The sequence below is a fragment of the Moschus berezovskii genome, chromosome 26 (assembly GCF_049115385.1).
Source record: "Moschus berezovskii isolate FMDL1 chromosome 26, NW_MosBer_1.0, whole genome shotgun sequence".
Taxonomy (NCBI): domain Eukaryota; kingdom Metazoa; phylum Chordata; class Mammalia; order Artiodactyla; family Moschidae; genus Moschus; species Moschus berezovskii.
The window spans coordinates 38,899,354-38,969,908 of record NC_142485.1 but is presented as its reverse complement, the minus strand read 5'-3'; the positions used below and the strand labels follow the sequence as shown (position 1 = coordinate 38,969,908).

Sequence of the window (70,555 nt, the reverse complement as noted above, 5' to 3'; positions counted from 1 at the left end):
TCAGCTGCTGCACACACCCGCTCTGGGGGTGGGTGGGGAGCACGTCCAGGCCCCTCTCCTCAGGCTCTGTAGATGCTCCTCACTGGGCGTTCACGGGGGCCAGAGGGGCAGCTGGAGCCTCCTTGCCCTGCCACTGCGGAGACAGACTCTGAAAATTCTTTATTCCATAAACGTGCCTTGAGTACTCAAGAGCGTTAGAACCAGGCAGGGTCCTAGGTTCCGGGGTGCAGTGGGGAGCGAGGCGGCCTGGCCGCCGCGGGGGGCTCACGTTCGGTGGGAGACCACAAATGCCAGACCACAGGTCTTCTCCCCTGTGCGGAGAAGCAGCACCCGGGAAGGAACGAGAACCTTCCACCGATCTGAGCCCCGCGGCGCCGAGAGCCCGGTGCTGCTCAGAGCAGCAGTGGAGGCCCGGCCTCCACTCTCGCCCGCGGGCCCTGCGCCAAGCCGCTCAGGTCCCGGTGGAGCCGCTCTCCGACGGCGGGGCCGCGGCGTCCAGGGGCCGCAGCTCAGCATCCGCGGTGAGGGGCGCAGGCGGGCGGGAGCGCTGCCGCTGTTGGCACCCACGGCGCCCAGGCCGAGACAGCACCTGCCCGTGGAGTGGGATGCGAGACCTGACACCCAGGGCGGCTGCCCTGCGGCAACCCGGAGCGATGGGGGAAGGAGTTTGGGGGGGCGGGCACAAGGGAGGGGACACTTGTGTGCCTGTGGCCGACTCACACTGACGTCTGGCAGGGGCCATCACAACTATCCTCCCATTAAAATAAATAATATACATTAAAGAAAAAAGAAAAAGAAACAACCTTCCCTTGAAGAAAGAGGATCGCTGCTCCGTCCAGCGCCTTTCCGAATGCTGGGGAAGGCTCCGGAGGCGCAAAGCCAGGAAGGCACCAGGAGCCCCATCACCTTAACCCTGGACAGGACGGCTGGTGAAAAGCCGGACATGGGGCAGAAGAGATCGCTTCCCAGCCCGGATGGTAAGCAGCCTCGGGACCGGCTGCAGCGAGGGCACCCGGGGGAGCCAGGTTGAAATCCAGGCTGTGTTGCCCTTGACGCCCCTGTCTGGGCAGGAGCAGCGAGGTCAGGGATGCGGGGTGCAGGGGTGGGACAGAGGCTGGAATTCAGCCCAGGCCCTGGGACTTAGCGTGTCTTCCTCTGACCCCGCTGTGGCCCCCACCTCCGGACGCCTCTAATCTGCAGGCTGTGTTCTCTGGGAAGGCCCCCAGGGGACCGGCTTTCTCCCAGGGCTGGAGGACCTTCCTCTGCATGTGCTCTCTGGGAACATCCCAGCTGAGGGATGTGTGTGGGGGCTCCCAGGGCCCACCCATCCTTCCCCGCAGGCCTGGGGAGGTGTGGTCCCTACTAACCTGCGCCTCGAGGAAGCAGGGAGGAGAGGCCGCCTTCAGCCTTGCTCGCGGAGATCAGTGTTTCCTGTGCACTTCGCTGGGCATGTTCTGCGAGCCTGGTTTGCATTCAGTGGATATTTTTCTTGGCTCGTCACCAAAGCACAGCTTGCCTGGAGGTGGAAGAAACCAATTTGTTAACAATCCTCAGAAAAAGAAGAGGCCGGGTGGAGGCAAAATCCCAGCCAGCCCAGAGAGAGGCCTGGGCCCGGGCTCTGCTTTTGCCTCCTCCTCCGGCCCCGAACCCTCACCCCTGCAAGTCCTCCTCCTCCAGGGAGCCTTCGAGCCCTTCTCCTCCTTGTGATGTGATCAGTTCTCTTTGCTTCTTTTCAGGAGCTGTCCTCCACAGCCACAAGCTGGATGCATCGCTTTGATTTGCTTTTATGCTTGTTAAGATGGTGCAGCCCTGCTTGAAGTTGTCTGCTCTCAGGCCACTGGGGTCCATGCTTTCTAAGTTCAGGACACCTGTGACTGTTTGTTTTGTTTCTCTTAATAGTCTTCATTTTTGTTTAAGCAGTTTAGGTTCACAGCAAAATTGAATGGAAGGTACAGAGATTCCCCTTGACCCCTTTGTACCATGGCCTCTCCCACTAACCACATCCTGAGCCAGATGCTACATTAGTTTCAATCAGTGAACCTCCACTGACAAATCCTAGGGCTCACTCTCAGTGTTGTGCATCCTATGGGTTTGGACAAGTGTATCAGGATGTGGATCCACCACTATAGCATCATCCACAGTATTCTCATTGCCCTAAAAATCCTCTTCATCCCACCACCCCTCAAGCTCTAAAAACCACTGATCTTTACAGTCTATCATTTTGCGTTTTCCAGAATGTCACAGAGTTGGAATTACACAGCATGGAGACTTTTCAGATTGGCTTCTTTCACTTTGTCCCATGCGTTTAAGGTTCCCCCATGCCTTTTCATGGCTTGATTTTATCATTGAATAATATCCCATTGTCTGGAGGGACCACATTTTATTTAGCCATTCACATTCTGAGCGACGCCTTGATTGCTTCCAAGTTTTGGCAAGTATGAATAGAGTTGATAAAAATATCTATGTGCAGATTTTTGTGTGGACCTAAGTTTTCAACTCCTTTGGGGAAATGCCAAGGAGTATGATTGCTGGATCATGTGGTAAGAGTATGTTTAATTACTAAGAAAGCGCCAAAGTGGCTGTACCATTTTGCATTCCCACCAACAATGAATGAGACTTTCCTACTGTTCTACATCCTCACCAGGCTTTGGGGATGTCAGTGTCCGGGTCCAGTCATTTTCCTAGGGGTGTGGGGCGTCTCCCTACTGCTTAAATTTGCATTTCCCTGGTGACATCTGATGTGAGGAGTATCTTTCCATGTGCTTGTTTGCCATCAGAGCATCTCTTCCACTCAGTGACAGGGTCGCGCTGGGCAGTCATTGGATTCTGAGCACTGGACTTGCTCTCTCATTCCTTCTTCTTGAAATTAGGAAGAGAGCTTGCTGAGGGCAGGGTGTGTCTCCCAGGTCACAGCTTGACCCTGTAGAGTCTGGGCACCCCAGAGTAAGAGCACATCTGCTTGTGTGATCACAGAGAGGCTACACCACCCACCTGAGCCTCAGGCTCATCACCAGTGAGGTGGGGAGACTCTTGGACCTTCTTTAGAGAGCTGTTTCCAGTGGTAAACCTGTTGCTGTATATAGAATAGCTCTGGGCCTGGCACACAGGCAACCCCAGGAAAGATTAGAGAATGGTGACCGAGACTCTTCTGTTTGCATTTTGGAGGAAAGACCAGCTTCCATCAGCCCAGATAACAGCTGAGCTGGGACGGGGGAGCTGGCATCCTTCTCAGAGCCAGGAAATCCGAAGCCAGCTGCCAGGCTGCCTTCTTGTGTTGTCTCATTACGAATATATATATGTTTTTTCTAAAATAGGTGCCTAGGAGTTTGGGGTGATGAGTAGGCAGAAAAGGTTAAGACAAAGCCAGCATGCCATGGTTGCAGCCCGATAAACTTCAACTCCCGGAGCAAGTATCTGGCTGGAAATACACAGTTATGACTTGAGAATTAAATGTAAAGATTAAGAGACATTACCTAATATGGGGATTCACCCAGGAGTCAGGCTCAGTTATCAGCAAAGGGGTGAGCTGTTTAACAGAAGACTAGTTCCTGGGGCTCCTCACTCACTTTCTTGGCTCCAGCCAAGGCCAGTCCTGGCCTGCCCTTTTTCCTCACACCATCAACACACAATTAATGAAATGTTGGAACGGGCCCAGACAAAAAACTTGTTTAGAACACTTCCTCCCCACTTCACCAGCACACAAACATCTATTCTGGGTTTGGGCTATTTTCCAAGTTGTGTTACATGATAATAAACAAGTTTTTTTTTTTTTATTTTTATGAGTGAAACTTGAACTGGATACTTTGCAAAACACAATTAAAAACATTATTTGGAGAAACTATTAAGTGGAAAAGTTCAAGATGTAAAGAATTGCATGTGGGTTATCAAAATGTTTTTCTCTAAGCTCTGTTTATTCCTTGGCATTTGGAAAGACCTGCTTGGACACATTTCTGCCCATGAATAAGTGCTTCCCGTAGATGTTGGGACTTTCTTATATAGGCTATCGATAATTAGCTATCTTAAGGATAAAAAATGGGAAAAGTTCAAGAAATTGATGAGCAGGCTTAAATTTGCTGAGAAGTTTAAAATTCATGACTGAAATTTACAAAGTAAATCAACACACTACGAAGAAGTAAATTAACCCAGAATGACAAAATGAAGGGATGGTTCCCATGTAACCTCATAAATTTCCTGCTTGATGCATTTCAAGTCTCTGATTTCTAATAAAATTCTCATGAGAACATACTGTTGGTCCATAAAAACCCCTGAACTCTCCCCATGAGAACCGGCTGGTTTATAAGGGCACAAGGGTTCAAGGCTGTGGTTTATTTATTAAAAAATTCTCAGTAAATATATCATGGTCCACTGGAGAAGGCCCCACAATTACGGGGTGGCCATGTGTCATTCCTGCTGTCCCCAAGCATGAAGAAAAACAAGAAGAAACATGTCAAAAACTCTGAACCAGGAAAAAAATTGTAACCTTTTTTTTTTTCTTTCATCTTAAAGAAAGTTCTATGTGAGTTGCTCCAGGCCTTTATCCTTGGTGTAAAGGATAGGGGAAACTCTCACTGGAGTTTCACCTTTGCCTTAGGAGAGTCTGAATGGTTGACAGCGAGCCCGCAAGGCACAGAGTGGAGTCTTGGTGTCCTTTCCCTTTGGGGAGCAACTCCCAGGGCACCCCTCCTGGGACCACATGGCAACAAAGGCTCTCCACACCATCTGAGAGATTTCAAACGTCTCAGAGAAGAGAGGTTTTAATATATTTAAATGTAGTCAAGAAGATAAGGAGTTCGTGGCATACTCACCTCCTCCCACATACCTACCACCTGGGAAAGTCATCTCTACTAAACTTGCATTTTCATCTGTGCCAAATACTTGGCTAAAAGCTATAAGGGGTACCTCCCTGATGGTCCTGTGGTTAAGACTTCATGCTTCCAATGCAGGGGGCCTGGGTTTGATCCCTGGTTGGGGAACTAGGATCCCATGCACTGCGTGGTGAGTAAAAAAAAGAAGGCTTTATGGGTCTTATACCCCACTTGATTGTACACACAATCCTGTAACACAGGCTATTTCTGTCACCCTCATTTCAGAGCCCGGAGGGAAGCTCTGCACAGAAAGGTTAACTCAGCTCATGAGGGATGGAGCAGGGACCCAAACCCAGCCAGGGAGACTGAAGTGCTGACCGCTAACTACCCAATTGGACTTGGAGGAAATGCCCACCAAGGAGGTGTCATGACTTCTGGAGCCTTTCCAGGTCTTAACCTGCTTGCCCAAGATCCTCTTTCAGCAGATTCACAGGTTCAGATCTAATAGCTCCAGAGCACCTGTATCAGGTTGAAAACTGTTCTGAGCTCCTCACAGGTGGGCTGCGTCTGACCCCCACAGCCTGAGAGGGAGACAAGCCCTCTGTCTTCACCAGACTCTACACTCCAGAGCTGGACCTTGTGTTTCCAGCGCTTGGCGAGGGGCCTGGCCCATATAGGTGATTGATGAAATGTTCTGAGAGATAAAAGTAGGTTTTGGCTCATGGCTGAGAAGAGAGAATAATTAAGATATAAAACAATGGACTGCTTTTAAAGAGCAACCTTAGATTCACAGCAAAATTGAGAGGAAGGTACAGAGATTCCCAGATATCCCCTGCCTGACCCATGCGTCACCTCCCCCACCGTCAACATCCCCACCAGATGGCACGTTTGTTGCGACTGCTGAACTGACACGGATGCACCATCACCACCCAGGGCCCACAGCTTCCATCAGGGCTCTCTCCTGGTGCTGCGCCTCCCATGGGTGGGGCCAAGCGTATAACTGTGTGTATCCATCATTACAGCATCATATAGAGTAGTTTCACTGCCCGAAACATCCTCCGTGCTCCACCTGTTCATCCCCCTGCCTTCTGACCCCAAGTCTTGGTAGACTGGCCTTTGTACCATCTCCATATTTGCCTTTTCGAGACTGTCACAGAGTCGGGATCACATAGAATGTAGTCTTTTCAGATTGGCTTCTTTCTCTTGTGTGTGCTGTTACTTCAGTTGTGTTCGACTCTGAGCGACCCCATGGACTGCAGCCCGCCAGGCTCCTCTGTCGGGATTCTCCAGGCAATACTGGAGTGCGTTGCCATGCCCTCCTCCGGAGGATCTTCCTGACCGAGGGATCAAACCTGAGTTTCATGTCTCTTGCATTGACGGGCAGGTTCTTTACCATTATTGCCACCTGGGAAGCCCAGCTCCGCACTTCACAATTATTTCAATAAACCCTTAAGCCTACAACTGATAAGGGCAGGGCCTCAGCTGGCTGGGAGATGCAAAGGCCACGTGTAGCTTTTCAGAACTCGTGCTGCCACCCAAGTGGGGCATTTGTGTGCATGACTGAAAGCAACAGATTAAAAATCAACCAACTAAACTTGTACATAAATGGATGAAGGATGGAGCGGGCTGATGGAGGGGCAAGGGCGCCACCTACTGAGTCCACACCACCCTGCAGGTGTCTGTCTGCTGCCCCTGCCACCTAGGGTTGGGGATTATGTGATGCTAACGCTTGCTCTTAAAACGAAACACGGTTGAATAGTATACTTAACTCCATAACACACAACTAGTAACAGCCCCACACAGCACGTCTTCATTACAAAAGTCAGCAAGATCTATGGCCGTTTAATGCATTAACATGTCAGGGAATGCTCATCTCTGCACAGAACGGGCTTTTTGCAACTTAGAATTATGGCTAAACCTTGTCATGAATTAAGTGAGAGGAGAAAGCAGTTGGCCATTTATTTCAAACACAAGTCAAAACGAAGCCAGATTAAGCTTTTTAGCTGATAGTTATTTAAAATAAATGACTTGAAATCCTAAAAGTTTGTATAACCTTACAAAATGCAACTTGGACCTTTGTCCACCTAACTCCATTACTCAAATTAATCACATTGCTTCCTGACTGCTGAGAAAAAAAATCTTGACCTCCAAATTCTTCAGACATTTAAGAAGGGAAAGTGGGGTCTGAGTATCTAAGGAAATATTTATCCCTCGATTTGCAATGGCTGTGATTTAAAGCAAACACAGGGCCAGCCACGAGAACCAATCTCTTTTCCTCTGGTGTTCCTAGAAGTCCAGGGGCTTTTAGAAGGGGAGGCTGGGACCGAATATTTCGGGAATTCCTGTTTTGTTTGTCAGTCGTTTCTAAGGGTCAGTTGATCATTTCTAATGATCACCCTATGAGCCTACAAAGCCTGAGAAGGGTCTCTGCCCTCACCCCACAGGCCTCTTGAAGGAGGCTGACCTTGTGGCCCCACGAGGTCATAAGACTGTGGCAAGATGCCCTGAAGTGAGTTTATGGCTTTGGAGCAATTACTGTAAAACGTTTTAAGTGAAAACAAGCTTAAGTATCCATGAGGACCCAGGATGCACTGGTTTTTGGGTACATCAGCATTCTGCAGGTGGTGGCATCCCCTTTCCTCCATGGTCTGGGGGACAAAGCACCCCCAATCGCACAGGGTGACTCGGGTTCCACCCTCTCTGGAGGGAAGCTGGGACACTGGGCTTGGGAGAGGGGCTTGGGAATGGAAGGACCCTGCCCCGGGGGTGGGGCAGGCCATCTCCGCTGGCCATGAGGCCATGCACAGGGACTCTGTGAGGCAGCCAGGCTAGCTCAGTGTCTGATCCACAGATGATGAATCTGAGGCTCAGAACCCTGAACTGACTCTGTCCAGTCAGACGTTAGCTGGAGAAAGAGCAGAAGATAGCCCAGGTCTCATATCCTACAGGGATCTCCTACTTCAGAGGTACAGTGCACCAAAGCTCATCTCTTCCAGGCATTAAAAAAAAAGTGAGTGTCCGTTCTCTTACCAAATATTCCATCTTTTAAAGTAAATTAAAGGCCCATATAGTTAAAGCTATGATGTTTCCAATAGTCATGTCCAGATATGAGAGTTGGATCATAAAGAAGGCTGAGCATCATAGAATCGATGCTTTCATATTACAGTGCTGGAGAAGACTCTTGAGAGTCCATTGGACTGCAAAGAGATCAAACCAGTCAGTCCCAAAGGAAATCAATCCTGAATACTCATTGGAAGAACTGGTGCTGAAGCTGAAACTCCAATACTTTGGCCACCTCATGCCAAGAGCCGACTCATTGGAAAAGACCCTCATGCTGGGAAAGACAGGGTAGGAGGAAAAGGGGATGACAGAGGGTAAGATGATAAGATGGCATCACTGACTCAATGGACATGAATTTGAGAAAATTCCAGGAGATGGTGAAGGACAGGGATGCCTGGCGTGCTGCAGTCCATGGGGTCACAAGCAGTCAGGCACGACTCGGCCACTGAACAACAACGACGAAAAGACAAAATGTTGCCTTGAAATCCAAAATTCTCAGGTCTGGATGTCACTCTCAATAACACTGGTTATTTTTTGGTTGGTCTGTGTTCTCTTAGCTTCGGCTTGAAGGACACACTAAGAACAAAAATCCATATTGTTTATGCTGTTCCCCTCTTCCCATCCCCCCACCCCCAGCCTTGCCAATTTGTAAACAAATCAGAAAAAAAAAAATTCCCCAGTGGGCTGGAAACCTGTCCATGGTTTGCTCCAGCTGGAAAGAATTGCGTTCCACCAAGATTTAGACCCCATTTATAATGGAAACCCTGACGGGCAGTGTTGTAATTATAGTCTTGCCGTAATGAATGTATCTCTGTGGTCAGTCGTGGATTTTTCCATGGTATTTTTCCATGGGAGATTTCCTCCCTGGGAGATGTTAACTTAAAATCTGGACTATAGCTTTGACTTCAGAGCAGACTTCTCCTGGCATCGGCGGAGCTTAAAGTCGACCATCATATTGGCTTTGGTAGACAGCGTTAGCAAGGGGGACATTAGTCAAGTTGAGTTTTGCAAGATTGATGGGGTTGGGGGATAAGGGTTTGGTGCCAGAGGACTGTATTTTGGGAACCTTGCATTGTTGCCCAGATTTTTAAACCAGAGACTGTTTTCTCTGCTGAGTGACTACATGAAGTAGAAAAAGTGTCTAGAGTGGACAAGTATCAAGGCAACCAGCCATCCCGATCAGCCCAGGAGACTATCTGGTTTAACCCTAAAATCTCATCTCCTAGGGAAACCAGAATGGTTGGTCATCTTAACGAGTGGGAGAAATTGAATCAAATTCTACAACTGAACTGAGTTTTAAAGTAAAATCCTTTCTATGTGTTTAAAAAAAACTCAAGTGTCATCAGCCTTTAGCTTGAGAACTGAATTGGGGGCATGGGAGCGGGGTCTCAGAAGGAATAAGGTCTCAATCTCACGCTTGGCTCGGCACAATCTAGTATGAAAAACCCAAGACACCACCATGCTGCTTAACGATTTCTTACGCTGACCGATCCTCGTGTCTCTGGAGGTATGAGCAGGACAAGGCTGCTCGCGGCGTGCTGGCCGTCCCAGGAGATGCTGCTGGTGCCCACAGGGGGAAAGGATGCAGGGGAGCCAGGGCTCCCCCTCGGGCCCGACTCAGGGCCCTGGGCCAGCAGGTGGCCTTCTGGGTCTCTCGCAGTTTGCTCTGATGGCCTTGTCCAAGGACTGCGGAAGCCTCCGCCTTTTAGGGACAGGGAGGCTGACTGGGGTAGGAAGAAAGGGAAGAGTAAGGAATCAAAGCCTAGGCAAAAACGGCCAACCCCAGGGACTTCCCTGGCGGTCTAGTGGTTAAGACTTTGCCTTCCAGTGTGGGGTGGATGCAGGTTCACTCCCTGGTCAGGGAACTAAGACTCCACATGCTTTGCGGCCAAAACACCAAAACATAAGACAGAAGCAATATTGTAACAGATTCAATAAAGACTTTAAAAATCATCCACATCCAAAAAAAAAAAAATCTTAAAGAAAATGGCCAACACAAGACCCCAAAACATGAGGGACCTCTGCAGAGCGGGCAGAAGACACACGTGTCAAACCTCCTTCTGACTTCTAAACCAGGCAGCTTGGGACACAAATATTAAACCCATCTTTGGGGTTATAAATGCTGAGGTTTCGGGGTAGGAATAGAAGCTGTTTCTGTAAGCGCAGAGCCCTTGGTGGATGTGTGTTGTCTCTGCTGTTGCAGATTCTATAGCTCTGAGGTCCAGCATCGAGACCAAGAAGCAGGACACACTTAAAACGGCCACATCCCTGCTTGGGGGTGACTGGTTTAGAGGCAAGCACGCTACAAGCAAGCAAGTCTGTCAAAGAAGCTGAGAGCACTGCTTGGGGGAACCGGGCAGTTGCTTTCAGCGCCCCCGGCCCCAGGCTGTCCTCCCAAGCTACTGGGCTCGGGGTGCCCACTTTTGGAGAGTTCGTGTCCTCTGCCTTCCCTTTTTGGCAGTGGGGGTGGAGAGCGGGTCCGGGGCATTCACCCCCTTGGCCTCCTGTGGCCTGCTTGCTGTGGGTTGGCATTGGTCCTTACTAGCACCAGTGGCACAGCACACCCAGGGCTTCACTACAGTGAAACGACCCTCCTGGGGCTGGTGCAACCCCCTCCTCCTGCAAGCTAGGGTGCTCTGGTTCCTGGGACTCCAACCAGAATGCTGCACACCACCCCCTTGTCACACTGTCGACCACCCTGTGAATGTGACAGAGAGCTACTTGTGCTCTAGGAGAGCAGGGACCTCAGCGATAAAGGCAGGCACGTGCAACTGTTTTGACAAAAACCCACTCCCCAGACGGTTATTCAGAGGCTTTGCTTATGACCAGCGCAATCTCTAGTCCTTCAGAAAAATCTAGAATTTAATTCCACTTAGGGGTGTTCATTGCTTGCTGTAAGCTGTCCACCAGCCAGGCCTCACCAGGTAAACAGCTGAAGAAAACAGCCTGTCACAAGGAGCAAACAACCATCAGAGAAACATTCGTGGAGACCAAGCCTTATTTCCTCAGCTTCTGGCGAGCCCGCTTTCCCTCCTTTGTGTGGGACGTGAGGGCAGTCGGTAGCAGGCGATACTGCAAGTCCTTGCGTTGCTTCCTATGCAGCTTCAAGGGAGAAGGGAGTGAGGTCAGCTTAAAAGAAACAAGAAAAGCAGGTGCGACAGCAGATACGAGATAAACGTCCTCAAGCAAATATCCGGGGGCAGCCTGTACTTTCAAGGTTCTGGGTGAGGGCCACTCACTGAAGCAGGAACATCAGCAGAATATATCCAATACGTGAGACTTAGCCTAACAAACAGCTGTGCAGCGACTAACGATATTCCGAGGGAGCAGAGAGCAGCCCCCTGGATCTGGAAGCTCATCAGATGCTCCCAGCCAGGCCATGTGTTCTGTCATTCACAGGGTCTCACAGGTTATCAGCTTCAGAAAAGGCCACCTGGAGACGGCGATAGAGAAAAAGTAACGTCACTGCACACCCCGCAAGATCCACCCCTTCTACCCAAAGGGGCAATGGCTGGCCCGGTTTTCAAGCACGGCTTCTCTTCCAGTCTGGTCTAGCCTCTGCAGGTGAGCGTGACAGGGGGCCAGGTCACAGAACTGCACCCGAACTGGAGTGGACACTTGCTCCCCAAGGTTCTTCCAAATTCCCACACCGCGGCCTCAGCCTCGGTCCCTCCTCAGATTCGTCCTGAGGTGCCCTGCGGGCTCATTCCCTGTCACTGTGATGAATCCGGAACCTGCTGGCTCAAGCTCAGGTGGCTCCCGGTGATCCTCCCCTGAGGACACGTGCAGTGCCATCTCTAAACGTCACACTTGGGCTCTGTGCGTCCCGACCACGGAGATCCAGATGAGGAGGAGTCGAGTAGAAACCTCCCTCCAGTGGCCGCTTTCTCAAGGTCACACTGAGCATCCAGTTCTTGCCGAGCCTTCGATGTGGAGGGGAAGGCCAGAAGCCCCGGGTGGAGCCACTGATGCTGTTCTCAGTGTCCTCCTGACAGATTCTCTTTGACCAAACCCTGCTCAGGCTCCCCCGAACTTTTCAGCCAAGTCCTCTTCCGAGTTCCTCTCTGCTTTGTCCAGTTTTAGCACGAATCCTGCTAAGTCAGCTTAACCAGAAGCCCCCACCCTCAGTATCCGATCACCTTCCATATCCGATCAGGTTCCTCATCCACCCGATCCTCCAACCCAGGAAGGATGTCTGACTTCACTGGCCTGCCTTTAGCAAGGATCCTGCTACACTGGTTTAGCCAGAAGCCCCCCAACCCCGAGGTTTCCTCTTTATGATTTTCCACCCATTAGGCCCCACCTGCTCCTTGGCTGTAAACCCCACTTGTCCACACTGAGTTCAGAGTTGAGCCAGTTTTACACAGAGGCCTCTTCCCCTATTGCAACAGCTCCTGAATAAAATCTGTTTTCACCACTTCAACTCTGTCCAGCTCTGGCTTTTCTCTGACTCTCCTTCTACGGGACAGAGGCCTGAGGTGTCCTGAGGCTTACAAGGGACTTCATAAAATAATACAGCTAAAATACATTTAAAGGAAGAGTGATTAATAACCACTTAAGTGTTATTAACAGAAGAATAAAATAGGACTTCGGGTTTTACCCTTGAGTTTACTGGGGAAGCCACAGGAAGGATCATAGAGTTTGTCAGGGGCTTCCCTGATGGCTCAGATGGTAAGGAATCTGCCTGCAATGCAGGAGGGTCAGGTTCAATCCCTGGGTCAGGGAAGATCCCCTGGAGGAGGGAATGGCTACCCAGAAGCAGGCAATTGGAAAGAAGTTTTATCACCTCCCTCATGGTGTTAGAGGACTCCTATGCGAACGTGTTGCCTGCGGGTGGTGCTTGCAGGGGACCTTAGAAACAATCTAATCCGGTTCCCTCGTTTTCAGGCTGAGCGGATAGGCGTCCAGAGGGGTTGTGACACACTCAAGGGTGGCGGTGTCGGAAGTGTCCACCCCAGTGACCAGCCTGATGGCTGGCCTGCGGGTCACCCACTGACTGTGCTCAGCAGGGGAAACCCGCCTAGGCCGTCAGCCTGGCCCTGTGGCTGCAGTCCCTGGCAGGGGCCGTGCCCTTGGGGGTGGAGGTGAGGCAGGGCGCGTCCGCGGGCCTCAGGCGCACCTCGGGCAGCGACCTCTGGGTGCCAGCCGCGACGAGGCGACGCGGGGACCCCCGCTGCCCCAGGAGCCCCGAGCTGCCCCGGGCCCGGCCACTGGGCTGCAGGCGTCCTCCGGGGCCTAAGATGGGGCTGATGTCGGCCACACTGAGCGGAAAGCTGCCCGACTCCAGCCCCGTCCCGGAGAGGGGCGTTGGCTCCCGGGGGGACAGGGGCGCCCCTTCGGTGGTGGCGCTGAAGTACAGCGTGGAGCCGGCCTGCCCGCCCCCGGCTCCCGGGTGCCCCCTTGCACCCCTCGCCCCCGGGGCGGCCCCGGCTCCCTCCTCTGAGCCGCCCTCCAGCCGTGCAGCTGACGGCTGCTGGGCTGGAGCTCTGTCAGGACTCTCGCTGGCAAAAGACAGGTAACTTGAGGTCTCATCAGCCTCTGCTTTGGGGACCACTGGAAACTCAGAGTCTTCCTCTGAGGTTAGAGGGTCCTGGGGTGATGAAGGAGGCTCCTGCTGCGGGGGTGGGGGCGTCCTCCGCCCCCTGAGGTGTTGGCTTAACCCCCACTCAGGGGAGCAAAAGTGGGCCAGGCCCTCTTCTCCAAAGACTGCATTGATCTTTGACACGTTCCCCGTCTTTAGAGCGAGCTTCACCAGCAGCCAGTGGTGGCGGCTGAGGAAAGAGGCCTCCCCCTTCATCTGGCTTTCCAGTCCAGTCTCTGGGGGCCCCCACTGTGGGCTGGGGGGCTTCCCCAGGCTTGGGAGCTCATTGCTTTCCTCTGGGCAGAGCCCCAGGCTGTCTGGTCCCTTCCTGGCTGGGTCCAGGGCTTGTGGAGAAGTGTCTTCTTCTGCTTTATCACCCTCTGTGGGGCCACAGGACGTGTGTAAACAGCCCCGCGAGATGTCTGTGGATTTCGGATGCAGCAGGCTATAGTAAACAACCAGCGAGACAGTGCCTGCAGAACAAGGGGGGAGAAAAAAGCACAAGGTTACGTTCTTTGAAGTCCTGCATCCTCCCTGTGGTTTGCAGAATTCCGGGTTCTCCAGTTTTGAGTCGAGTAATATCATTTGGGATCCAAAATAGGACTCTTGCTGGAGCATCAGAAGTGGATATTTGGGGGAATTTACGTATGTTCCAGCTCCAATAGGGCTTCCCAGGTGGTGCTAGTGGTAAAGGATTCACCTGACAATGCGGGAGACGCAAGAGACACAGGTTTGATCCCTGGGTTGGGAAGATCCCCTGGAGAAGGAAATGGCAACCCATTCTAGTATTCTTGTCTGGAGAATTCCATGGACAGAGGAGCCTGATGGGCTACAGTCCACAGGGTTGCAAAAGAGTCAGACACAACTGAGTGACTGAGTGCACATCCATACCCACACACACAGTTCCAATAAGCTGCAAAAGAGCAGGGTTTAAATCTTAGAGAGTTTATGACTTCTTCCTTGAAGGACGCTCCAACTGAGGCCTCTAGGTGTGTGTGTGCGTGTGTGTGAGACAGAGAGAGAGGTTTGGTGGAAAAAGTAATTTCACTTTCAGAAAACCGGGTCAAATATGCAGAATGGAGCCATCTACATACAGATTGATGGATTCCAAAGCGAAGGGACAGAGAGATAATCATTTCAAAAACAAGACCCAAGCAGAGGTTGAACATACCCATCAAAACCCCCATATCAAGGAATTTCCACGAGCAGCAACAGAACTTCCTTTGTGCACAAACATCTGAATCACATTGTTGTCAGCTTCATTTATTTTGATCAGAAGTGTTGACTGCGGCAATAATTTATTTAGCAGAGCATTCCAGTAATCCTCCCACGTTATTTCCAGTTTCCTGTTGTACTGGACCAAGCTCTGGGTTTCAGGGAGCTCATAATAAACAGCGTGAAGCCTGATATGGGGGCGGGGGTTGGGGGGTGGTGTGAGTTTCGGCAGGGCCAGGAAACGCAGTAAGGATGCAGCTAGAAAGAACCCAACAGACGTTCCCTCGCCTGCTCTCAGCATCTCTGGGGGAATGGGGTCAGAACTCCTAATGGAGGGGGACCCAGTGTTGTCTCTGCAGGGGGCACGGCTCAGGCCATTTCCTCCCAGTGTCCTGAGTCCTCACAGTCAGTGGGCAGGAGGTATTGTCCCCCTTCTCCTATGAGGAGCCCCCCGAGACCAAGAAAGGGGAGCTGACCCCGTCTGCACCCCATCCTGCCAGTCGCAGGGCTGCGTGTGTTCAGTGAAGACAGACTTTTCTCGAAAGCCTGCTGTTTAACTAGTTTCTTGGTTGCAGCCCCAGGCTGGCATGCAGTAGGCACTCAATAAATGTTTATCCAGGCAGCTCAAGATGGAAGCCGGAGCTGCTGCTTTACAGCCTGGGCTCCACCTCCCCACTGAAGACTCTAGTCCAGGGCACTGGACAGTCGGGGGTTCCACTGCCCCCCGAACCTGGGGGGAAGGGCCAGCCGGCCTGGCTCTGCCTGAGCCCCTCTGGCCTCACCAACAGGCCACCCCTGGGGTGGCCCCTGCTTGGCTTGCAGCTCTGAGCATGGGTGAGCTAAGGAGAAAAAGGCCGATCCAGGCCTTCATGCCCAGAGGTGGGGGGGGCAGCCTGGCCACCCTCAGCGCAGGGCCTGGCCCTGGTCTCCACCCAGCCGCTCTGAGCCCCAGTTCCTACCCCTGGGGTGAGCTGACCGCAAAGAAGCAAGTTGCGGGAGGCAGGTGGGGGACGGAGGGGCAGCGAAGGCACATCGGGCCTCACCGATCAGAAATCCAGACAAGACGCCTGTGACGGCCCCCAGGCTGGTCCACGAGGCCCCCTGGAGAAAGTCCGTCGCCAGCAGCACGAGGATGGTATTTTCGAGCAGCATCACCTGTGGGAACAGGAGAGTTAGCACGCCCGGGCAGTGCACGCAGCCTGGGCAGGCTCCTGCCCCGTGATCTCCTGCAGCCCCCTTCAGGACTGGGGGCTCCCACTGCTGACCAGGCCCCCCTAGCAGCAGGGCAGGGCCGAGCGAGCCTCTCCCGCCAAGGGGGCCCTCCCATTCTCACCGCAGCTCGCTAAGTGTCTGCAGAGGCAGAAACGCACAGCAAAGGGAAGAGCACAGCTCACAAGGCTGCAGGGGTCCCTTTGGTGAGTCGGGTGGGGCTGACAGGGACTTCTATTTGCTACTTTATCTGTTGCATAGTGTCATGTTAACTGTATACACCTTAGTTTAATCATGCGATAATTAAAAGTATCTGCAGTGACACTTGATTCCAGTGAGTCACAAACTTTCATAACAACTTCAGAATGTTTTTTTCTTTTCCCCCAAATATTTGCCCAAGACACCCATCTCCTCCCGTCCCTGGACACCAGAGCTCATGGTTCTTGGTCTTCTGGGCCTGTACTGAATAATCGCCAGCTTCCTGGTTCTCCAGCTTGCGGAGGGCAGACTGTGGGACTTGGTGGCGCTGTAACTGCACGAGCGAATCCCTATAACAAATCTCTTATGTATCCAGACACGTCTCACTGGTTCTGTTTCTAGTGGTTGCATTTGTCAGGCCCTCCAGAGAAAGAGAACCAACAGGATGTGAATGCAATCACTTTCCACTGACAAAGATGCTCTTCTGGACCAAAATTGACTCAGATGGGCTCCTCTGAGCGCTCTTCTTGGCCTAAAACAACTACAGACCTGAAGCAGAAATGACTGTTTGAAACCAACACTAACGTCATTTCTGATAGCTCAAGCCTGCATCGCTAGAGTGCTGACCCAGCCCCAAAGAAGTTCCTGCCTGAGAAAGCTCGGTGCTGCCCGGAGAACTTACTGTTTGTTCTGGGAAAAAACCTGGTCATAAGGCAAGAGCAGCCCAGACCCCTCCACGTAGGGAAGCTACTTTAGAAAGCCTGCAATTATACATATTTTCTCTGCTCCTCTGCAATGTCAGTCTTTTACCGCCCAGAGCTGTCTTCTCCAGGACCTGAGAACCAGCCCTCGGAAACACAAACATCCCAGGAGACGACTCTCCCAGCTCTGTATGTGTATTAGTTGCTCAGTCGTGTCCGACTCTTTGTGACCCCATGGATTATAGCCCGCCAGGCTCCTCTGTCCATGGGATTTTCCAGGCAAAAATACTGGAGTGGGGTGCCAGTTCCTTCTCCAGGGGAGCTTCTCGACCCAAGGATTGAACCCGGTTCTCCCACACTGCAGGCAAATTCTTTACCATCTGAGTCACCAGGGAAACCCAGCTCTAAAGTGTGTTAACACTGCCCCCCCGTCATGAATATGTGGGACGTGTGTGAACGACCCAGATGGTGTGTGGTCACTCCCCGACCTTGCTGGAGAGACCACACTGTTCCCTGCCCCCTGTTCCCCCTTTAAAACGTGCAGTCGCCTCCGCATAAACGGAGGTGAGGGGTCAGTCCATGCAGGACCCCTCTCCTTGTTGGAGTTGACTTATCAGCATCTGTGTCCCTTGCCTTTCCTCCGTGTCTGGATGTGTTATCTCAGCACGGTCCACATGCACTCTCCCTTGGGCGCCCCATGGGTTCCACAGCCTGCATTGTGCTTCTGCGGCTTCTCCCCACTCGAAACTTCTCCAGTGTCTAATTTCTGCCTCTCCGGCTTGATCGCTCTGAGCCCAGTGGTCTATGACTAAGATGGCTGGAAAGAAGGAAGTATTTTTCCCCTTCCTTGTATGTGTGCATGAGTGCTCAGTCACTTCAGTCATGGCTGGCTCTGGGCGACCCCGTGGACTGGAGCCTGCCAGGCCCTCTGACCATGGGATTCTCCTGACAAGAATACTGGAGTGGGATGCCATGCCCCCCTCCAGGGGATCTTTGGGACCCAGGGCTTGAATCCGAGTCTCTTGCTTCTCTTGCATGGCAGGCAGATTCTTTACCCAGCGAGCCAACTGGGAAGTCCCCCTTCCTTGCATAACGGCCCTTCAAACTCCCGGGACATGATCTGTGACGAGGGTGTGAATGAGACAAAAGCAAACAGAAGCAGCAAATGTGAAACGCCTCCTCATTTAGTTCTGCTTTTCAGGGCGCCTCTGGACACCAGCACGTGAGCGTGATGCTCCCACAAACGGACAAGGAAATTCACCCTCTTTCATTCACAGTGCGTGTGGGCTGGGCTCCACCACACACCCAGCCCTCAGCACACAGTGTGAGGGGCCTGGTTACTCCCAGTTTCCAGATGTGGAGACTGAGGTTTGGCGTGACTCACCCAGTATCATGGGTCCTCTGTGGGCCTGTGGCCTCGGGGGTCAGCGAGCTCTATGGGGCTCTCCTAAACCCGGAGGTGACCATGCCGTCACCTGCCCTGGACTGGAGCTCCCTCCCCGGCTTTTCCCTTCACTCTGGTCTCCATTCTGAAGCACTGGCGCCTCTGAAAGTCTCAACTTCTATTTTTGGTAAAGGCCACTCTTGGTTGCTTGTTTCAGCCCAAGTTTATTATTTTATTTACTCTTCACAGGGACCCTGAAAAGTAGGTAGGTCTTAACATTATTCTCTCAGTGACACCAAGAGGTGAGATTCTGATGTGCTGATGAAAAAATAGGTCCAGAGAGTCTAAATTCTCAGTCACAGTTGGTAACATTTAATGACAGAGCCGGGGTCCCGTGGAAGCCGTCTGGTTCCAGAGCCTCAGCTCTGAAGCTTGTGGCTGATCCCGGGTCTCCTTTGCCTTCTGCGATACAGCTCAACTTCCTGCCTCTCGTCAAAAGTGTCCCTGGTCATCCGAGCAGGAAGTGATAATCCTATGAGATTCAGACACTGCTTTCTCTGCTGGCATTGGTCCACATTCTGCTTCTTTATTATTATTTGGGTACAAGCTTATTTCCTCTAATGGACTAGAAGTTGCCTACAGATAAGCATTATGTCACCTTTGTGTTTTTCACACTACCTATGACCACAGCTGTAACTCAGCAATTGAGTTGATTGACAGTGATGTCGCGTATGTGACAAGGAATAGAACTGTGATTATGTTTATCAGATGGGCTGATGTAGAGAGTCGCTGAAAAGCATCACCAAATACACCACAATCCTCACTATGGTAACTGTGTGGAAACAGACATCAGGTCACTACTTTCAGAGACCGTCATCTCTGCTCAAGATTATGATTCCTTTTAGAGTTTTCCCTAAAATCAAGCTATTCCTTCATAATAGATACGTGTGCACAATTGCACACAGGCACACACACACATGCACGCCCACGTTCCACGTACACAGTAAAGTTAGGATCACTTGCCGTGTAGAACGTGGCCATCCTGTTTCTGGAGGGGCTGTCCCAGAGGTTGAGGTAGCACAGGATGAACACAGCACCCACAAGCAGGTTGAAGAGCCTCCAGCGGCAGGTGCTGTCCACGATGTCACTCTGCTGAGCCACGAGCCAGAAGGTCATCACCAGCCAGTGGGCACCTGGAGAGAGCAGCCCCGGGAGTCAGGGCCCAGAGAGGGGGCAGGGCTGGGGGAAGCAGGAGGGGTGGGGCAGGGACTCGGAATCTGGGGCCCATAACTCTCCTCCCTGCTCTGATTGCGTGTGACTCGGCATCCAAAACGTTTGAAAATCCAGGAGAGATCCGAGGGACACAAAACATTTGCACGTTTAATGTCACATGAGCCTTCGTGCATTCCTCTCTCCCTGGACACTCAGGGCATCCCTCCACATTCCTGAACCTGGGCTGGCCGAGACCGCTTTGCCGGGCAAAATTCAGCAGAAGTCGTGCTGATCCAGGTCTGGGCCAGATTTAAGAGGACTGGCCGCTCCAACCGCCTTGCTCTTGGAACTCTCAGCTGCCGTGTCTGAAGCTAGCTGCCTCGCCTGAAGCTAGCTGCCTCGCCTGCATGGACAGGGTGGAGGGGCCCCGGGTGCAGGATGTCTGAACAGCCAGCCCAGGGGAGCCCCTCTGTGAGTCCAGATACCTGCGAGCCTACAGGGATGGTGCAAGGACCCTGCAGGCAGGAACCCCCAGCGAACCCCGGTCAGCCCTCAGAAGCTGGGTCGTTGCTCACCAGTGGTTCTTTTTCAGGCATTAAGCTCTGGGGCTGCTTGTTGTGCAGCAGTAGACAGTCGGGACAGAAGCTCAGCTTACCTGCGACAACCAGCACCCAGGCGCGGAAAGCCCAGAAGAAGAGAACCAGGCTGAGGACACGAGCCCCGACCATGCCCATCCTCCAGAGCTGCTGGCAGCCGAGGGCCGTCCAGGGCGTGGAGGGGTGGTCCAGCTTCACGGAGTGCAGGGAACGGGTGTAGCACACCAGGGCCCAGGAAAGCGTGGTCCAGGAGCACAGGGCACTCACCCCTGGAAGGCAAGCGGGAGCCTAGGACCACTAACCAACAGAACCTGCCTTCACAGAGGGCACCGCCGCCTCCATGCAAACACGCAGGCCTGTCTCCTTGCAGAAGAAATGAGGATTTGGGTACTCCTCCCCCCCAGGTGGGCTGGGCTCTCCGTGGGTTCATGCTTAAGAAAGAAGGCTCAAGGGCTTCCCCGGTGGCTCAGTGGTAAAGAAGCCATCTGCCAATGCAGGAGACATGGGTTTGACAACCCCACATGCTAGGGAGCAACTCAGCCCGAGCACCATGGCTACTGAGCCTGTGCTTGCGAGCCCAGGAGCCGCACCTACCGAGCCCACCTGCCCCGACTCTGAAGCCCCTTCCCCTGGAGCCTGTGCTCCGCAACAGGAGAAGCTACTGCAATGAGAAGCCCGCACCCCACAACTAGAGGGTAGCCCCCACTCAACGCAACCAGAGGAAAGCCCACACAGCAAAACGAACACCTGGGGCAGTCAATAAATAAATAAAATTATTAAAAAAAAAAAGCAGCCCAGCCACTGCCCCTCGAGCACCTCTGGTTTTTGACGAAGCAGCTCTTAACAGCTCTGAACGTGGTATTTCATCTCAGTTGTACTTTGCAGTTCAATCCATACAAGTGCATGTATGTTGTATCCAACTCTACAACCCCTGGTGAGCCATAGCTCGAAAGGCCCCTCTGTCCGTGGGAGTCTCCAGGCAAGAATACTGGAGTGGATGGCCATGTCCTCCTCCAGGGGAATCTTCCCGACTCAGGGATCAAACTCACGTCTCTTCCATCTCTTGCACTGGCAGGTGGATTCTTTACCACTTGTGCCACTTGGGAAGCCCTCAGTCCATACAAAGGAGGTATAACCAGATAAACAAGACCAGAACATTAGGGGGGTGCCAGGCCCAGAGGAGACACCCTGAGCCCTGGCCTGAGTGCCAGTGCCTCTGCTGGCGCCCGAGGTGTTGATCCCATTGCTCTCAAGGGGTGAGGCTCAGGCTGCACGGAGTTAGTCCCGGGAGAAACGGACACACTGATCTCACAAGGGGCAGTGCTGGCCTCCCCAAGGTGCTTTCAGGGTCCTCTCACCACCTGCAACTTCCCCCTCACGGGCCAACCCCCACGAAGGAAATCCACCCCCTGGGAACTCACCACCCCAAACAAAAGCCAGTTTTAACAGTCACCTTGGGCATCGTAGGTAACATCCCTGGTGGCTCAGACGGTAAAAGAATCTGCCAGCAATACAGGAGACCTGGATTCGATCCCTGGGTTGGGAAGATCCCCTGGAGGAGGACACGGCAACCCACTCCAGTATTCTTGCCTGGAGAATCCCATGGACTGAGGAGCCTGGAGAGTACAGTCCATGGGGTCGCGAAGAGTCGGACACGACTGGGTGACTCACACTTTCACTTTTGAGCACTGTAGTGAGCTTGGGCTGCCCTAACTCTCCCTAACAGGGGACAGCTTAGGTTGCCAGGGTTTGCTAAACAAGGCGTTAGCTTCTGTCCCCCATGAGAAGTCAGGCAGCCTGCGGTTGGCGGTGGAAGTCACTCACCTGGCACGGGAGCAGTGAAGTCAGAGGCGAGGAAAATGTATGTCTGGACCAGCAGGTGGGGCCCAACCTGAAGCAGGGCTTCGAGGAGACGCAGGGCCGCCAGGTCCGCTTCCCACAGCAGCAGCCGGGCCTGGGGGGCGGCCTGCCCTTCCTTCCAGAGGCCTGCGGACACAGCATCCCAATGCCTGGGGCGGAGGGGGGCCAGGACTCAGAACTGCACTGCGAGGGCTCAGTCAGACCCCCCTCCTGGCGTATCATCTAGAGACCGAGAGCCTTCTAGGGCCTAGCCCACCATGTCTGCATCCCCGGTCCCTGAGCCCTGACTCTAGGCTGAGGGTGGCACTTCTGGTCCCCTGCCCAGCGGACCTCAATCTGCCCACAAGTGGAAGGGCCCCTGGCTTGGGAGCTGGGAGCAGACAGGTTTGCTGGCGGCTCTCTCTGAGCCCTGCAAATCTCGAGCTAAGTCTGAGCCCCGTCCCCGACCCTGGGGCCTGCAGTGTCAGTCACTCAGCCGTGTCCAACTCTGTGTGATCCCCATGGACTGTAGCCCGCCAGGCTCCTCTGTCCATGGGATTCCCCAGGCAAGAATACGGGAGTGGGTTGCCATGCCCTTCTCTAGAGCCTCTCGTGATGGGAATTAATGCAGTCCCGTTGGACGGCAGGAAGGGCAGGGGGCTACTGGGGGGTCTGCAAGACCAGGCGGGCCCAGGCACAGGGACACACTGGCTCCTCCTGGGGGGCCACCTTCCTCACATCCAGGAAAAGGAGTCAACACGAGAGAAAAAAAAAAGTCAGTAAATGTTCCTGTTTCATTCTACTTCCGATAAGCCCACCCTCGAAACCTTTCCTGATGCTTTAGTCTCATGCAAGCCGACCGGAGATGCCACGGACGACCGTCCTGTGCCACCTGGATGGTCGTGCATGTATAAAAATGTCACTGCAGGCTCTGAGGACTTCAGGTTTTCACAGCAATTTCCCCCTCACCCCCCCAGGAGCAGGAACAAGGTGATCCCTACACCTGCTTGCAGCGGGCGGCAGGCGTCCCTGCCAAGTCCATGGGCGATCACAAACTTCAGTCCTATCCAAATTAAGAAAAACTGGAAATCATTTAAATTTACCGATTCCTGAACCAGAGCTGGGTGTGCCTTTCAAGTCACCCCAAACGCCCTCTCCCTCTGATCTCTGGCCAACGTTTCTTCGGTCAGAACAGGAGGGGGTCCTCTTTGAAATGTTCTTAATCAGGGTACCGAGAGCCCAGGAAAGGGGCTCAAGAGAAAACAGCTTTCCTTTTTCATGACTTGGATCCCAGAGTGAAGTGATTTCTCACTGAGTCTTTGAAGTTGTGATCTCTGACCCAAACAGAATGTTAAGAAAAAGCAGATGAAGCCAAACCCGTAGCTGCCCTTCGGGTCCTGAATCCTCAGTTCTGGGGACACCCCAGCCCCCCTTCTACCCTCCCAGCTGCCCCCGTTCATTCAGCAGGCATCTTTTTGGTCTGCTCCCACCTGCTGGAGACTGCAGAGGCTGCAAATGAAACCGAAGACCTTCTCTAGCAGCCCAAGCTTCAGTCATGGAAAGAATGCCACACACGCGTACGAAGTTTTAAGCAGGAAGAAAGATGCGCCTACACGAGAGGGGTGTGAGAGGGGTCCTGGGGAGAAGCCACGGTGGCGGAAAATGCCCAGTGGCACAGTCTTGGTCCCTTCTCCCCCAGGCCCTGGCAACCACCGTTCTAATTTCTCTCTCTGGCTTCAGTTACTCTAGGCACCTCATGTAAGTGGAATTATACATGTGTCTTACTGCATCATGTCCTAGACTTATCCCTGTTGGAGCATATTACAGACTTTGCTTCTGTTTTCCATTGCATGTATAGACCACACTTTACTTATCCGTTCACCTATTAACAGACACTTGGGTTGCCTCGCGTTTTGGCTATTGTGAATGATGCTGCTACAAACACTGGTGTACAACGATCTCTTCAGTACACTGCTTTCAACTTGTTTGGATATTTACCCAGAAGTAGAATGGCTGGATTACATGGTAATTCTGTGTTTAAGTTACTGAGGTAAGACTATACTGTTTTCCAGTGCCTACACCATTTTACATGTTCACCAACAGTACACAAGGGTTCTAATTTCTCCACATCCTTGCTAACATGTTATTTTCTGTTGCTTTTTTTTTTTTTTTTCAGTGGGGGATAGTAGCCATACTAAAGGGTGTGAGGTGGTATCTCATTGTGGTTTTGATTTGCATTTCCCTAATGGTTAGTAAAGTTGAGTATCTTTTCATGAGCTTATTGATAGGAATGCATATTACAAACTTTTAAATGTTAAATTGATACCCATCGATATTAAGCTTGCCTTACATATCCTTAAAGTTCATCTCAACTTTCTTTGTAATAATTTTTCCCTCCCACTAAAGAAACATTTTTAACCCAAAACACAGGCTCAGGATGAGATGGATTACGTATTCTTCTATCATCTCATGCTTAGTTTACAAATGCATTTACAGGCTTAAAATTTTTTTTACTCATTGGTAACATATAGCATTAGAGTAGAAATATAAAAACAAAATAGAAAAATGTAACTGACTTTGTTTAAACAAGTAATTACTAATGTCAAGTTCTTTTGAACAGTCAGACTTAACATTATCTGTATTATTTGGAATTAAAAAAAAAAAAACATAGGACTTCCCTGGCAGTCCAATTGCATTTCCAATGCTGGGGACACAGATTCAAGCCCTGTACCTGGTGGGGGAACTAAGATCCTATGACATGTGGCCGGAAAAAAGAAAAGAAAGGAAAACATTTATGTTTTGCACTTTCCATAAGCTGCTTTATGTCAAGAAGTTTTTGTCTAATTGGCTTCTCTGCACTTGGTACAGTCTTTTGCATTATATCGAGCCACATGTGTGCTAGGTCATTCAGTCACGTCTGGCTCTTTGCGACCCCATGACCTGTAGCCCATCAGATTTCTCTCTTCATGGGATTCTCCAGGCACGAGATGGAGTGGGTTGCCATTTCCTCCGGCAGATCTTCCCAACCCAGTGATCGAACTGGGTCTCCTGCATTGCAGGCGGATTCTTTACCGTCCAAGCCAGGATCCCTTTTTAAAAAGGTCCGTCTAGTCGAAGTTATGGTTTTTCCAGTAGTCATGTATGGATGAGAGATGGACTATCAAGAAAGCTGAGCGCCGAAGAATTGATGCTTTTGAATTGTGGTGCTGGAGAAGACTTTTGCGAGTCCCTTGGACTGCAAGGAGATCCAACCAGTCCATCCTAAAGGAGATCAGTCCTCGGTGTTCATTGGAAGGACTGATGTTGAAGCTGAAACTCCAACTTTGGCCACCTGATGCGAAGAACTGACTCATTGGAAAAGACACTGATGCTGGGAAAGACTGAAGGCAGGAGAAGAAGGGGATGACAGAGGATGAGATAACTGGATGGCATCATCTACTCAAAGGACATGAGTTTGAGTAAACTCCGGGAGTTGGTGATGGACAGGGAGGCCTGGTGTGCTGCAGTCCATGGAGTTGCAAAGAGTTGGATACTGAACTGATAGAGGATTGAGCAAACAGAGTTGCTTTGGCTCCACCTACAGGCGCTTTTACTGAACTGCAGTTTGCTGAGAGGTTTCTTGACTGACCCTGATTGGGAGTCCATTACAAAATTCCGTGTGGATTTGCTGAAAGACAATTCATTATCCAGTGTCTTCTTTGTGAAAGCCAGATATGCTGGTTGCGGGATGAGAAATAGATTTGTGTTCTACTTTAACTTCCAAAGCTTTCTTCTAAGGAAGTAGGTTTCCATTTGTTTTTTTTAAACACAGAAACACTGCAAACCATGGAGCTTCTTATGTTAACAAAACTCAGACCCAAATTTGTGGTTCATCTCGAGTAACTGCATTTTGCCATTACCTTCTTTTTCAACACTCCCTTCCATTTCTTGAATGTTCTCACTTTTCTTTTTTCTTGTCCTTTTAAATTATATATATATATTTTTAGTCACCTTAACTGATTTTTTAAAATAAGAGATATAGATGACTAGTTGTTTTTCCTAATTTCTAATCTTCATGTCTCTCTTCACTTATTTCCATTTTTAAAAATGTATTTAGTATTCATGACATCATTGGAGAGGCTTGGGGAAGATGAGTAGGGGGTCAGTGTTGGACACCAGCGTGGAAGTGGACACGTAAGCCTGACCCTGTCCTACTTCTGAAAAAGGTACTGGATCAGATGAGCCAGAGAGGACCCCAGAAGGCAGACTTATCTGAATTATTCAGGAAGCTTTCCTCAAGTGACTGGCATGGACTTCACTCTTCTTCTGAGCTAAGACATGTTTGCTTAGGGGAAAGCTGATCCATTTTTTCAAAAGGTGATCTGTCTTTCAGGTCACAAGATTGTTGGCTATAATGTACCAGCTGGTCCCCAGAAGGACTCGAGACTTTAATGGTTTTCAGACCAAGCTGGGCTGAGAGAAGCATCTGCACACGTGAGTAGTGCCCACGACAGGCTCCAATCCCCCCTGAGCCAGAAGGAAAAGCCACCTCTGCTCTCTCCCCACTGGTCAGAATCTCGTCTTTTCAGAGAAACCACACAGCTTGAACACAATGGCCCATCATTAGGCTAAATTGGTGTGGCTGAAAATGCTTTAGGTGCCTTTAGAGATGGAGGGTTCCAGCTCAGAGAACCCCAGTGAAATTTGGCTAGCTGCATGATATCTTTATAAGAAGCACCCTCTGGGGTATTCCCTGGCAGTTCAGTGGTTAGGACTCCAGGCTTTCACTGCAGAGGGCCCAGGGTTCGATCCTTGGTCAGGGAACTAAGATCCTACATGCCTGGCGGAAAGGCCAAAAAAAAAAAAAAAGCACCCTTTGCCTCCAACTTGAGATTCACTCCCTCATCAGAGTCTGCTGAGATACCATAAAACTCACTTCAGTTCCTTTAAAGAAAGCCTTGGGCTACAGCTTGAGGGCATAAAATACCCAGCAGCACCGTCTGAGATCTGAGACGGCCTTCCCACCCTCGGCGCCTTCCTGTACGCTGAGCTAAGGGGCTGCACTGGTCTGGTCTCCCGCAGGCCAGTCCGCTGAGCACTCGCTTGTTCAGGCTGCCTTTTATGGGAAACTTTGGCCCTAGCACTCAAATGGTTTCTTCTTGCAATAAAAGCTTAATGCAAATGTCACCATGGAGCCTACTCCACTGCTTCAATCTGTGCCACCCTCCTGGGGTGAAGGGTCGGCGGTTCACATGGGCCGCCCCGAACCAACTCACTTTCTATGGCTCTAATGGTGAGACCGACTGAATTGAAACAAGAGCACATAGGATTCGGTCCAAGTCATGAAAAAGCTTTTGAAGGGTCAGAGATCCTTCTGGAAGGAGCCCCCTAAGGATGTTCAAGGCAGTTTAGGCTGGGTGAGGGGAGTGGCATCAGAACAAATGTGCAGAGATGAATGCGAAGCCTCTCCCAAGCCAGCACGTTTGTGACCCTAAGGATGGAACACCTATGTGCAGAACGACTCTCCTATCTCAGTTGTGAAGTCACCCAGCGGGGTGAAAGGGGCTGTCTGTTCTTACCGCTTCCACACGCCGAGCTGGAGGAGGTGCAGGACCACCAGCGAGCAGCCACCTTGACGTCCATCTTCTCGGAACCAGAGATAGCTCAGGCCCTGGACCAAGAAGCCAGGCAGAAGCACTGAGAGGGCCAGCCAGGCCCAGAGGAGCCGGCCTGTGGTGAGGTAGTAAACCATGGTGCAGAGGCCTGGGGCCGAAGAGGAACAACCAGAGGGTTAGTGGGAGGCTGGGGGTGGGGGGCACCCGGGCAACGCTGCATCCCCAGAGTTGGCCGCCCAGCCCGGGAGCCGGCAGAGCCCACAAGCAGCCTAGATGGGAATGAGGTTGAATGGAAAGGCCAGAGCTACCCAAAGGATCAGACACCATGGTCCGAGAACGAGACTGCTGGATCACATAGGGCAGAGTGCAAAAACACTGGGTACTTAGCACGTGCTCAAAAATGTAAAACCTTCCCTCTGGGGACAGAAGATCCTAAGATAGGGTCAGGTTTCCCAGGTGGCTCAGTGGTAAAGAATCTGCCTACAATGCAGCAGACACGGGTTTGATCCCTGAGTTGGGAAGATCCACTCCAGTATTCTCGCCTGGGAAATCCCATGGACAGAGGGCCTGGCGGGCTACAGTCCCTCGGGTGGAAGAAGGGTTGGACATGACTTAGCGACTAAACAGCAACAAGAAGACAGGGTCAGGTAGTGGAAGGAGCCTGGCCAATCGAATGCTGATCTGCCCTCCCTGATGAATGACAGTAGAGGTTGGTGCCCAGGACTACTAGGTGCTTAGGATTCACAGGAATCGTTTGATATGACTGTTGCTTGGGTTTCCCAATGTTAGAGTTTAATACGAATTTATGGGCGCATAAGGCTGTGAACTGCAGCAGCAAGAGGGTACCAGCCCCGGGTACAGACAGGAGCCCTGCAGGTCTGGACTGAGAAGCCCTGGCTTGGGCAGCACCTCCTTGGTCCACAGGCTCTGTGCTGTTGAGTCGCTAAGTCCTGTCTGACTCCTTGAGACCCCATGGACTGCAGCACACTAGGCTTCTCTGTCCTTCACTATCTCCCAGGGGCCTGCTCAAACTCCTGTCCGTTGAGTCAGTGATGCCATCCAACCATCTCATCCTCTGTCGTCCCTTTCTCCTCCCGCCTTCAATCTTTCCCAGCATCAGGGTCTTTTTCAATGAGTGAGCTGTTCACATCACATGGCTGAAGTATTGGAGCTTCAGCTTCAGCATCAGTCCTTCCAATGAATATTCAGGGCTGATTTCCTTTAGGACTGACTGGGTGGATCTCCTTGGTTCGGTCCCCTGCTCTAATCAACCGGCACACACAGCAAACCAGGGTCTCCCAGGCAAAAAGCCTCAGGTGGAGTCACAGCCTCTCCAACCTGAGGAATGCCCAAGCCCTGGCTGGCAGGGAAGGAGAAGGCTGGTCCGAGGGATCTCCTGGAGTGGGTGCTGGGGCTGGGGTCCTGTCTCATCGTAGCCCCGCTCAGCAGGAGCGGGGGCGCTGGCCCCGGGCGGGAGTCTAGGGGCGGGTCTCAGCCTGGCGCCTCCTTTGTGCACCTTAGAAACCTCAGGGGAACTGCACGGACCGCAGTTCATAAGGGCCCCGCTAACACAAGGGACGGCAACTCGTTCCCAGGGGTCAAGTTCAGGGTCCGGCACTCAAACGTGGTGCGAGCTGGGAGGGGCGAGGAACCCTGGGGGTCTCGAAGCTGGAGCCCCATCAAATCCACTCCGCATCCGCCATCCGGGGGGACCCCGCGGAGGAAGAAGCGGCTGCAGGGAGCGGGGCAGGGAGGGGCGGAGGCCTCGGCGCCGGCACCGAAGGAGTTACGCGTTCAAACTGGAAAGGCGCGAAACCGCTCCCCGCGCTCGCTCCGCCGCGGCTGGGGGGACCGCGCTCAGCACTCGGCCTGGGGGTCCCCAGTCGGCCGCCTCCGGCCAGGAGCTGAACTACCCTCCAGAGCTCCGCGGACGTCGGGCTCGGTCCCACCCCAACCCGGCCCCAAACGGCTCCCCGCGCCGCCCGGACCCCAGGCGGGCGAGGGAGCGGGCAGGGGCGAACAGGGCGCGCCAGGCCCGCGTGCAGCGCCCCGGCCCCGCAGCACTTGGCCGAGTCCGAGAGGCCTTCTGGAGGGCAGGAGAGGGTCAGACTCCCGGCGAGGATCGCCCGTCCGCTGGGGACGAGGCCTGGGGCTGGGGATCGGGGGGAGGATTGAGCATCCGCAGGGGAGGGGTCTCAGGCACCGGGAGGACCGTGCGTGCAGCGGGGCGGGGGTCCATGCATCCTCCGGGGGATTTACGCCTCCCCGGGAGGGTCGCGCGTTCGCGGGGATCCCCGAGGGGCTAGGTGGGGGTGTGGGGTGCCCAGGACTAGCACTGGCGCGCAGTGCCGGGGTGCAGGCCGCCGCCGTGGCGGGGCAGGGGTGAGGGTCCCCGGGCGTCAGGGTGGGTCGGAGGGGCAGCATGGCCTGCCCCGCACTCACGCGCGCTCTGCTCGGCCGCCAGCAGCAGGGCGGACAGGCCCAGGACCCCCGCGTGCATCCTCCGCGCCGCCCGCCCGCCTCCTGCGCCCCCGCCCCTTCCCCTCCGGCCGCCCCGGGACGGGGAGGTTTCCGGCCGGAGACCCCACTGCAGGTTGCGTTTGGGCTGGGCTCTTCGGCTCAACGTTTTTTTCCCGGGTTTCCCTCTGGTTTTTCCCGGGTAACTAGACGGGGCGGAGGGAGGGAAGAGAGGCAGCTTGAGTGGTCTGCTTGCCGAGTCAGGTAAAGCACCGACTACGCCCGGCCCCTGGATGTGCGCAGCGGCGGTCCCCCTGCCCTGGGACAGGACTCGGTGAGTGTTGGGGCCGCGGAAACCGGCCCCCGCCTGGAGCCGCTGAGCGGCAGTCTGGTGAACCACTGGTCTGAGAGCGCACGGGCGTCTGTGGGAGGAGCTGACTTGGAACCGTTAAGGAGTCTTTTCAAAACCCTGGAGGGCATGAAAGCTGGCATCTTCCCCGTTTCTCACTCTTAAATCCATCACGATCTCTGTACGCACAAGTTTGTTTTTTTTTTGTTCCCCCACATGGACTTGACGGTTAATCAAGATTCCCACGTACAAAAAAGTGAAGCTGCTCTTTGGAAACACCTTCTGCCACGTGGTACGACCAGTCTTGGCCTTCCGCAATCTTCAGAAATTGAGAGCAGAGGAGAGATTCAGGCAAGGCTTTACTGGGGCTCCTGCTCCAGCCGGAAGAATGTGTGTGTGTGTGTGTGTGTGTGTGTGTGTGTAGCAATAAGGGATTCAGGCAAGGCTTTACTGGGGCTCCTGCTCCAGCCGGAAGAATGTGTGTATGTGTGTGTGTGTGTGTGTGTGTGTAGCAATAAGGGATTCAGGCAAGGCTTTACTGGGGCTCCTGCTCCAGCCGGAAGAATGTGTGTATGTGTGTGTGTGTGTGTAGCAATAAGGGAACTAGCTCCCAGAAGGGTTAGGGTTGGAGCAGGGAGCTTCTTCCTTATTTGGGATGAGGGTTGGGGTGGGGTCAGGCTGGAGGGGTGGCTTAGGTGGTTCGCCCACCTTTTTGTGGTGTTGAGTGCAGAGGGCGCTCAGTACCCTACTTTTGCTCCTACACTCAGTTTTTGCTTCTCGTTCTTCAGAAATGACTCGTTTGTTTTTGTCTTTGTGTGTCTTTTGGGGTGAAGCATTTGCCCCAACTGTACATGCACACAGTTATTTTTAGTCTCCTACAGTTTCTTTGTATTTTGTAGGGTGCAGGCATTCCAGCACTGCAGCAAAGTGTCCCAGTCCCAGGCCTGTCTCACCAAGACATCTATCTGTCTCTGTGTGTGTCTTATCTATCTGTCTATCTAACTAGGGTGTAGTTTAAGGAAGAAGTGATATTTAGGCATGGTGACGCTGATGATGCAGGTGGGCTGTTTAACTTTCAAAGTAGGCAGTTAGCCAAACTATTCCTCCTTTTTGGGCTTCCCTAGTAGCTCAGATGGTAAAGAATCTGCCTGCAGTGTGGGAGACCCGGGTTTGATCCCTGGGTCGGGAAGATCCCTTGGAGAAGGAAATGGCAACCCACTCCAGTATTCTTGCCCGGAGAATCCCATGGAAAGAGGAACCTGCAGGCTACAGTCCATGGGGTTGCAAAGAGTTGGCACACGACTAACACACACACACACACGTACACACACACATTCCTCCTTTTTTTTTGGGAGAGTTTTCCACGTGCATCCTTAAGTCAAGGATTTGCCACTTCCAAAGGATCTCGCTCTGCTAACCCACTGGTTTAATGAGATAGAGTACCCGCTCCTTCCCTACAAAAGCCCTGAAGTAGAAAATGCCCCAGCTGAAGAACTTATATTTTGAAGGGAAAAAATAGAGGGGGGTAACCCAGGTGACCCTCTAAATCAAGTGAAAGCTACAAAACATAATTATTTTTTCATTTACCAAAATAAAACTGCGGAGTCAGACATCTTTGATTCTTCCCTATGGTTTGGATGCAGTTCTTTAAAAAAATGCTTTATTTCATTGAAGGTAATGTATTTGGCTTCCCTGATGGCTCAGTGGTAAAGAATATGCTTTCAGTGCAGGAGACACAGGAGATTCTGATTCAGTCCTGGTTGTGGAAGATCCCCTGGAGAAGGAAATTGCAACCCACTCCAGTATTCTTGCCTGAAAATCCCCAAGGACTTGTGAGGTACAGTCCAGGAGGGTGCAAACAGTTGGACATGACTTAGCAACTGAACAGCAACGTTTATTTATCCCAAGAGGCTTCCCTCCTAGTTTTCCACTCACTTTGCAATGCATTTCTGGATTTCTCATCAGAATTTTGAATTCTGATCTTCTAGGTCTGTCCCCATTTCAGGGTCTCAGTTCTATGATGCAGATTTTCAAATCCCCTGTAAACCTTTGGCGATGCTTTCCTCAGGGTGTCCCTGGTGGCTCAGCTGGTAAAGAATCCGCCTGCAATGTGGGAGACCTGGGTTCAATCCCTGGGTTGGGAAGATCCCCTGGAGAAGGGAAAGGCTACCCACTCTAGTATTCTGACCTGGAGAACTCCATGGACTGTTTGGTCCATGGGGTCACAAGAGTCGGACAGGACTGAGTGACCTTCACTTTCACTTTCCCTCTATATCAATACAAGGGAGCAGGTTTAAGATCTGGGTTGCCATACGTTTGACTTCATTTTCACCAAAACAACCTTGTTAAAAGGCCCACTCCCTTTGGCTGACTACTACCTCCCCTTTTATTGGCTTCCAGTCCCCAAAACCTCCTTTTCCTGGTTGTCCAAAAGGAAACATGTCCAAAAGGAGTATGTCATAATGTGTCCACACTGGGAGCAGGACTCTCCTCCTCTAGAAAAGAGATAGAAAATTGAAGTCATTTACTTAATTTGCAATTGGGAGGAAAGGAATCATTGTGGTATTCCATACTTTCCTCAGTGTTTCAAGTTTTGGAAAAAAAAATGTTTCCGTGAATTCCTAAGTATTATTAGAGGCATAAGTATGTATCCTATTTTCATATGTTAAAAAAGAATCCAGTGATTTAAAGGTTTGGAGGAGAGTCTTACTTCTGGGACAGCAGCAGTTTGAACAGGAGCTACAGTGAATGTCTTCAGCCCTGAAGCTATGGGAGGGTTTTTGTGATGAAAAGTATATGGATGTGTGTCAAAGGATAACTTTCCAAGTCCTTCAGACAAAGGGGAGATCTGCTTTGTGACAACATTTGTTGGGGAGGAAAAGTACATTGTGCTAATTATTTTAAAAACCTTCTTGTGTGATGGCTGGTAGTTTTACACATTTTATATTCCTGCAGATTTATTCCATGAGCTTATCCTGTTTAGTGAGAAAGCTGAGTGCATACTTCAGGAATCAGCTGAGTAAGTTAGACAGTATGATCATGGAAGGAACCCTCCATCCACTTGGCACAGTTCTGAGGCTTTGGTACAGGATAACAGAGATTTCTGAGGCCTAGGAGGGCAAAGATCAGATGTCTGTCTCTTGAGCCCCAGGTGGTTTCCATCTGCAGACATAGGTTGAAGGGCCTCAAATAATGTAGGACCAGATGTCTCTGAGGCTCCCCCAGAACCTTGCCTGAGCAGGTCGTGACATTCTGGGAAACCTGGCCAGTGGAGCTGAAGATCAGAGCTGTGTCACCCCCCACCAGGGCCTGAAGGGGTAGATAGGGTCGGGGGATGTTGGAATGAGTGGATCTGAGTTGTGAGGAAAGAGCTGTGGAGAAAGGAGGACTCAAAGAGTGAGGCTGAGTCTCTGCCCACTTTTCCAGAGTGCAGACTGGCACCCCTGTGCTAAGTCTCTTCAGTCACGTCTGACTCTGCAACCCTGTGGACTGTAGCCCACCAGGTTCCTCTGTCTATGGGGATTCTTCAGGCAAGAATACTGGAGTGGGTTATGATGCCCTCCTCCAGGGGATCTTCCCGACCCAAGTATCGAACCTGTGTCTCTTACATCTACCTGCATTGGCAGCCGGGTTCTTTACCACTAGTGCCACCTGGGAAGCCCATCCCTGTGTTTACAGGGGCCCAAAGAAACCAGACAGCAACACTAAGCTCCTTTAGCCACAGACTTTATTGTTTGAATATTTTCAACTATGACTTTTTTGGACAGACTTTAATTTTACAAAACCCTACATTGCATGTTGTTGGGTCACTTCACTCTCCATTTGATACCACATTTTCATGAAGAGGTATTTCCCCCAATCACAAACTGCCTGACTGTGTTACAGGATTCTTTTAGGATTTCCCCTCCCATACAGTATCATTTTTTTTTTCTGATATGAAATCTAGCTGTAGATTCACTTTTGATTTTAGGATTCCTGTGTCCTCAGTGTGAGAATTTAATGTTGACTGAGAAATGAAAGTGATCCCTGAAGTCTTCCCTTCTGTCATGACCCTGAGAGTGTGTTCTATAGGCTGAGCATGTGTGAGCCACAGGGGTTGCTCTATGGAAAAATAATTTCTCATACCTTTCCATGAAATAACTTCTCTAGGATGAATTATTTAAAAGTATGCTTTGGTGTTGCTCAACCTACTTTGGTATCTTTCAAGAGTCTTCATCTTTGTTCTTGTGTTTATTTTTTTCTTCAGGTTTCTTGTGCACATCAGCTGAATTGTCAACAGTTAGCACAGTCTCAGTGGTTCTCTCCGTGGAGTTGGTTCACATTGATCAATAATTATCAAAGAAGTAGTCGGGGTTGTTTATCCTCTGCTCATGTCCTCTAAGGTCTTTAGAGTTGGGGGCTGTTGCTGGAAACACCCATATTGTGTTTGTAGAGTGAGTTTTGTTAAGTTACACAAGGTCAGACTAATGACTAAAGGCTTAGTCACAGAGATAGCACCCATGTGGATCCACATCCACAGGCAGTGCCTGTCTGGACTGCACAGCGCAATGCTTGAAGGAACCTCCATATTGATTATATCACCTCAGATCAGAACGTCTACTGAGGGTCCTCCTGGTTTTCTCTCCTGTGCTGGGTTCCCTCGTGTCGTCTAAGGGAAGAGGCACGAGTGAAGTGTTCTCCACAGAGCTGACATTCATAGGGCTTCTCTCCACTGTGGGTTCTCTCATGTTCCCTCAGCTTAGCGTATTTATTGAAGGCCTTCCTACACACAGAGCCTACATGTGGTTTCTCTCTAATGTGGATTCTTTTGTGCACGTGAAGCCCCGAACTATGAGTAAAGGCCTTCCCACACTCAAGACATACATGTGGCTTCTCTCCAGTGTGGACTTTCTTATGTGAACTAAGGCCAGAGCTTTGAAGAAAGGCTTTGCCACACTGATGACATTCATATCTCTTCTCTCCTGTGTGAGTTCTCTCATGTTGTTTCAAGGAGGAATTTTGATTGAAGACTTTCCCACACAGATGACATTTGAATGGTTTCTCTCCAGTGTGAATCATGCTGTGTCTCCTGAGGCTAGCACATCTACTAAAGGCTTTTCCACACTGATGACATTCATAGGGCTTCTCTCCTGTGTGAGTTTTCTCATGTACTTTCAGGGAGAATCTTTGATTGAAGACTTTCCCACACAACTGACATTTGAATGGTTTCTCTCCAGTGTGAATCATCTTATGTCTGCTAAGGCTAGAGCATCTATTAAAAACTTTCCCACACAGAGCACATTCACATGATTTACGTCTAGTGTGAATATGACCCTGTCCATTGAGGAATGACCCTTGACTAGGTGATTTTCCATGCTGTTTGCTGACATTATTTTTCCTTCTGAAGGGAACTATTGAATATTGAAGTGAAGATGTAGGAGTAACTTCATCTCTCAAATCAGTGCATCCAGTAGGATCCCCTTGTGGGTGAGAAACCTGCTTTGAGGGGAGGAGATATGAGGCTGTTACTGGTTTGCCCATGTCCAGGTAGACACTCATTGTTTACATATTCACCTTAGAGCATCAGCCGATAATAGTCTCCTATTAAAGTGTCTCCAGTGTAGGTTGCAAACACATGTTGTGTTACTCCCCTGAAGGCACAAACATTCTCTTTTATAGTTTCCTGACCCCAAATATCAAATTAATTTTGAAGATTTCATTGTGTTTTAAAGACTATAAGATGAGCAATGTTTTTGCAACTGACTTTTTTTTCTTATATTATGGTTTTGAGCTCATACTATCTTATTAACTAGTTTCAGATATCTAAAAATTTGCCTAGAAAAAGCTCAATTTCAACTTACATACAGGAAATTGTGCTCAGTTACCAACTTATCTCATCACTAGGTCATTCAGTTGATGCCTGGGCTTCTCACCCATGAAACTTACCATTGTCCTGGTTGGGAATGTGTGCTTCCAGTAGACACTTTGCATTAATATCATTTCTTGTTGTCTAAAGAGACTTTCACTGCCTACAGAAATGGAAAAAATATACAGATTTTAGAATGGCATTAGAGAAATAAAAACATAGATAAATACCAAGGTCCATGTGCCTGTGTTTCAAAAATTGGTACTTCGATGGAGAAACTGTGTATAACAAAGAAATATTGAGGTAGTAGAAATACTTTAAAGGTAATTGTCTAGAAGCTTCCCTGGTGGTGCTGTGGTTAAGATTTCACCTTCCAGTGCAGGGAGTGTGGGCTTGATCCCTGATAGAGGAGCTGAGATTCCACATGTCTTGTGACTGAAAAACCAAATCATAAAACTGCAGACATATTCTAACAAATTCAATAAAGACTTTAAAATGGCCCACATTAAAAAAATTTTTTTTAGAATCATTGTCTATTCAAAGAAAACAAAGACTAAACATAGAAATGTAGTGTGGTTAAGAGACACTGGGTCAACAAATGATGGAAAAAACATTGAATGGGAGGATCAGGACAAGAATCAATATGTAGAAGTTTTAAATTCAGAAAGTCCACAGCACTTTTTCCCTGAAAGAAGAGAAAGTGGCTGGAAGGAAGTAATATGATGTGGTGATAGATGCACAGAATGTAACAATGTAAGGAATATGCCCCAGTGTCCTCACTTCCATTTTAGGATGTATCCCTCACTTCACTTTCATTTGGTATCTCTAAGGATGCTCACCTGGACTCTGACCTTGGAGGTCTCCTGCTGCTTCAGTCCACAGCTCTTTCCCTTGTTCCAGTTGGAAAATCACATCTGATTTGCTGATCTGATACAAAAAAAAAAAAAGCTGTGGATTTTGAGTCTAAGCTAATTACATTTTGCTGTGCTCAAAACAGGTAAGGTACTGAGGAAAATAAAGAGATAATTGAAGGTCAGTGTAGGCAGCAACATCTTCACCAGACAGAACAGTGAAGGTCCTTCAGCAGACCAGGAGGAAACACAGAGCAGCAGCAAGAACAGTGAAACTGTCTAGGGGCTGATGCCCATACACCAGTTCAGAGAGAGGTCACAGAATCCTCAGTCTTTTCCAAATGGGAAAGATAAAAAGACTCTACAGTAGGCTGAATCTGTCAAACAGGATCCAGTAGTGATTCACCTTACAGGAAGAATCAAAATTATGTCATATACAGGACTCTGGTCTTAAGCCTTCATGAAGTGATTGGAAAAAAATAATTATTTTTTAAAATATTTGATCCTTGTATTTATGCATTAAAATGTCCATTGAATCCCCAGTCCTGTTCTGAATGTTGAGACTGAGTATCAGTAAAGATATGAAACCTGGCCAAGGTGACCTTTCAGTGTGGTAATGAAAAGTGCCATGAAAAGGAATGTCTTCCTTTTAAGTAATTATGAGGACTATCAGAGAGTCAGGAAGCAGCTGGAGTAGGACACAGGGAAGCTGTTCTAAATGCTTGTTCAGTGAGTGAGTGAACAGAATGGACACAGGTGCAGGTACATCCCTGTTGACAGGCTCACCTACAGAGACCAGGTGGGTGACAGTTTCCAGCATCACATTTCTGAACAGGTTTTTCTGGGACTTGTCTAGCAGGCTCCACTCTTCCTGGGTGAAGTCGACGGCTACATCTTCAAATGTCACCGACTCCTAAAACATCAGAGATGTTCTGGTTTAGACAGAGCAGCCCTACCGCTGTCCAGAGTGGGCGGCTGAGCTGAGAAAGGATGGGGAGTGGGCGCCGCTTCAGGAGAAGGAAGCATCACTGCTCACCAGGGGCTCCATGCTCAGCAGCTCAGTCACCGGAGCCTGTCTCGGGATCTCACTCACAGCCAACCCAAGCACTAGGCAGGCCAATCTGAGGATGGAGAAGAAGCCATGAGATCTTACTCCTGTGCTTCCAGACCCACCTGAATTCAAGCCCCCAACCTTCGGTACACCCCCAGCCCAGCACTCGGAAACCAGTGGTGCGTCCTGGGAATACTATGAAGCTTCTCTCCCAGATCCCATGTAAGGAGCTAGAGCTGAGGCAGCTAACACAGAAAGTCGGAGTCCGCAAATAAGAATGTGCTAAGCATTGACTTTGTGTTCATCAGCCTGTGGCACCCAGAACCACTCAGTGTCCTCCTTGACTCCAACCCTTGGGGACCCTGACTCTCACCAGAGTAGATGGTGGTTTACTGCTGTAGGTAAACACTCTGGAAAACCCCAGATCATCTCCTGCCTTATGTGCCCACAGTGCTTCTCCAATAGCCCTGGCAGTCCTCTGAAAACACACTGCCTTCCAGCTCTCCCTCAACCCTGAAGTTAGTTCTGTCCCCCAGGGATGTGGATATCGATTACCCTAGGACCTTTTTTAGGATGGAGTTAAATTGAGGACTTTTTCTATTTGCAGGAACCATAGCACCCACCCTGCCAGCCTCATCCTTAACATCCCCTGCACCAGAAAGCAGCAGGAGTCCAGGAATCACAGTGTTACTGTCATAGACTATCTCAATCCTAGTTGAGGATGGTCAGAAGTATGGAGGTTTAGAAGGAAATTGCTTTATTTACCAATTTACAAATGACACCCAGAGGTTCCAAAATCTTTAATATATGACAGGGTTACACTAGAGGAAGGAGCAGCTGTCATTTAATTTTGCTCAGTCTGTGTCTTGTGATCAAATACCTTTAGCCTAACAAAGGTCAGTAGGTTTTACCTGTATTATGACTTCTAACAACAGGAAACTCCTGTTATTTCTCTCTTTGTATTTATCGCTTAGTTTCGGGGGAGCCTCTCCATATATCCAAAGTCAATCCCCTCACCACATCCCCTCTGTCTTGAAATAGAAATCTCCCTGGAGATATTTGCTGTCAATATTCTGCTCTCAGGTCCCCGCTTCGAAACCAAAGTGAAAGCCTAGGTGTCATTTCCTATCAGAAATGAAGTCCTGGATCCATGCCTCTGCTCACCGTGGAGAGGAATCTAGTGTCCAGGACAAAGCACAAACCCCCAAATCCACTCAAGAAAAAGTGATTGGATTAGTGATTAGATTATGCAGAGCAGCTGGGGAAACCCCAGCTGGGAGGGACTGTTGAGGAAAACCAATCAAGACTTGACCGTGGATTGCCTTTGGTTTGGATTTGACTTCAGACAATTTCCAAAGTGAAGTGTTCTTTTTCATTCTTAGAATATTTCTTCTACTGATAATAGGAATAGGTAAATTACTATGATATCCAGGGAAACCCCAGGCATATGTAACAGGCTGCCTACAATAGAAAGAAGATGGAACCTAGGCAACTTTGTTTATCTCCAGCTTAGGTGTCATAAGAATCAAAGGAGGTTAACATATATATTAATTTTTTGGAAGAATTAAAATAAGTATTTCAAGTGATTTATTCCATCTTGAGATAATTATTTCAACATAAAATTAGATCTCCAGACACATAAAAAATAAAGTGAGGAGAATCACCCGATGAAATCCGTTAAAGGAAATTAATTCAGAGAAGCAGAAAATGAAATACTTAGAAGATAATTATCTAAATATTTAGAAATAAATATTTAAAAGCATCAGATGTAGATCAATGACTCAACTTTTCAAGACGAAGGACAGACTCTGTATCTGCATCACGTGACACAGAATGTCAGCACACGTGGGATGAAGTCTGGCTGGCAGTACCGATGACTGAAATTTATCTGTTTAACTGCATTAGTTTAACTGTTCAAGCCACATGGTACTTTATTGGAAAGCACGAGATTAGGATCTTAGGTTAGGCAGATAAGTAGATTCAAGACAGAAATGTCGGAACTGAAAAAAGGAATGTGAACAAAGGTTGGAATGAGAGTGGCAGAGAAAATGTCGCCACAGTGTGATTCAGAGACCATGGCGTGTCTAGAGAGATAAGACACAGCATTGAAGGGAAGGAAGCACACTCCTATCTCACAGTTTGGAGTACTCACCAAAACCCTAAATTGGAGGAGTGGGTGAAGCCAAATGGATTCTGAGGACTCCATAGCAAGCAGCTGGTTCCTCTTCCTCCAACCTCCTAAACGGTCCAGCTTCTCTGAACAAATGCCTCTCTCTGTCTGTCTGACTTCCTTTTAAACCTGAATAGCAGTTTATAACTAACCTGATCCACCCTATCAAGATCCTGAGCTCAATAGGGTTTCAGTCTGTGAGCCACGCCCCGTCTGGTTTGAAAGTCTGGATTTTCCAGATTAATTGAAATTATAACCCACACCCAGTGTTGGAGAGCAAAGCTGTAACAACATTGTCCAGGGATAGTGAGAAGATCCATCATTCTCTTTTTCATTCATAAATACTTTTGAGTGCATTCTCTGTACTGTCTTCAAATAACAGGGCATAAGACACACTGGGATTCTGCGGAAATGAAGAGTTGAGGTTCCCTGGGAGAAATTTGGAATTAAAAATAAATTGCAAGATGAAGAACTATGAAGATCTGAAATATAAATAAGGAGGTGACAACATAAACTCTATTGCTGGGCTGCAGAGCGTGACTTTTAAAGTACTGACAACATAGTACCTTCAAGAACATGTTAAGAATCTATTAACTGTGTAAAGAAAATGGGAAGACAACTTTATATTTTGCTTTTTGGTTAGTAGGAAAATCCATACAAGTGTTCCTACACAATAAACTATTATAAGCAATTTTACTTCCATGTTATGCACAGCTGATTTAAACATTTGAGTGGAAATCTTATGGATGTGGAGATGGCTCTTTAAGCTTAAAATTCCTGGTTCCCAAGTGGAAAAAATTTAACCAAGGGACACAGTATTTCACTGTATCCGAGGACATTTTGCTTATACCTCATACAATGCCTGGTGATCCTATTATCTTGTGCATTTCAATTCCATATCCCATATTCAGTAAAGAATATTTCACTTTAAACTAGTATATTAAGGTAAATCCACTGTACTTCAATTTTCTTAAAAGAATATTTTAAACTTATGCCATTACCATTCAGTCTCCATGGACTCATCCTTTTCCTTTACATTCATCAGATTATGTACAGACTGTTTCCAAAATGAAACAGATAATTTTGAGTGTGGACTCTTTCTACCACAAGATTTAAAAAACTCCTGTAGGGTCATGTATTAATTATGCCATCTCCCCTATGTAACTAAAGGAATTGCCCTTCATCTAAGCTTGGGAATTTATTTCTACACTTGTGTTCTTTCCTATTTTCTCCTGGCACATTAGAATGTATGTTTTGACTAAAAACATATACACTTTATTTTATTTTCATTTAATTTTTAAAGTATAGTTAATGAACAATATTATATTTGTTTCAGATATACTACTTAGTGACACAGTATTTTTTTTATAGATTATACTCCTTTTGGAATTATTATAAAATACTGTATGTATTCCCTGTGTTGTACCATATATTCGTGCAGTGTATTTATTTTACATATGGCAGTTTGTATCCTTAATCCTAAACCCCTAACTTGCCCCTCCTACCTCCCCCTCCCAATGGTAACCACTAGTTTGTATTGTGTACCTGTGAATCTGTTTCTGTTCTTTCTTTTTTTTTTTAAGCTTTTACATATGTGATAGCATACAGTATTTGTCTTTCTCTGACTTATTTCACTAAGCACTGTATGCCAAGACTCATCCCTGTTGTTTCTAATGGCAAATTCCATTCTTTTCTTTTTTGCTAAGTAGTATTCCATTCTAATATATACCACATCTTCTTTATTCATCTGTGGATGGACACTAAGTTTGCATCCATGTCTTGGCTCTTATGAGTAGTAATTCTGCGAATATGGGAAGTGCATTATATCTTTTGATGTTAGTTCTTTCCTTTTCTTCAGATATGTACCCTGGTGTGGAATCACCTTTGTTCCTTGAGGATTTTGACAGATGCTTTTTCTTCTGAAAATGTAGTTTAATATTTTCTGTCAAGTATGTATAATGAACTTTGTATTGCCCCCCAAGTTCATATGTTGAAGTGGGAACACTCAGTGCATCAGAAGGTGACTTTACCTGGTGAGCCAGCAGTGAGAACCAGGATTAGATTGAAGTGATGGCCTTCTGGTGGGGCCCTAATCCAATCTCATCTGTGCCCTTCAAAGCAGGAGAAGACACCAGGGGTCTGAGCAAGAGGAAAGGCCATGTAAGGACACAGTGAGTTGATTCCTGTCAGCTGTACATGGACACAGGCCTCGGGGACAAACCAACCCATCTATGCCTTGATCTGGGAAATTCTGGCTCCAGGAAACCTTGATGAAAACTAATGGGAAACTCCAGACTAGAGTAGGAGGGAATGTGCTATTTCACATTAAAGATTTCAGAACACATTTTCCATTTCTTTTGTCCATTCCCTCAGGAGGCAGAGACTTAACATAGAGCTCTGCTAGGGGATTTCATGAGACCAGAATGTGGTCAGTGAGGATGAAGGGCTTAGGAATTCCTCGAAAAGAACTTCAGGATGCTGTATGCATCTAATGTCTATATAATGTCAACCTATGTACATTCTTTCTCATTCTTCATTTGTCATGAGTTCTATTTCACACATCTTGAAATGATGTATAAATTCAAATAAGGTTTTAAAACCATGGATGTTATCTCACACTTTTTCCATTTTTCGAAATATATTGTCATTACACATTTTTTCTTATCTTTTTTCCCTGGGCTATTTAAATGATTATTTTTGTTTTGAAAGTAGAAGATTGTTGAACCCCTCTTTGCTTACTCTGTCTGAATATTTTGGGTCAAGTATGGCTAAAGAACTGTGTGCCATCACCTGGGTGGATGGAGGACCACCATCTTCTCACAGCTGACAGCATGTTTTCTGATGGAGTCCAGATCTGTGCCATCTCACTAAAATCGTCCTGTGTCCTGAAACCCTGCCCCTGGAGGCGCAGGCCCAAGAATATCAGCCCATCCCTAATAATTCCAATCTCACCTGGCTTCTGTGACAGACGCCTCCTCTCTACTCCTGCAATGCTCAGAGGATCCCATAAAATAGAGCATTTCTCAGGCCCATTCAGAGCCTTTGAAATGACAAAGTTGAAGATCAAATGACGTTTTGTTTTGTGAGAATCTAAGAATGTAATGAGGAGGATTTAGGTCCTGAGACAAGGGAGTAAAAGGAATAGGCTGTGACCCAGGTCACAGAGAAAGACCATCTCAGAAGTTTTGGGAGGTCTGGGCACGGCCCCAGTGTGCCAGCTGTCTCCCTGATAGTTTCATCACCCTGTGCCTTCAGCCAGCAGCTCCCTGCCCTTGAGGTGCGGGGCTCTGCAGAATGAAGACATTCCCCCAACCGTTGCTCAGTAGGAAGGAAGGAGCACAGTTTGCTCTTGCAAGGAAGTCCTCTCCATGTGGTTCAGTGGCTGTTCTTGGACCTACTCAGGTCTTTTCCTGCTGGAGAAGAGAGGCAGCCGGTGAGGTGGGTGATCTCTGCCCATCACCTCCAGTGCTTCTCAAACTCAACTGCTCGTTTGATGACCTCCGAGCTGCGACAAGCCCGGTGTCCAGGCCTCAGAACAGACAACGAGCTCTACCTGTAAGGAGGATTCGGGCGTATGTACACATTACAACTCACCGACTGAGTCCAGTGTGGCCAGAGTGAGAATAAACCGGTACAAATGCTTATACATTCTCTACGCAGGGGACTCACACAGTGCACTGTTAATGTGCATTTGTGAGGGTCTGGGAGGGCCTGATTCTGTGTTTTTAATAAGGTCCCCCGAAGCTCCTCTTTCCCTCAATTACAAAATCTATCTTGAGTAAAAATAATATTCAGATCCTCTTCAAGACTTAGAGATAAAAACCACATAAAACATGTCTTATACAGTAGAGCTTTATTAAAATTGAAAGAAAAAATTTTATTCTATGGTAAATTTTATAAAATTTGTGGGAGACAAATATATCAATCCTACCAAAATTATTATTAAAAAGGAAGGCGGGAACTTATTCCAACTATTTTATCATATCAACTATTTTTACATAATAAAATCAAGTAACACATTATAAGAAAACCACAGGTGAATTTCCTCATGAGCATAGATAAGAAAAATTCTTAATAAATTATTAGCATATTAAATCCAACAGTATATATATATATATGTATATATATGTGTATATATATATATATATTAAAAAAATGGATCTTGACTTAGGGATGATTATGCAAATTTGATTTAGGGCAGAAGAAGGCCCTGCTAGGGCTGGGTTCAGGGCCTGTCTGCCACAAAATGCTCTTTCTACATCTCTTGATATGATTGTATAGTTTTTCTTGTTTATTCTATAAATATAGAAAAATTTTAAATAAAGCTTTATAGTAACACCCCTCGTGGCTCAGAGGGTAAAGAATCTTCCTGCCACAGGAGACTCAGGTTCGACACCTCGGTCAGGAAGATCCCCTGGAGGAGGGCATGGCAACCCACTCCGGTATTCTTCCCTGGAGAATCCCCATGGACAGTGGAGCCTGGCGGGCTACAGTCCATGGGGTTGCAAAGAGTCAGATAGGACTGAGCAACTAACACTAATAAAAAATAATAAGCACAGCCATGAGGAGGTTCCCACCATGATTTACAGTGAAAGACTCCACAGAATCCATGAGTCTCATCTCAGGACAAAGCACTGCTGACCTTCAGCAGAGCAGAGTCAGGCCCTTTAGGCAGGTTGCAAACGTTCAGATACAGACACTACCATCAAATACAGACACTACATCACTCCCTATCTACGCAATAGTTAAAAGTTACTCCTAGAATTTGCCGCAATTACTTATAATAGATTTAGGCTGACGGCTTGACATTCAGTTGGATGAGTGCCATGTTGCAGACTCGGATTCCACGAGGAAACAGTGCAGAGCGTGCAGCTGTGTGTCCCCAGGGTGGTCCGGCCCCACTGCTGTTTGGCCCCCCAGGCTGGGGAGTCCTGCTCCACCGGGAACAGCCGCTCCCTGGAACACCAGCCCACCCCCAGCGTCACAGTCACGTCAGGGCCCCGGGCGCGGCGCGGGAGGACGAGTCTCAGGTGCCACTGGTGTCTTCGTCCCAGTCACTCTCTTCGGAGGAGGACACCTGGAGGTCATCGTAGAGGACGCTCCGGGGCCCGGGGACAGCGTGCCCCTCGGGCTCCTGGTTCATGGCCGGGCTCCGAGCAGGAGGGGCTGGCCGCTGCGCGGGCCGCGGAGAGCGGGGCGCCGTGTACCCGCAGCTCCAGCAGCCTTCGCCGTCTCTCAGGAAGAGCATCCTGAGAGGCTGGCCCGGGCCGCGGAGGATGGGCGGGAGGTGGGCTGTGGACTCGGCGCAGACGCTCCTGGACGGAGATCTGTCCGCTGGAGGCTGGCGGTCAAAGCGTTGCCCCTGGGCAGGCGTCTTCCTGGATACACGGGCTGCCACTCTCGGTCCACGTCCAGCTGTGCTGGGTGGAGGAGGGAGATTCAGGAAGGCCCCCAGATCTGCTGTCGGAGTGCTCTGCTGAGGGGTCTGGACGGGGCTGAGTCTAGGTTTCTTTGGGGGGTTCACACATGTCAGGGTGGGGGTCTGAGCAGATCTCTTGCCTGGAGCCTCGATGCTGCCCTTAGAGGCCTGGACCAAATTCTTGCTGATGAGAGGCACTACGGGGAGGGTGCATTTCACATCATCTTTCCTAGTTGGTGACCCTCTTGGGTGATCTAGATCCTGGAGGGATTTCCTCTTGGATGTGTGGATAAGCAGGGGCATGTTTGGATGCTGTAGGGGAAGACCACACATGAGACCAGGTGTGAGAATCTCCTCTCCCTCCAGTAAAGCACCTCCCAGGAATTCATTTTATATGATAAGATAATCAACATCAGGGTGCTCATAAAAAAAGGAAATTACAGTATGACCTTGATGCATTTACGGATCAAATAGGTAAATGGAAATGTTATAAAAATATATCTTGTTAAGTAAGGGGAAACAAGCTTTTGGTCCACCCTCTTCTTAGGACTGTACATAGCTTGGTGTTTTTCAGGTGCAGGTTGTAACTTGTCACCCTGCTTATTTAACTTTGCAGAGCACATCATGAGGAACTCTGGGCTGGAAGAAGCACAAGCTGGAATCAAGATTTCAGGGAGAAATATCAATAATCTCAGATATGCAGATGACACCACCCTTATGGCAGAAAGTGAAGAGGAACTCAAAAGCCTCTTGATGAAAGTGAAAGAGGAGAGTGAAAAGGTTGGCTTGAAGCTCAACATTCAGAAGACAAAGATCATGGCATTCGGTCCCATTACTTCATGGGAAATAGATGGGGAAACAGTGGAAACAGTGTCAGACTTTATTTTTTGGGGCTCCAAAATCACTGCAGATGCTGATTGCAGCCATGAAATTAAAAGACGCTTACTCCTTGGAAGGAAAGTTATGACCAACCTAGATAGCATATTAAAAAGCAGAGACATTACTTTGCCAACCAAGGTGCGTCTAGTCAAGACTATGGTTTTTCCAGTGGTCATGTATGGATGTGAGAGTTGGACTGTGAAGAAAACTGATCGCCGAAGAATTGATGCTTTTGAACTGTGGTGCTGGAGAAGACTCTTGAGAGTCCCTTGGACTGCAAGGAGATCCAACCAGTCCATTCTAGAGGAGATCAATCCTGGGTGTTCATTGGAAGGACTGATGCTGAAGCTGAAACTCCAATACTTTGGCCACTTCATGCGATGAGTTGACTCACTAGAAAAGACTCTGATGCTAGGAGGGATTGCGGGCAGGAGGAGAAGGGGACGACAGAGAATGAGATGGCTGGATGGCATCAACGACTCAATGGACATGAGTTTGAGTGAACTCCGGGAGTTGGTGATGGACAGGGAGGCCCTGCATGCTGTGATTCATGGGGTCGCAAAGAGTCTGACATGACTGAGCGACTGAGCTGAACTGAACTGAACTGATGATGGCAAAATGAGTTTTCATGGTCATGGAGGGTGAATCACAATTCGCAGATTCCTGTTCTAACTTCTATTATGGAAGCTACTGATAAAATCACTTCCATGTCCCTGCCAGCTTCTTCTTGCCAGACATGAAAGTAAGAATGCAAAATCAAAGGCACCGTGAAAAATGGCATCTGAAAAATAAATGATGACATTGGTCAGAAAAGAACATGAACGGTTTCCTCCCACAGACAGGACTGAGGCCAATCGAATAAAGAGGGGGCCCCGCAGAGACTGACCCTCAGCCAGTGGCCGGGCTCCAGCTCCTCCTTCCAGCTCTGCGGCTGCGGACCGCGGGGCCTCCTGGGAAATCGCTGCAGGAGCTTCCTCTGCTGCTCCTCTTTCCTGCAACACACACATGTCAAGTGTCAGAAACCCAGTGTCCTTGTCACCGTTGGGACCAACGGTGCTGTGGCCCAGCCCCTTTCCTAGTTTGGGGGTGACACCAGACCTGAACCCCTCTGCCTTTGTGCAGACCCCCCATGTCCTTCCCCGACTCCAGAGACCCCTCCAGGGTCTCCAGGAAGTCCTGTGTCTCCATCTCTATGGCTTTGGGGCCGGTCAGGTGCAAAGTTGTGTGTGTTCCCCACTCTCCTTAGTGACTTCAAGGCCTAGTGTGAGCCCCTGAGTGTGGCCCCTGAGGACGTGGCTCCTGTCCCTGTCTCCCCAGGTTCCCTGTCCTTTCTAGAGATGGCTTGGCACAGTGTCTACAAGGAGAGGAACCGTCTCCAGATTTCAGCCCAGACCTTGGGTCCCACCTCCCCGCCGCTCACCTCTGCCTCTCCTCCTCTCTCTCAGCCGTGTTCGGGGTCCCTGGGGTCGGTGGGTCCTGCAGCTTCCAGGCCAGGTTCTCCTTCCTGAGTCTGGACCCCAAGGGCAGGGGGACCAGCACCCCTTGCCAGCGCTTCATGGGGCACCTGAGGCTCCTTGCTGTGTGCCCAAAGGCTCCACAGTCTTTACACTTCACCTGTGGGTGGAGGAGAAGCAGGTCAGTGAGTCAGCAGAAGCCACAGGCACGAGTCCAGAGTGAATGCAAGGCTGAATGCTGGTTCTGGAGAAAGGACGCGGTCCCTCAGGTGCTGGGATATGTACAATATTGTGGCTCCCAAAGCCCTCGTCAGGAGCATCAGAGGAGGAGGGGCTGGTGGTCTAAGGTGACCAGTAAGAGCCCCATTGAAAGATCTAGAAGAAACCAGTCCAGACATAACCCCAAGGAGCCCAGTGGTTCCTCCCAGTCTCTGAATGGCCCGATCTACTGGGGAGGGAGGTCGAGGCAGCAGCTGTCTTTGGATGGGAATGCACTAGTGAGTTATGGACCCGGAACATTCCAGGTCTAAACACTGTCTCCGCAGTCCATGCCACCCACAGATTCCCTGCGGGTCCAAGCCTCCACTCACCATGGAGTCTGTCTCCTGTGGTGCGGGAGCCGTCTGCCTCCCACGTCTCGGGTTTTGCTTCCTCACTTTCTGGTCTTGAAAGAGTCGGCAGGCTCTCAGCCATCCGTAATGACCAGCCATCTTCCACACCTACTGGAGATTCTCCTCAATTTAATGTTTGGATTTCCTCTGTGAAAAGAAAGAAAAAACTGTCATATTGATGCAGAGACACAGAGACATCCCTGCCCTATGGACCCTAAATGGGGATCATGAGATCGTGACCAGACAATTTGACGTCTCCTGCCCAGATATTTCTCTTCACAGAAAATGAAGAAGAACTAAAGAGCCTCTGGATGAAAGTGAAAGAAGAGAGTGAAAAAGTTGCCTTAAAACTCAACATTCAGAAAACTAAGATCATGGCAAATGGATGGGGAAACAATGACAGACTATTTCTGGGGGCTCCAAAATCACTGAAGATGGTGACTGCAGCCATGAAATTAAAAGTTGCTTGTTCCTTGGAAGAAAAGCTATGACCAATTTAGACAGCATACTATAAAGCAGAGACATTACTTTGCTGACAAAGGTCCATCTAGTCAAAGCTATGGTTTTTCTAGTAGTCATGTATAGATATGAGAATTGGACTATAAAGAAAGCTGAGTGCTGAAGAATGCTTTTAAACTGCGGTGTTGGAGAAGACTCTTGAGAATCCCTTGCACTGCAAGGAGATCCAACCAGGTCATCCTAAAGGAGATCAGTCCTGAATATTGAAACTCCAATACTTTTGCCACCTGATGCGAAGAACTGACTCACTGGAAAAGACCCTGATGCTGGGAAAGATTGAAGGCAGGAGGAGAAGGGGATGACAGAGGATGAGTTGGTTGGATGGCATCACCGACCCAATGGACATGAGCTTGAGTAACCTCCGGGAGTTGGTGATGGACAGGGAGGCCTGGCATGCCGCAGTCCATGGGGTCGCAAAGAGTCAGACACGACTGAGCGACTGAACTGAACTGAGGGAGGAAGCTTCAGGGGAGAAGGCAGGATAGCAGCGGTGGTCAAATGTGTATTGACAGAGACCGAGGAAAATCTGGGTGGTGAGCATGAAAAAGGTTCAAAAAGCTGAAATGTAATAATGCACAAAAGGGCAGAGTCGCTGCAGCCACCATGACGCGAGGTAACCAGCAGGAGCTTGCCCGCCAGAATATGAAACAGCAGAGCAACTCAGTTAAGGGAAAGCACTGAGCTCTGGGAGCGATTGTCCCCCAAACAGAGGGACACGCAGATCATGCAGCAGAAGCTGAAGAAGGCAGAAGGGAAGGTGGAACCCAAGTAGCTTTGGGGCTTCGTGTGCCACCCTCTTGCCCTTGCTGTGTGCCTGAAGCCAGTCCCCCCACGCTGGAGTTTCCCGCTGCAGTGCTCACAGGCCCCAGGACCGATGGCGCTCCCTTTGCCCGGAGTCTGCAGCGGTCCCTACTGTGCCTCCTGCCCCGCAGGCAGCCGCTCTCCCTTTCAGCCGCTCCCAGAGGGTGAGGGGGTTGTCCTTTCCCAGTCTTTTTATTCCTGTGGGGTTCACCGCAACGTTTTAAAATTAGCTTTGTAATTGCAAAAATAATAAAGTACAAATGAAACATCCAATATTAGCATCAACATTAACTCAATTTGTAAAATAAAACTATAAAGTTAAAGACATCTTAGCCTGTTGCCAGGACAAATCGCTACATAAGTTTACTATGGACGTTTTTTCTGAGTGATATGCCAAACACCAGATTTAACAGCAAACGGTCCTGAAGTCCAGTTGTGCTCCTCCTTTCTGTAGGAATTGATCAGAGAGGTGGGGAGGAATGCCCTCACTGAGGGAGATGCAGCTCTGAAGGTGACTGAAGACCCGTCAAGGAGGAATTTCCCTTTCCCAGCTGACCTGAGGCTGCTCCAAGGTCGCATGACCTTGTCGAGAGTTTCTTAGCCAAGTGACATCACCTATTACCTTTGGTCTAACCACATCTGAAGACATGTTAAGAGAAAGAAATAATTCACAATTTCACTCATGTGTGGAACACAAAAGACAAACAAAGAAAACAAGTACAAAGAATTTTAAAGAAGACAAAGTTGACATGATAGCAAATACAAAGATACACAGACGTGAATAAAGGAAATCAGACGAGAAGCCTCAAGCAAAATGCAGCAGCAAATAGTAACAGGAAAACTGAATCTTTGGTGCTGAGGTGTGTGGTTCACAGGAGCTGAAATGTATGGCTATGCGCCTAAAACTTCACTACAATTATAATGGGATAATACCAATATTTAAAAAATTAAAATTCAAAAGAAATTAGAGAATCGACCCCCAGCTGCCTCAAGCCACATCACTACACAATTTTACTCTTGTCCCATTTCCCTGAGGGACTAGTCAAACACCAAATTTAAACCATACAACCTGAAATTCAGCTGTGAGCCTCTAGTCTCTCAGCAGATGCTCAGAATCATGAGTGCCGGACACTCCAGCTGAGGAGATGCAGCTTCCAGGGTGACTGAAGAGGGTCAGGGGGGAAACTTCCCTTTCCCGCTGACTTTATACTACTCTCAGGTCACATGACCTTGATGAGGTTTTTCTTTCCTTTTTTTTTTTTGATGAGGTTTTCTTAACCAATCAATGTTACGTAGGCTACAGTCCAGGGGGTCACAAAGAGTCAGACACAGCTGAGGGACTGAACAACAAAAATTACCCTGTATCAATCAGTGTCTTGAAGACCCATGTAGAAAAGAGAAATACCTTGTGAATTCCCTTCGATGTGGAACACTAAACACAAATTTCAAAAGCAAATAAATAAAAACAAGAAGAAAGGAAAGCAAATGACACAAAAGCAAACATTCTCACAGAACAGAGCAGGGCATGTCAGAGGATAGTGGCAAGGGGATGGCCGATGCATAAAACAGGTCCACAGGATGGTAACAAAAAGACCTAAGTTGTTGGTGCTTACCAATTTTAAGGTATACTGGAATTGAAATATATTCTTGTACATGTAAAACTTATCTAACATTTTCACTGAATGATACCCTATAAAAATAATTAAATTAAAAATTAAAATATTCATGCCCATGGCCTAGACTACATTGGTACCTATTTTGTCTACCGTCCCATTTCTCTGATGGACAAACTGAACATCAAATTTAAATCAACCTGAACCTCAGTCACATGCTTCTTACCTGTCAGTAGATGCCCAGAATGCTGGGTGCTGGGCACTCTGCACCTTTGAAAGTGACTGAGGAGGGCCAGTGGGGTAACTTCCCTTTCCTGCTGCCTTTGATTCGTCCCCAAGGTTACCTGACCTTGATGAGGTTTTTCCTAATCCAATCAAGGTTATATATCACCTTTGATCTAATAATGTCTTGTAGACACCTTTAGAAAACAGAAATACCTGATGAATTCACTCATATATGGAGCACTAAATTCAAGGAAAGAGAGCAGATAAGTAAAAAAAAAAAAGAAGACAGCAAATGACATGCAAATAAACACATATTCTCAGAACAGAGCCGTGGATATCAGAGGGTACCAGCAGGGGGATGGCTGATGAATGAAATAGGTCCACAGGATGATAAAAGAAAGAAACCTCGACGTTTTTGGTGCAGGTCAGTGTTATGGCATACTGAAACTGAAATATATTTTTATATAAATAAAACATATAATATTGTAACCAAATGAATGATACGCTAGGAAAATAATTAAGGGCTTCCGTGGTGGCTCAGACAGTAAAGCGTCTGTCTGCAATGTGGGAGACCCGGGTTCAATCCCTGGGTCAGGAAGATCCCCTGGAAAAGGAAATGACAACCCACTCCAGTACTCTGCCTGGAAAATTCCATTGGCGGAAAAATAGTTACATGAAAAATTATCCATGCCTCAGTGCATAAAGCCACATGAGTACATGTTTTGTCTACATCCTGTTTCTCTGGGGGATAAACTGAACACCAAATAAAACCAAACAACCTGAAATCCAGCTGGGTACCTCCCATCTGACAGTAGATGCTCCGAATGGTGGGCGCTGGACACCGTCCACTGGAGGAGATGCAGCCTTGGAGGTGGCTGAGGGTCTGTGGGGGAATTTCCCTTTCTTAGCTGACTTGTTACTGCTCCAAGGTCGTCTGACCTTGTTAAGATTTTCCTGACCCATCCAAGTCATATATCAACTTTGTTTCCTCCATGTCTGAAGACAGATTAAGAGAAACACCTATTGACTCTACTCATGTGTAAAGCAGAAAGAAACCAAGAAACGAAAAGAAAACAAGCAGAAAAAAAAAATAAGGAACAAAACAAATGACACAAGAAAACATACACAGATACACAGAACAGAGTGGTGGATACAGGGGGGACTTGGCAGGTGGGAGGGCCCAAGGGTGAAACAGTCACGGGAGAATAAAGGAGGGACAATAACGTGTTGGTGCTGAGCAGGTGTACCGCAGGAGCTGAAATCCACTTGTAAACATCAAACTCATCTAATATTATAACTGAATGATAGCTCAGTATAATATAAAGATGAAACTTAAAAAAGTAAAGAACTTTTACTCCATTGTCTAAAGCCACAACACCACATATTTTGACTGCTGTCCTATTTCTCTGGGGGTTTAGCTAATACCACATTTATTTCAAACCAACCTGAAATCCAGCTGCACTCCTCCTATCTGTAACTAGAATCACAGAAAAGTGGGTGCTGGATGAACTCCACTGGATGAGATGAAGCTTTCAAGGAGGCTGAGGAAGTGTCCATGTGGAAAGTTGTCTTTGCAAACTGACCTTCATGTTGTTCCAAGGTCATATGACCTTGTTGAGCCATTTGTACCCAAGGAATGATACGTGTCACAATAGACAGACAGTAGAATTGGTTGCTTATCACCTTCACCCAGGACTTGTTTTCCCATCTTGACTGCCCCCAGAATTCCTTGTGGAAATTTTGAAAACCCAGTGATGGAGTTTCTCTGGTAGGTCAGTGGATAAGGATCCTCCTGCCAAGGTGGGAGACCCAGGTTTGATTCCTGCTCTGGAAAGATCTCATGAGCAACTAAGCCTCTATGCCCACTGTTGAGTCTGTGCCCTAGAGCCCCAGGAGCCCCAACTACTGAGTCCAGGAACCCTAGACCCCGAGCTCTGCAGCCAAAGAAGCCACTGCAATGAGAAGCCCACACAACTGCAATTTGAGAGAAGTTCCTGTTTGCCACAAGTGGAGAAAAAGCCCTCCCAGCGATGAAGACCCAGAATAGCCAAAATTAAATTTTAAAAATTTTAATTAAAAAAAAAGTCATTATGGATCAGTACCACCCTTGTGTGGGTTCCTGTGAGTGGACTCAGGCCTTGGTTGGGGGATTGTACTGCTTTGGCAGGAATACACCTCATCCCGGTGAATATCCGGAAAGACTCTCTCTGGAGATACGGGTTCAATATGGATGTGTGTCAAAGGATAACTTTCTAAGTCCTGCAGACAAGAGGGGAGATTTGCTCTGTGATGACAATTTATTTGGCAAAAGACATTGTGCTAATTATTTTAAAAACCTGCTTATGTGATGAATGATAGTTTTAGGCATTTTATATTCTTGCAGATTTATTTCATGAGCTTATGTGGTGGTAACAAGGCTGGGTTCCCGTTTAGTGAGATGACTACGTCCAAACTTCAGGAGTCAGCTGAGTAAGACAGAGAGTGCGGTCATGGGAGGAACTCTTCATCCACTTGGCTCAGTTCAGAGGTTTGGGGACAAAACAAAAAAGAGGTTTCTGAGGTCTGGGAGGGCAGAGATGTCTGTCTCTTGAGCCCCAGCTGGTTTCCATCTGCAGACATAGGTTGTGTGTGCCAGTGTGCTAAGTTGCTTAAGTTGTCTCCAACTCTTTATGACCCCATGGACTGTAGCCAGCTATGTTACTTTGTGGGATTTTCCAGACAAGAATACTGAAGTGGGTTGCCATGCCCTCCTCCAGGGGATCTTCCCGACCCAGGGATGGAACCTGAGTCTCTTATGTCTCCCGCATTGGCAGTCATGTTCTTTACCACTATCACCTCCTGGGAAGCCTGCAGATATAGGTTGAGCGGCTCAGATAATGTAGGACCAGATGTTTCTGAGACTCCCCCAGGACCTTACCTGAGAAGGATCATGACATTTTGGAAACCTGGCCAGTGGAGCTGAAGATCAGAGCTGTGTCACCCCCAGGGCCTGAAGGGTGGATGGGGTGGGGAGATGTTGAGATGAGTGGAACTGAGTTGTGAGGAAAGAGCAGTGAAGAAAGGGGAGACTCAGTGAGCGGGGGTGTGTCTCTGCCCACTTTCCCAGAGTGCAGACCTGCGTCCCTGTGTTTACAGGGGTCCAAAGAAACCAGACAGAAACACTGAGCTCCTTTAGCCACGGACTTTATTGTTTGAATATTAACAACTATTATTCTATACACACATTTTAATTTCTTACAAAAATCTACATTCCACATTGCTAGGTCTCTTCATTCTCCATTTTAGTCCACATTTTCATGACAAGGTATTTCCCTGAATCATAACCTGCCTCATTGTGTGTTTGTTGTTATGGTTGTTGTGGTGTAGTCGCTAAGTTGTGACCCCATGGATCATAGACCCCCAGGCTGTTTTGTCCATGGGGTTCTCTAGGCAAGAATACTGGAGTGGGTTGCCATTTCCTTCTCCAGGGGAACTTTCCAGACCAGGGATTGAATCCATCTCTTGCATTGCAGGCGGATTCTTCACCACTCAGCCACCTGGGAAGCCTGATTGTGTGTTACAGGTTTCTTTTGCAGGCTCCCCCTCCTACACAGGGTCATTTTTTCTGATATGAAATCTATCTGTAGCTCCACTGTGACTTTAGAATTGCTGCATCCTTAGTGTGATAATTTCGTGTTGACAGAGAAGTAAGTCCCCAAAGACTTCCCTTCCTTCACAACACCGAGGGTGTGTCATACAGACTGAGCACACGTGGAGCAGAGTGGTTGATCTACGGAGAAAGAATTTCTCAGAACCTTCCATTAAATCACTTTGCTAGGATAAATTAATTAGGAGTTTGCCTTGGTATTGCTCGACATACTTTAGTATTTCCCCAGAGTCTTCATCTTTGTTTGTTTTAGTGTTTATTTATTTATTTTTTTCATTGAGTTTCTTGTGCACATCAAGCCTGGGGCTTGGCTGAATAGTAACGGTGATTACAATCCCACTGGTTTTCTTCATGGAGTTGGCTCATGTTGAACAATTAATTATGAAAGAAGAACTAGGGGTTGCTTATCCTCTGCTCATGACCTCTAGGTACTCAGGGGCTTCAGAGTTGGGAGTTGTTGCTGAAAACACCCATATTGTATTTAGAGGGAGTTCTGCTAAGTCACCTGAGGTCCGGCCAGTGACTAAAGGCTTTGCCACAGAGATAGCGCATATGTGGATCCACGTCCACAGGTGATGCCTGTCTGGACCAGGAAGTGCGATGCCTGAAGGAGCCTCCATACTGATCACAGACAGTTACTTCAGTGTGAACTAGGTGAGTTTAAATACTAATGCTATGGCTGCTGTTCCTCCCACATTCTTCATGTGTGGGATGTGGAAGGAAAAGCGTGTCACCTCAGGTGAGAAAGTCTACTGAGGGCCTTCCTGGTTTTCTCTTTGGTGCTGGGTTCCCTTGTGTCGTCTAAGGGAAAAACCGTGACTAAAGCACTTCCCACAGAACTGACACTCATAGGGCCGCTCTCTGGTGTGCGTTCTCTCATGCCTTCTCAGGTTTGCATATTGACTGAAGGCCTTCCCACACCGCTGACATTTATAGGGTTTCTCTCCTGTGTGGGTCCTTTTGTGCCGAGTCAATTCAGAACTCTGACTGAAGGCCTTCCCACACACGAGACACACGTGCGGTTTCTCTCCAGTGTGGATTCTCTTGTGCTGACTAAGGCCAGAGTTTTGGCTAAAGGTTTTCCCACACTGATGACATTCATAGTGCTTTTCTTTGGGGTGGATTTTCTCATGTTTTCTAAGATAAGAGATTTGATTAAATTTTTTCTCACACAGACGACATTTGTAGGGCTTCTCGCCTGTGTGAGTTTTCTCATGTTGTTTCAGGTAGGAACTTTGACTAAAGAGTTTCTCACACACATGACATTTAAATGGTTTCTCTCCAGTGTGGACCCGATTGTGGTTTCTAAGGTCAGAACTTTGAAAAAAGCCACTTCCACAGAGACCACATTTGTATGGTTTCTCTCCAGTGTGAATCATCTTGTGTCGTCTGAGGCTAAAGCAGTTACTAAATACTTTCCTACACAGAGGACATTCACACAATTTGCCTCTACTGTGAATATGACCCTGTCCATCGAGGAATGACCCTTGACTAAGTGATTTTCCACACCGTTTGCTGACATTACATTTTCTTCTTAAGTGAACCGATGAATGTTGAGGGGAACATCTGGAAGGAACTTCATCTCTCAAATCCATGCATCCAGCAGGATCCCCTTGAGGGTGAGAAACCTGTTTGGGGAAGGAGATATGAGGCTGTTACTGGTTTGCCCATGTCCAGGCAGGCACTCATTAATCTACGTGTTCACCCTAGAACATCAGCTCATAATAGTCTCTGGTTAAAATGTCTCCAGTGTTAGTTGCAAACACATGTTGTGTTATTCCCCTGAAAGCACGAACGTTCTCTTTTATAGTTTCCCAGTCCAAGATATCAGATTAATTTTGAAGATTTCAGTATGTTCTAGAGACTAGGAGATGAAAATGTTTGTGCAACTTATCTTTTTCCCCCTTACATTATGGTTTTGAGCTCATGTTAACTTCTTAACCAGTTTCAGAATATCCAAAAATTTGCTCAGGAAGAGCTCAGTCTCAGCTTACAGGCAATTGTGCTCAATTACCAACTTATCTCACTGCAGGTCTTTCATTTGGATGACTGGGGTTCCCACCCATGAAACTTACCATTGCCATGGTAGGGGATATGTGCTTCCTGTAGACACTTTGCATGAATATCATTTCTTGTCGTCTAAGGGGTCTTTCACTGCCTAAAGAAATGTGCAAAGTATAGATTTTAGAGTGGCAATAGGGAAAAAAAATTAGACAAACACCAAGGTCCGTGTGAGTATATTTCAAAAATTGGTACTTGGAGAAACTGTGTATAACAAAGAAATACTCAATGTAGTAGAAATACTTTAAAAGTCTTGTCTATTAGAAAAAAGCTCAGGCTTAAAATATAAAAACATAATGTGGTGAAGAGATATTGGGTCAGAAAATGGTAGATAAAACTTTAAGTGGCAGGATCAGGACAGGAATCACTATGTGAAAGCTGAAGGGTGGTATAGTCCACAAGCACCTTTTCCCATAAAGGAGACAAATTCAGGAATATGACTTGTGATGATAGGGGCCCAGAATGATAACAACGTGAAGAATGTGCCCCAATGTCCTCACTTCCACTTTGGAATATATCCCTGCCTTCATCAGACTTTCATTTGGTGTCTCCAAGGACTTAACTAACACACCCCAGCCGAAACGGTTTGGCCCTGAAGCCCAGGCCCCTAACACTCACCTGGACTCTGACCTTGGAGGCCTCCTGCTGCTTCAGTCCACAGCTCTTTTCCTTGTTTCAGCTGGGAAATCACATCTGATTTGCTGATCTGATAGCCTGTTTGATTTAAAAAAAAGAAAGGTGTGGATTTTGAGTCTAGGCTAATTACTCTTGGCTGTGCTCAAAACAGATAAGGTACTGGGGAAAATAAAGAGAAAACTGAAGGTCAGTGCAGGCAGCCACATCCTGAACAGGCCAAACAGAAAAGGTCCTTCAGCAGACCAGGAGGAAACCCAGAGCAGCAGCAAGAACAGTGAAGCTGTCTAGGGGCTGATACCCATGCACCAGTTCAGAGAGAGGCCACAGAATCCTCAGTCTTTTCCAAATGGGAAAGATTAAAAGACTCTAGAGCGAGCTTAATATTTCTATCAAACAGGATCCAGTAGTGATTCACCTTACAGGAAGAATCAAAATTATGTCATATATAGGAGTCTGCTCTCAAGCCTTCATGGAGTGATTGGAATAGAAGAATTAGTTTAAAGTATTTGATCCTTGTATTTATGCATTAAAATGTCCATTGAATCCCCAGTCCTGTTCTGAATGTTGAGACTAAGTATCAGTAAAGATATGAAACCTGGCCAAGGTGACCTTTCAGTATTGTAATGAAAAGTGCCATGAAAAGGAATGTCTTCCTTTTAAGTAATTATGAGGGCTATCAGAGAATCAGGAAGCAGCTGGAGCAGGACACAGGGAAGCTGTTCTAAATGCTTGTTCAGTGAGTGAGTGAACAGAATGGACACAGGTGCAGGTACATCCCTGTTGACAGGCTCACCTACAGAGACCAGGTGGGAGACAGTTTCCAGCATCACATTTCTGAACAGGTTTTTCTGGGACTTGTCTAGCAGGCTCCACTCTTCCTGGGTGAAGTCGACGGCTACATCTTCAAATGTCACCGATTCCTAAAACATCAGAGATGTTCTGGTTTAGACAGAGCAAGCCTATCGCTGTCCAGAGTGGGCAGCTGAGCTGAGGAAGGATGGGGAGTGGGCGCAGCTTCAGGAGAAGGAAGCATCACTGCTCACCAGGGACTCCATGCTCAGCAGCTCAGTTACCGGAGCCTTTCTCGGGATCTCACTCACAGCCAATCCAAGCACTAGGCAGGCCAATCTGAGGATGGAGAAGAAGCCATGAGATCTTACTCCTGTGCTTCCAGACCCACCTGAATTCAAGCCCCCAACCTTCACCTGGGTGCAGCCCCAGCCCAGCACTCGGAAACCAATGGTACGTCCAGGGAATACTATGAAGCTTCTCTCCCAGATCCCATGTAAGGAGCTAGAGCTGAGGCAGCTAACACACAAATTCAAAGTTCAGAGAGTCTGCAAATAAGAATGTGCTAAGCATTGACTTTGTGTTCATCAGCCTGTGGCACCCAGAACCACTCAGTGTCCTCCTTGATTCCAACCCTGGGGAACCCTGACTCTCACCAGAGTAGATGGTGGTTTACTGCTGTAGGTAAACACTCTGGAAGCCCCCAGATCATCTCCTGCCTTATGTGCCCACAGTGCTTCTCCAATAGCCCTGGCAGTCCTCTGAAAACACACTGCCTTCCAGCTCTCCCTCATGGATGAGGTTAGTTCTGTCCCCCATGGATGTGGATATCAATCACCCTAGGGCCTCTTTTAAGATGGAGTTAAATTGAGGACTTATTCTATTTGCAGGAACCATAGCACCCACCCTGCCAGCCTCATCCTTAACATCCCCTGCACCAGAAAGCAGCAGGAATCCAGGAATCACAGTGTTACTATCATAGACTATCTCAATCCTCCTGTTGAGGATGGTCAGAAATATGGAGGTTTAGAAGGAAATTGCTTTATTTACCAATTTACAAATGAAACCCAGAGGTTCCAAAATCTTTAATATATGACAGGGTTACACTAGAGGAAGGAGCAGCTGTCATTCAATTTTGCTCAGTCTGTGTCTTGTGTTACCCTAAATACCTTTAGGGTAACAAAGATCACCCAGATTTTACCTATAATACAGCCTCTAACATTAACAATCAGAAGCAGCTCCTTGTTATGTGTCTCTTCATGATTATTGCCCAGTTATATCCAGTTGCTCCCCTCATTACATCTCGTCTATCTTGAAACAGAAACCTTCCTGAAGATATTTGCTCTCGGGTTTCTGCTCTCCAGTTCTCCTTTCACCATCAAAGTGAAAACCTAAGTGTCATTTCCTATCAGAAATGAAGTCCTGGATCCATGCCTCTGCTCACCTGGAGAGCAATCAAGTGTCCAGGACAATGAACAAACCCCAAAATCCACTCAAGAAAAAGTGATTGGATTACTGATTAGATTATCCGGAACTGGGGAAACCCAAGTTGGGAGGGATTGTGCAGGAAAACCAATCAAGTTTGGGCATAGATTGCCTTTGGTTTAGACTTCAGTTTCTGTGTGAAGTGAAATGTTCTTTTTTACACTTAAATTTCTTCTATTGATAACAGGAATAGGTAAATTCCTATGATATCCAGGGAAACCGCAGGCATATGCGAAAGGGCATTCCTACTATAGAAAGAAGACAGACCCTCAGCAACCCTGGCGATGTCCAGCTTAGAGTTCATAGGACTCAAAGGAGGTTAATAAATATTAAATTTTTGGAAGAATTAAAATAAATATTTATTTTATCTTGAGATAATTATTTTGACACAAAAATCCACCTCAAGACACAGAAGAAATAAAATGGAGACAATCACTTGATGAAATCCATAAAAGAAACTTCAGCGAAGCAGAAAATGAAGTATTTAAAAACAAATTAGTAAAAGCATAGTTGTAGGTCAATGGTCAGCAGAACTTTTCAAGATGAAGGACATGCTCTGCATCTGTATTGTGTGAACAGAAAGTGCCACACACAGAATACCTTAAATCTGGCTGGCATTACCAAGGCTGTGAAGTTCAGCTGCGTTGCTAAATTACATTAATTTAACAGCGTTACTGTATTGGAGATCACAAGATCTTAGTTTAGGTATATAGATTCAAGACAAGAATGTTGTAGTTGAAAAAAATCATGAACAGTCAAAGGTTGGAAATGAGAGTGGCAAAGAAAATGTTGACACAGTATGATTCAAAGACCATAAGAGGCTGCTTTGACGCCAGTGTCTAGAGACAGATAAGACTTATAACATTTAAGGGAATGAAACACTCCTATCTCAGTATGGAGGACTCACCAAAACCCTAAATTGAAGGAGCCAGTGAAGCCAAGTGGATTCTGAGGACTCCACAGCAAGCAGCTGATTTCTCTTTCTTCAAGGTCCCAAACAGTCCAGCTTCTTCTGTGAACAAATGCATCCCTCTGTTTGACTTCCTTTTATACCTGAATAACAGTTTATAACACAATCTGGGCTACGATCCACCCTATCAGATCTTGAGTTTAATAAGGTTGCAGTCTGTGAGCCACACCTTGTTCAATCTGATTGGATTTTCTAAACTAATTTGAAGTTATAACCCACACCCAGTGTTGAAGAGCAAAGATGTAATGACATTGAAAATATCCATCATTTCCTCCTTCATCCATAAATGCTCCTGATGGATGTATTATTGTACTGGAGATCACAAAAGAGTACTGTATTGAGAACCATTCAATGTCTTCAAATAATAGGGCATCAGACACCCTGGGATTCTGGGGAAATGAAGCTGTGACTGTCTGGGAGAAACATGGAGTTAAAAATAAAATACAAGGTGAAGAACTATGAACATTTGAAATATAAGTAATTGAGTGACAACACGATCTATTGCTGGTCTGCTGAGCGTGACTCTTAAAGCACTGGCTACACAGTACTTTCAAGAACATGTTAAGAATCTATTAACTGTGCAAAGAAAATGAGAAGACAGATTTACACTCTAGTATTAATTAGTGGGGAAATGAACACAAATGTTCCTACGTGGTGAACTATTGTAAATTATTTCACCTCCATGTGTCATGTACAGTTGATTGAAATATTTGAGTGGAAATCTTACGGGTGTGGTGATGGCTCTTTACGCTTAAAATTCCTGGTTCCCAAATGGAAAAAAATTGACCAGAGGACACAGTGAGTACTTCATTGTTTCTGAGGACATTTTGCATATACCTTATACAATGCCTCGTGATCCTGTTGTCTCATCATTTCAGTTCCATATTCATTAAAGAGTAGTTCACCTGAAACAAGTATATTAAGTGAAATCCACTATACTTCAATTTTGAAAAAAGAGTATTTTGAACTTTCATCATTATCATTCAATCTCCATGGAATCATCCTTTTCCCTTAAATTCATCAGATTATGTGTAAACTATTTCCTAAATGAAACAGATCCTGTTGGATATAGGCACTTTCCACCACAAGATTTAAAGAACTCCTGTAGGGTCACTCATTACTTATGCCATCTCCTACATAGCAGGGAAGGAATTACATTCATCTCAGCTCAGGAATTTATTTGTTTTTTTCCTATTCTCTCCTGGCACATCAGAATATATGTTATGATTTAAAAGATACGCACTCTCTTTTCATCTAATTTTTAAAATATAGTTGATGTACAATATTTTATTTGCTTCAGATGTAGAACATTGATACAGTATTTTATAGATTATGCTCCACTAAAGTTATTGTAAAATATCGTCTGTATTCCTTGTGTTTTGCAATATGTTGTTGTTGTTGAGTTGCTAAATCATGTCCAACTCTTTGAGACCCTATAGACTATAGTGTGCAGGCTCCTCTGTCCTCCACTATCTTCCAAAATTTGCTCAAATTCATGTCCATTGAGTTAATGATGCTATCTAATCATCTCATCCTCTGTTGTCCCCTTCTCCTGCTCTCAATCTTTCCCTCAATTGGAAAAGCATCAGGATCTTTTCCAGTGAGTCAGCTTTTTGCATTGGTGGCCGAAGTATTAGAGCTTCAGTTTCAGTATCAGTCCTTCCAACGAATATTCAGTTTTGCTTTCCTGAAGGTTTGAGTGGTTTGATCTCCTTGCTGTCCAAGGGACTCTCAAGAGTCTTCTCTAGCACCGCAATCCAAAAGCATAATTTATTCAGCACTGAGCCTTCTTTACGGTCCAGCTCTCACGTCCACAGTATATACTGGTAGCTCATTTATTTTATACATGTAGGTTTGTCCTTTTTGTCCCCAACCCCATCACCTCACCCCTCATCTCCCCCTCCCAGATGGCAACAACTAGTTTGTGTTCTGTATCTGTCTTTTTCTGTTTGATTTTGTTATTTGTATTTGTTTAGATTCACACATATAAGTGATAACACATAATATTTGTATTTCTCTGTTTGAATTATTTCATTTGGCATAATATACAGTGCAATATTACTCAGCCATAAAAATGAAAGCACTTTACCATTTGCAGCAACAAGGGTGGACTGGACGGTACTATCGGCTCATCCGTGGATGGACACTTGCTGCTGCTGCTGCTGCTAAGTCACTTCAGTCGTGTCCGACTCTGTGTGACCCCATAGACGGAAGCCCACCAGGCTCCCCCGTCCCTGGGATTCTCCAGGCAAGAACACTGGAGTGGGTTGCCATTTCCTTCTCCAATGTGTGAAAGTGAAAAGTGAAAGTGAAGTCGCTCAGTTGTGTCCGACCCTTAGCGACCCCACGGACTGCAGCCCACCAGGCTCCTCCATCCATGGGATTTTCTAGGCAACAGTACTGGAGTGGCTTGCCATTGCCTTCTCCGGGATGGACACTTAGGTGCTTCCATATCTGGGCTCTTGTAAACAATACTAGTGTGAAATGAGAGGTGCATGGATCTATCAGAATTCATGTTTTCCTTTACTTGGATTTCACCCAGGAGAGGAATTTTGGATCATACAGGAGTTCTGTTTAGTATTCTGAAGAACCTCCATGCTGTTCTCCACAGTGGCTACACCAATTTGCATTCCCACCAACAGTGCAGGCGGGCTCCCTTCTCTCCATATGCTAGTCGTAGAATTCTGATGACAGCCACGACAGGTGTGAGGTGAAATCTCATTGTGGATTGGACTTCCATTTCTTTGATTAGCATTGTTGAGCATCTTTTCATGTGCCTGTGGCCAAGCATATTTCTTCTTTATAAAAATGTCTGTTCAGGCCTCTGCTCAATTGTTATTTGGTTTGTTTGGTGTTTTTGATATTGAGTTGTATGAGTTGCAAACAGACCATATACACTTTAAACTGCTCCTTCTCTCTGAATCCTCCTCTTGGCATTTAAATATGTTACGGCATCACCGAACCTGAAATTTGAAATGAAACAAAAAAAGATAAGCAAACAACTTGGATTCCTTTTATTTCTAATGGTTTCCCTCTCATACCCTCTCTAATCCAGGTTGCGGGTAGAGCTTATTAGCATTTCTCCCCACCTCAAACAGTCTTGTGTTTTTCCCCCATTAATTCATAGACATGAGTCTTGCCAGCAAAGCTCATGTCCGATCAAAATTCAAGTCTCATGAGATGCCATCCGTCTTCATGTTATTTCCATCCTGAGCAGAATTTGATTCCTTCTGTTGTGAGCCTGATTTTCCCTGGAATCTTCTCACTTTTGTCACAGTTTTGGATACCAGAGGGCAGAGGAGATGAAGCTTCATGTGCTGAGTATTTATTCAGGAGTGACCTCAAGATAAACATTTGGTGAAAAGATGAGGAAGAAATCCACGCACTCGGGAAACCCAGCTTCACCTCAGCCGTCAGCAAGCACTGGCCAAGCACACACGCAAGCTCAGCCAGGGTGGGTGGCAGGAATGCGGCCAGCTGAAAGAGGAGAGTGAAAAAGTTGGCTTAAAGCTCAACATTCAGAAAACTAAGATCAGGGCATCTGGTCCCATCACTTCATGGCAATTTGATGGGGAAACAGTGGAAATAGTGGCAGACTTTATTTTTTGGGGCTCCAAAATCACTGCAGATGGTGACTGCAGCCATGAAATTAAGATGCTTACTCCTTGGCAGGAAAGTTATGACCAACCTAGACAGCATATTATAAAGCAGAGACATTACTTTGCCAACAAAGGTCTGTCTAGTCAAGGCTATGGTTTATCCAGTACTCATGTATGGATGTGAGAGTTGGACTATAAAGAAAGCTGAGCGCCGAAGAGTTGATGCTTTTGAACTGTGGTGTTGGAGAAGACTCTTGAGAGTCCCTTGGACTGCAAGGAGATCCAACCAGTCCATCCAGAGGAAATCAGTACTAAATGTTCATTGGAAGGCCTGATGTTGAAGCTGAAACTCTAATACTTTGGCCACCTGATGTGAAGAACTGACTCATTAGAAAAGACCCTGATGCTGGGAAAGACTTTGGGCAGGAGGAGAAGGGGACGGCAGAGGATGAGATGGTTGGATGGCATCACCGACTCAATGGGTTACCAAACTCAGTGAGTTTGGGTAAACTACAGGAGTTGGTGATGGACAGGGAGGTCTGGCGTGCTGGTCCATGGGGTTGCAAAGAGTTGGACACTACTGAGAGACTGAACTGAACTGAGGGGGAGTGACACTGGGAGCTGACAGTCAGTACCGAGTGGTGTTGCTGGGCAGGTGTGGATCAGGACCCTGCCTCCCAGGAGGTAGTCACCCTACCAGCCAGCCATCCTTACTCTGGAGAGCTGGTGGTGTCTTGTAGGAGTCCTGGACTAGGACTCTCTGTGTCCAGAAACCATACAAGGCTGCAACGGGGTTAAGTGCCCTGTGTCCTCATGTATACATGGATTCCTTTCTCTTCCTGATCCTAGGCTGTGCCCCCAGATTGTATTTCCCTGTTAAATCTAGACCTCTGCTGCCCCTGAGAACTGATGTCATGACCCTGTCACTCACTTGGTAAAAACCTGTCTCTCACCTCCCATCTCTATAGGTTTATTGCCATCATTAATATAATGAGTTCATCTCCCTCCCCATGTTTGTTGTTGCCTTCATTGTTATTGTTGTTAATCTTTATTCCCATTATTGCATATTATAGTATATCGTTAGCCAGTCAGTTCAGTTGCTTATTCGTGTCTGACTGTTTGGGACCCCAAGGACTGCAGCACACCAGGCTTCCCTGTCCATCACCAACTCCCAGAACTTGCTCAAACTCATGTCCATTGAGTCGGTGACGCCATCCAACCATCTCATCCTCTGTTGTCCCCTCTCCTCCTGCCTTTAATCTTTTCTAGCATCAGGGTCTTTTCCAAGGAGTCAGTTCTTCACCATCAGGTGGCCAAAGTATTGGAGCTTCAGCTTCAGCATTAGTTCTTCCATTGAATATTCAGGACTGATTTCCTTTAGGATTGATGGGTTTGATCTCCTTGCTGTCCAAGGGACTTTCAAGAGTCTTCTCCAACACCACAGTTGAAAAGCCTCAATTCTTTGGCACTCAGCATTCTTTATGGTCCAACTCTTATATGACTACTGGAAAACCCATAGCTTTGACTAGATGGGCCTTTGTTGGGAAAGTAATGTCTCTGCCTTTTCGTATGCTATCTAGGTTGGTCATAGCTAGTATATTGTGGCTGTTGATATACAACACTGAGGGTAGATGCTCTTTGGAAAAGTGTTTCCAGCTGTACCACAAGGTATCTTTTTCTCCTGAGGAGCTTCCTGAAATATTCCAATCCTTGATTCTACCAGGTGTGAAATAGATAACTAACAGGGATGTAATGCACAAGCCTAGGAAATATGGCCAATATTTTATAAGTATTTTATGTGGAGTATGATCTAGTAAAAATATTGAAGTACTAAATGCTGCACCTGAAAGTAATATAATCCTGTAAATCAACTGTACTTCAACTAAAAAATATCAATAAAAATTAAAAGCCAGTTTTTAAAACATGAAAACACAAAAAAGAATGACCTTTTAGAAGCCAGATTGTATCTCCCACCAAGTTTGTATGTTCAATCTTCACATTGAGGAGACCAGAATGGGGGATGTCCCTTGTGGTCCAGTGGTTAAGAAATTACTTCCAAGGCAGGGAGTGCAGGTTCCATTCCTGGTTGGGGATCTAAGATACCACATGCTGCAAAATGTGGACCGGAAGTAAAAATAAATCAATAAAACTTGAAGAGACCCTCATGGGGCTGTCTATGGAGACTCTTTGTGATCCCATGGACTGTAGCCCCACAGGCTCTCAGTCCACGGACTTTTCCAGGCAAGAACACTGGAGTGGGTTGCCATTTCCTTCATGTCTATGGAGAAGCGGCAGATAAAACAGTGTTTAGTTAAAGTCAAGCCCTCATCTCAGTAGACTTGTGCCCTTAGAAGAAAAGCAAGAGACCCCAGAGTCTAAGGATGGGCAGGCCACCAGAGGACGCTGTGGGTGGATGGTGGTCACACTCTAAAAACAGAGGCCTCAGGAGAAAACAGAGCAACTACACCTTGATCTGGAAACTTTACGCCTCTACGACTGAGCCTCTGCCTGCAGTTGGAGATCTTTATTTAGATAGAAACTGGAGTGTGGACCTCCTGACTCAGGGTAGGTGCGGTTTCACACCAAACCCCTCAGAGCATGTTTTCCATTTCTATAACCCAGTCACTCTGGAGGCAGAGATTAAGCCTTGGGCTCAGATCTGGGGACTCCTGGGACCAGACCTGGGGTTGTGAGGTTCAAGGACTGAAGAAGTGCTTTAAAAGAACAAATGTTACTAGAACTCCTACCGTCAAATATCTATCATCTGTCCAACTTCTTTCTCATACCTTTCATTTCAGGTGTTTTTTTCACACATCTTGAGTTGACTTCTAATTTCAAATACTCGGGATGAATGTGGATGATTCCCAATAAGTTTTCATCTTTCTAAATACATTATAGTTTCACCATTTAAAAAACGATCTTTGGGGAATTCCTGGGCAGTCCAGTGGTTACATGTCAGACATGTACGGCTGTGCATCAGGGCACCCAGGATATCTCACTTTCTTGTGCATTTGGTCACCTGTGAAATCTGAGACCACTTCCGAGCTGAAAGAGACATGAGCTGGGAGCCGGGCTTCGAACATGGGGAACACCTGCTATATGCGTGTAGTGCTTGACCGACACGCGGGCCCTGGGCAGCTCACGCTGTTCCAGCAGCATGGACCATCTGTCCTGACCAGATCTGTGTGCTGTGTGCTATGCAAGCTCACATCACCAGAGCCCTCCTTCATTCTGGAGAGGTGATCTGGCCCCGGAAGGACCTGGTTGCTAGCTTCCACAGATATAAGCAGGAAGATGCCCACGAGTTTCTGATGCTCACTCTGGACATCATGCAGCAAGCATGCCTGAGTGCCCATGAGCTGTTAGACCATCCCTCTGAGGACAGCACCCTCATCTGTCAGATCCTTGGAGGGTCCTGGAGATCTCAGATCCAGTGTCTCCATTGCCTTGGTGTCTCAGACACTTTTGACCCATGTCTGGACATCCACTGGATATCATGGCAACTCCGAGTATGAACCAAGCTTTGAGAGAGTTGGTGAAGCCCAAGAAGCTAGATGGTGGCAATGCCTATCATTGTAGCATATGTCTCCAGAAGGTGCTGGCCACCAAGAGGCTGACTCTGCACCGCACCCCCCAAGGTCCTGATCCTAGTGCTAAAGTGTCTCTCGGATTTCACAGGTGACAAAATGCACAAGCAAGTGAGATATCCTGGGTGCCTTGATGCGCCACCTTACATGTCTGAGCAGAAGGTAGGACCCCTGGATTACGTGCTCTATGCCATGTTCCACTCGGGAGGAGCTGTCACCAGGATATTACTTTTGTTGTGTGAGAGCTGGAAACGGCCAGTGGTACAAGATGGACGATGCTAAGGTCACCCCCTGTGCCATGGCATCTGCCCAGAGGCCTACGTCCTCTTTACATCCAGAAGAGTGAACTGGAAGGAGGCGATGGAGGTAGCACCAGGAGGTCCCTGGGGGCTGACCCCGCAGGCGTGGATGCAGCCCACAGTGAGCCTGCAGGAGATGCCAGCTCTGGAGCTCCTGGGTCGGAGGAGCCCCTGGAGGAAACCGACGTTCAAGAAATCAGCCTAGGGGAGTGGAGGCGCCTCCAGAACACTGTCGACCTCGGCTTGAGTTCCACCTCCAGAAGGTCGAGTCAGCCCCACCTGCCACGGCAGTCCTCATCCACCTGTCAAAATACAGAGACGGGAGGAAAAAGAAACTTCCTGAACAGGAAAACTACCAGCTCAACAATTCAACCAGAGACCCCCCACCTCAGGGGCCAATAAACATCGGAAATGACCCTTGTCTCCGAGGGGGAGGCCAAAGCAAGAAAAGTAACAAGAAGACGCAGAGGCCTCTGGATGCACTGCAGTAAGCGCTGCTGTACACATCTGCATGCACACTCAGATAGACACAAACACACACTCACATAGACACACACACTCACACAGACACACACACTCAAATAGACACACACATTCACATAAACACATACACACTTACACAGACACACACTCACATAGACACACACACTCATACAGACACACACACTCATATAAACACATACACACTTACACAGACACACACTCACATAGACACACACACTCACACAGACACACACACATTGACACACATACTCACATAGACACACATACACACAGACACACATACACACATACACACTCACATAGACACACATACACACTCACAGACACACACACACTCACATAGGCACATACTCACAGACACACACACTCACATAGACACACACTCACACACTCATATAGACACACACACACACACTCACATAGGCACACACACAGACACACACACACTCAGACACACACACTCACATAGACACACACACACTCACATAGACACACATACACACTCACATAGACACACATACACACTTAAAGACACACACACACTCACATAGGCACATACTCACAAACACACACACATAGACACACACACAGACACACACACTCACAGACACACACATAGATACCACACATTCACACACTCATTCACTTACAGACACACACAGAGTCATGTATAGGAACTAGTTGGTGTTCTGGGTGTGAACAGTGGAAGGACTGTGTGTCTAGACAGTTCACAGGACACAGAATTCAGTTTGAACTTTCCCTCCTGAGATTTGGGGTGAGAGATGAACTGTGAAGTTGTTGGAGGGGATGGCATTGACGACTAATTTATTTTCTTTTCCTCACTGGGTTGGGCTTTCTTTTCACATTAACATGACCACTTGTAATACTTTCACTGTTAAAATGTATGTCTGTATGCCCTGTGCCTTTTTCATCTGATTGGTTTCCCATTCACTTGAGAGGAAATACTAATACATATTTCATTTGTGGTGTGTCCTTTCTTACAGTGTGTGCAGACCAGGGGCCCTCCAGACACCAAGGACACATCTTTCCAAGGCCCTGTTCTCCCGTGGACGCTGCCCTGTGAGCATCGCATTGGGGATATCACTGTGTCCCCCGCCTACCATCCTGCACTCTGCCCAGGACCCTCCGTCCCTGCCCAGCTCACAGAAGCAGGCCTCCTTGGTTGGCCTCAGCCCTGCCCTCACGTCGCAGGTTCAAGCCACGCATCCTGATGTGCCCATCAAGCCCCTTCAAAGACAGCCAGGACTCCGGACTCTGCAGCCCAGCCACAGACAAGGGGGTCTGCCTGGGTCCCCATTCAGGACGCAGGGTCCCTCAACA

The 70,555-nt window shown here is 47.9% G+C and overlaps 3 protein-coding genes and 2 pseudogenes across 3 annotated transcripts; 2 read left to right on the top strand and 3 right to left on the bottom strand.

The window, feature by feature from the left end:
• Nucleotides 1-12,885: 12,885 nt before the first annotated feature.
• Nucleotides 12,886-29,894, bottom strand: XKR5 (XK related 5). The gene is made up of 7 exons (XM_055416254.2): nt 29,837-29,894; nt 27,359-27,542; nt 21,786-21,970; nt 20,021-20,230; nt 19,177-19,346; nt 15,705-15,816; nt 12,886-13,919 (listed from the first exon to the last, which is right to left on the bottom strand). Exons 1-7 carry the CDS (start codon nt 29,892-29,894, stop codon nt 12,886-12,888), a joined length of 1,953 nt encoding a protein of 650 aa, XP_055272229.2.
• A 4,902-nt stretch (nt 29,895-34,796) lies between these two features.
• ZNF596 (zinc finger protein 596) lies at nt 34,797-40,195 on the bottom strand. Its single transcript, XM_088832673.1, has 4 exons — nt 40,100-40,195; nt 37,933-38,017; nt 37,687-37,809; nt 34,797-35,675 (listed from the first exon to the last, which is right to left on the bottom strand). Exons 2-4 carry the CDS (start codon nt 37,942-37,944, stop codon nt 34,797-34,799), a joined length of 1,014 nt encoding a protein of 337 aa, XP_088688799.1. The 5' UTR covers nt 37,945-38,017; nt 40,100-40,195.
• Nucleotides 40,196-45,143: 4,948 nt separating this feature from the next.
• LOC129549189 (protein FAM90A27P-like) lies at nt 45,144-47,972 on the bottom strand. The gene is made up of 3 exons (XM_055416238.2): nt 47,836-47,972; nt 47,302-47,407; nt 45,144-45,848 (listed from the first exon to the last, which is right to left on the bottom strand). The coding sequence occupies exons 1-3, from the start codon at nt 47,970-47,972 to the stop codon at nt 45,144-45,146; spliced, it is 948 nt and encodes a 315-aa protein (XP_055272213.2).
• Nucleotides 47,973-49,602: 1,630 nt separating this feature from the next.
• LOC148773781 (small EDRK-rich factor 2 pseudogene) lies at nt 49,603-49,771 on the top strand (annotated as a pseudogene).
• An 18,134-nt stretch (nt 49,772-67,905) lies between these two features.
• On the top strand, nt 67,906-69,201 carry LOC148773780 (ubiquitin carboxyl-terminal hydrolase 17-like protein 13; annotated as a pseudogene).
• Nucleotides 69,202-70,555: the final 1,354 nt, after the last annotated feature.

What these genes read in the sequence shown, in the direction of transcription:
- XKR5 (XM_055416254.2), bottom strand. Translation starts at nt 29,894, where the DNA reads ATGCACGCGGGGGTCCTGGGCCTGTCCGCCCTGCTGCTGGCGGCCGAG. An exon ending in CTGGGTGCTGGTTGTCGCAG is followed by an intron (nt 19,347 to 20,020) that starts GTAAGCTGAGCT and finishes TGCTCTCTCCAG; the next exon opens with GTGCCCACTGGCTGGTGATG. An exon ending in CTTGTCTGGATTTCTGATCG is followed by an intron (nt 13,920 to 15,704) that starts GTGAGGCCCGAT and finishes CTTGTTCTGCAG; the next exon opens with GCACTGTCTCGCTGGTTGTT.
- LOC129549189 (XM_055416238.2), bottom strand. Translation starts at nt 47,972, where the DNA reads ATGAAGCGCTGGCAAGGGGTGCTGGTCCCCCTGCCCTTGGGGTCCAGA. An exon ending in AGAGAGGAGGAGAGGCAGAG is followed by an intron (nt 47,408 to 47,835) that starts GTGAGCGGCGGG and finishes TGTGTGTTGCAG; the next exon opens with GAAAGAGGAGCAGCAGAGGA. An exon ending in AGCCCGGCCACTGGCTGAGG is followed by an intron (nt 45,849 to 47,301) that starts GTCAGTCTCTGC and finishes CTTCCCCTACAG; the next exon opens with CATCCAAACATGCCCCTGCT.
- ZNF596 (XM_088832673.1), bottom strand. An exon ending in CTGTCACCCACCTGGTCTCT is followed by an intron (nt 35,676 to 37,686) that starts GTAGGTGAGCCT and finishes CCCTCAAAGCAG; the next exon opens with GTTTCTCACCCACAAGGGGA.